The sequence below is a fragment of the Accipiter gentilis genome, chromosome 19, assembly GCF_929443795.1.
Source record: "Accipiter gentilis chromosome 19, bAccGen1.1, whole genome shotgun sequence".
NCBI classification, from domain to species: domain Eukaryota; kingdom Metazoa; phylum Chordata; class Aves; order Accipitriformes; family Accipitridae; genus Astur; species Astur gentilis.
In genome coordinates, this window is record NC_064898.1 from 18,930,590 (window position 1) to 19,002,678 (window position 72,089).

At 39.1% G+C, this 72,089-nt stretch overlaps 1 protein-coding gene across 1 annotated transcript; it reads right to left on the reverse strand.

Annotated features, from left to right (window-relative positions):
* Nucleotides 1–6,301: 6,301 nt before the first annotated feature.
* LOC126048432 (putative N-acetylated-alpha-linked acidic dipeptidase) lies at nucleotides 6,302–40,092 on the reverse strand. The gene is made up of 19 exons (XM_049823450.1): nucleotides 39,934–40,092; nucleotides 38,431–38,536; nucleotides 35,085–35,271; nucleotides 34,195–34,296; nucleotides 29,680–29,805; nucleotides 27,576–27,762; nucleotides 26,164–26,257; nucleotides 23,847–23,945; nucleotides 21,674–21,759; nucleotides 20,559–20,678; nucleotides 19,086–19,168; nucleotides 18,722–18,785; nucleotides 18,102–18,169; nucleotides 15,982–16,073; nucleotides 15,012–15,102; nucleotides 13,942–14,206; nucleotides 12,674–12,755; nucleotides 10,874–10,966; nucleotides 6,302–9,818 (listed from the first exon to the last, which is right to left on the reverse strand). The coding sequence occupies exons 1-19, from the start codon at nucleotides 40,049–40,051 to the stop codon at nucleotides 9,629–9,631; spliced, it is 2,253 nt and encodes a 750-aa protein (XP_049679407.1). The 5' UTR covers nucleotides 40,052–40,092; the 3' UTR covers nucleotides 6,302–9,628.
* Between the last annotated feature and the right edge of the window lie 31,997 nt (nucleotides 40,093–72,089).

The window sequence follows — 72,089 nt, forward strand, 5'->3', positions numbered from 1 at the left end:
GTCCAGTTTTGTGATCTTTTTTTCTGTCATTTCCCAACTGCTCATAAGCCATCACAGATTCTGAACAGCAAGGACTTTTCACACCAACATCTCACTTGACATATACAAACCAGATGGAATTCCACCTACACGACTTATAAAGAATGAGCATATTGATGTATTATTAGCATTTATATAGCACCACAGGTGTAGGACTGGCACATAATAGACAGTAAAGTGACAAGAGCTTTTGGAGATTACTATCTAAATTAGATCTCACATGATGATAACATCAGTGGAGGAAGAAGGTAAGAATAGCAACAGTGTTAAAGTATGAAATGTATTTATTTCTATGCCTACGTCTTTTTAAAGCAATAAGGGCATCAGCAATGCCCAGGTTGAGCAATAGCAGGAACTGAGTGGCTTCTACCACTTAAAATACAGTCCTAGTACTATTAGTTATTAAGTTGTGGTATGTTCTTACATTCCATGGATTGGCCACTACTGGAGTATATTATATTCCATTTAAATGCAAGTATAACATACAGTATAAATCTACGCCTTGAATCACACACCCTTGACAACAGGACAGGGGCAGGAAACAAGATGAAAAAGCTCACGGGTTGAGATCAAGACAGGGATGTCACTTGCCAATTACCATCACAGGCAAAACAGACTTGACCTAGGGAAAAATAATTTTATTTATTGCAAATTAAAATAGACTTGGATAGTGAGAAACAAAGACAAAAATTAAAAAAAATCTTCTCCCACACTGCACCCAATTTTTCCAGCTTAACTTCGCCACTCCCAACTCCTCTATGCCATAGAGCTGCCATATATGACACAGGAGGCCTCCTGGGATCAGGCCAGTTACCCTAGGATATCGAAAGTGTGCTAAGCCCCAGTCTGCACCACTCCATGGCCTCACAGGCAGCTGGAAGTTCCCCACAGCCATGGACAAGGGAGCTCCACAACACCCGCCTTCTCCCACTGAAACTGACCTCACAATAAAATTTCTGATTTATGAACTCATTGGCTGGTTCTTCTGGTTTGTGTAGGTTTTTGGGGGAAATCTTTTGGGCCTTTCTTTATGATTGTTATTTCCTTACTATATTTTTTATATATATATATATATATATCTGTATAATATATAGTGTGCAATATATACACATACATAAATACACATGTATTTATACACATAAAGTATATCTATGTATAAACAAATATCAATTTATACAAATTTGTACACTCACATGTATATATACAGAAATGTCTCTATATTCATCTGCATATTGTTCTATATAAGCACTTCCCAATCTAAAGGAAGCAGGGAGCCAATCAGAGGGTGGATCATGTGGTTATAATAGTTTCAAAACATACCGACTGGTCATGACGGTTTCAAAACATACTGACTGGTCCATCATAGAGCAGTATGGAAACCTGCAGGGTGCAAGCCAAGAGTCACGTCCTTAAGTCAGTCCGATGAGGAAGGACGTCGAGGGCATTCTGGGTTATATGGGCTCCACACAGACCTCACTACAAGGTCATTTGCTGACAAATGCGCAGCTAGGATGTTTTGCACTTAATTTTCACCTGAGGCCATCAAAGGAAAATTTTTCACTATCTTACCTGTTCTGTCTCAGACGACCTCCATTATCCATGGAATCCCTTATAGATTCACATACAGATGCATATGGCTGCTATACCACTGGGAAAGAAAGTGACAGTCTTCATAAACCAGTCCTGCAAACTTACCCAGTCATATTTAAATCCACAGTCTTTATTAGGCAAAGAAAAGTAAGGAACTTCACATATGTATTGCTTGAACAGATTACAAAATGACTGTGCAACCATCTGTTTTCAAGGAAGTTGGTCTCTGTCACAAATTGTTGTGGTCCTACTCCAGTGTTGAATAAAGGCACATTCTGAAACCTCCTATTTTCATAAATTGGAATATTTTGGTTCTTTGCTGACCCAAATTCTTGCAACATTTCTTCTTCTCTCCCAGCTGAATAAGGGACTATTTACTCCTTCTTTCACGGACCTGTTGAAGTTGGTCCAGAGGAGGGCCACAAAAATCATCAGAGGGATGGAACAGCTCTCCTATGAGGAAAGGCTGAGAGTGGGGGTTGTTCAGCCTGGAGAAGAAAAGGCTCCAGGGAGACCTTATTGTGGCCTTTCAGTACTGAAAGGGGGCTTATAAGAAAGATGGGCATAGACTTTTTAGCAGGGCCTGTTGCAATAGGGCAAGGGTTAATGGTTTTAAACTAAAAGAAGGTAGATTCAGATTAGATATAAGGAAGACATTTTTTATGATGAGGGTGGTGAAACAATGGCACAGGTTGCCCAGAGAGGTGGTAGACGCCCCATCCCTGGAAACGTTCAAGGTCAGGCTGGACGAGGCTCTGAGCAACCTGATCTAGTTGAAGATGTCCCTGCTCACTGCAGGGGGGTTGGACTAGATGATCTTTGGAGGTCCCTTCCAACCCAAACTATTCTATTCTATTCTATGAATTAGCTTGGTATGCTGTGGAGGCCAGTGTAAGCAGTGACATTACTACACAAGAATTTTTCTTGTCCCTTTTGCATCATATCTATTTTATACATAGATATTTGAAATTGCTTGCTGATACGTTGCAAAAGTACTCCTGAGCTATCTCATCTACACACTTTGTCGGAAGATGAGAAATACAGCATATAAATACCATTCACCCAGGTGAAACAGAAGTTTTGGCTTGATAACTGCCAGATGCCAGATGCTGCTGGATTCCCTTTTGGAAGGAGGAACAGGGTGCAGCAATCCACATGCTTCTTAAAGAATGTAGGGAGAGACCAGAGAGCAGCTAGAAGTAAGTCTTCCAAAAGAAGGGCAAGGAAATAAAGCAACCTCCTACTATACTAGCCTCCATTTTCCTCAGTGCCTAGGCTGGAAGCAGGGGTTCTTTTTAGCATTGTTTTGCTGCTCCTTTCTCATCCCCCTCTTTTTGTTTCTGTACCTCCTTTACTTCTCCCCTTCGCTGGTACTACCAGTTCCAAGATATGCAGTATAAAGAATGCAGTATCTATCCTGCACCTTCACTGTTCTCTGAGTCTTGGGACATGACCTAAATAACCCACTATACACATTACTAAATCACAAAGACAAAGTTGTAGTATCATGTCTAACAAATGCTCCTCAGAATAACTGAAGCCAGAGAAAAATGAGCCTGCCATGGTGAGATCTGAAGTACTGCATGCCTGAAATGCAAAGTCACATCTGTGAGGAGGTGGAAAAATCTGCTCTGAACCAAACCTCACCTCACTCTTAGCTGTTGCTGAGCATCTCACTTAGGAGCCAAGGAGAGAGCTCAGAGCTGTTAAGACGTGTCAGTATCCCGTAAGACTCATCTCTCTTTGAGTCGCTTCCTGATCAAATCAAAACCATATCTATCAGCTCCCCTATTCTTTTACGTGGGGCTTTTCCTGCTAGAACTAAGGTATTATCAGTGCGAGATACTGCTAAAACTGCTTCTCTGATAATAGTTGGGTATCTTATTCAATATTGAAAATACCAACCTTAGCCTAAGTTCAATCAAAGTTAAGACTTGAGATAAAGCTGGTCCTAACTAGTCACAAAAATTACGCAAGACAAGCAATGTGAAAAAATTACTAGGAAAAGAGATTTCTTTCCTCAGACCAGGTGACAATACTGGAAAAAGGTCCAAAACACAGACAAACTCCTGAACACACAGTACTTCTCCAAATTCATATCACTTTTAAAACTAGCAAGAAAACTATCAGGTACTGCACAGGACTCATACGGAGCTGAGGAGTGGTGAGAATTGCACATGTTGAGAGTGTAAACAAGACGGAGGTTCAGCTGAAGCTAGCAGAACTTGCAGATAGCTACATATATTCTACTTAGTTAAAAAAAAAATACCCCTGGTAAACTAGAAAAGCTCCAAAAATGGCAAAGATACACATGCCAAATGCAAAACTAGCATGCATTTGTTTGTTGAATGCATAATTATGCTACACAGCCCAATAGGCAAACCTAGCAACAGTACATAAAAATACATAATACACAGAACAAATGTCAGGGCTTGTAAATTGTAGGCTGTAGCTACTCAGCAACTGGGCCCCAAGGGTTAATATCTGCAGCAAGAAAGATATGCTACTGTTGCACTGCTTGACCTATTGTTTGACTAAAGGTTGAACTTGTGGCTTGAGAGATCAAAGGGCCCTGGTTTGTGGGAAAGGCAGCTCTTGCAGGAAAAATGGCAACAGGGGAATGCTCAATCGCAATTTCAAATCAGTAGTTTACTTCTGACACTGCCAGTTGCACAGTCCCCCAGAACTCTCTCACGGCCTCTGCAGTCTATCTGACTACCAGAGTAAAAGGGTAGCAGATTTTGATGCGTTGAGTTGGAGTCTGTTATCTTGAACTTCAGGGGTCCGTTATCAGATTCCAGTTAAAATAAAGTTTACATTGCTGGCAGCTGACAAGTTCAGCTTGCAAACTTTGACCCTTTCTTCTACAAGAGGAATGTACCCAGTGAGGCAGAGAGAGTAAAGGACTGTGCATTTAACATAAACCAAATTGCATCTTCCAGCATGTACAAGAAATTTCTCAAGGAGACAGAGCCAGCCTCTTCAGCGGTGCGCGACAGGAGGATGAGAAACAACAGTCACAAACTGAAACAACAAGAGGATCTGTCTGGAAATAAGGAAAAGCTTTTCAATCATGAGGGCAGTGAACCACTGGAATGTGTTGCACAGAGAAGTTATGTGGTCTCCATCCTTGGAGACTTTCAAGACTGGACTTGATAAAAATCTGTACAACCTAGTTTGACTTTGCAGCTCACCATGCTTTGAGCAGGAGTTTGGACTAGAGACCTCCTGAGTTCACTTCCAACCCTATGACTGTGTGATATTCTTCCATTCATTGCAATCCCCTGCCCTGGGGAGCTGCTGTCCGTCAAGTGAAAGAATACAATTTACTCTGACTCCAGCTGTCAGAGTGTGCTGCTCTGCTCTGCTCCACCACAGTATTGTTTATAGTCCAGCAGCACATTTCAAACTGCTCATACAAGCAGAGATAAGCACACCACCTCAAAGATCTTGACTACCGGTGATTGCACTGGTAGTCTCAGCTAAACCAACACTTGAACTAAGATCTGTGTTAACAGCATCTTAATTTAGAAATTATGCGGCCAGGTCAACAGCTTTTCCAGCCAAAGTAACATTGACATTGCTGGTTTCATGAAATCAATTATTCATTTTAATACAAGTATAGTTTCTACCTTTCCCACACATGGGTATGCTTTTATTTCATTTGATTTAGACTTTTAGTGCATAGGATGGTCATTACATGGAGTTCTTTAGAAAATTTTGACAGCATCTAATTTGTGATCATATGATAGGAAAGTACTTTCTTCAAAAAATACTGTTCCTTTTTCATTTCACCTGCAGATTCTTTTAATGTAATTGTTCAAATTGGAAAGGATGCTCTCAACAATGCCACAATGCCAGTTAGGTTCCTCCATCTGCTTACTAAATATTTCTAAAGCTCTTGTCTTGTAATTGAGTCATCTGCTGCTGTATATAAATCAATGACTTGGTGAGTTTGTCTGCAGTAACTGTAAAAGCCAAATGAGTGTTTCTAAGGAGCTGTCTGGAATTAGGGCTTTAGTTCTTCCAAGTATTAATTACAGCATATTTAGAAAATAAAAGAACTGAAAGTTGATTATAGTAAAAAACTCTGCTAACGGCCATCTCTAGCTGAAAACATCTGTAATTACATGAAAAACTGGCTCATGTTAGATGATCAATAAACTGTAAATTCAACATACTTAGTTTTGGGGTTTGTTCCTAAATTTTATTTTTTTACTTAATTCAACAGTATTTGTTGGCCAATTACTATGGAATAATGTCAAAGCTTGACAGCCAAAACAGCTAATTTGGTCAACAGCACTTGGCAGTATTAAGAGTGAATTTCAACTTACTGTGTAAGTCTAGAAAAAAAAAAGACTTTTTATGTTGTTTCATGTTCTACTTTGCTGAAGGAGAATTAGCACACAAACCTTATCTTGACTTCTTGTATAGGAAAGGATTTCACACTCACGGATTCAGTTAGCTAATAGCTATGCCACTGAGATGCCCTGGAAGTTCTAACAAAAAATACAGAAGCTTAAAAAGTAGTTATTCCTGTATCTGGCTTCTCATTGTCTGCCTTTCCTTAGTAGACTGCTTCATAGCATACACCTCCTCGCTCATGTGGCTGGTTCAGAACTTTTTTTGAGTTTTAAGAATCAGTGGACTGGAAATGTTTCTCAGACAGTGCTTTTAACGCATATTACTTATTTATTTAACCATTGTTCCCCACTTGTCTGGTAGGAACTAGATGTCTTCATTTGCTGGCACATGCCAACTGGCCTCATTTTGTTCATAAATGTGAAATGTGACCCTTGCTTCTTTGTATCGTCCTAGTAAATGAGTCATGTTAAAGGACATTTCTCAGTGCATACACAACTATTCTTTCATTTTTTGCTTTCATAATCCTAGTGACACATATAGGAAATGGACAGTTGCACATGCATCCATGCATATATTTTGACATATGGCTTGGACAGCTGGCTACAAATCATGTCGTTTCAGTAATTAGCTACATAGGCTTTGCCCTTTGCTGTCCAGTAATGACACCAGAAATTTCTGCCTGGCATAGTCTTTGAGGAACTGAAGGCTGCAGTGGCTATATTTAGACTCCATAGAACACTGACAATAAGACGTGATTTAGGGAGAAGAATGTTCTTATCAGAATTTCCACATAAGTTCTTGAAGGCTAAAAAGCATGTTTATTTTAAATTTAAAAACTGATCAAGAACTTCAGAAAGGGCCATAACGTGTCTCAACACTAGATGCTGCCACATCTAACTCAGGGCTTGCCAAACTAGACACCCGTGCTTCCTTCCTCACAGAAACAAAGGAGTCCAAGATATACACTTACAAGCACAGACAGCTTACCATGGAATACCTATCATGCTTATGACCTGCCACCTGTCTTCCCCTCTCTCAGTGAGTCCCAGGTAAAGAAGCAAAGGTGTCTTAGCAGCTCTTGAAGTAGGTGTTGAACAAGCACAAATTGCAGCCCAGAGTATTGAGGAAAAACAGAACGAGGGCTAGTTTGTTGTAACAAATTTGTACATTGTGGTGGCATTCTGCAGTGGGGCCAGGAACATCCAAGTTGATGCTTGGTAAGCTAAGGATAAGAATCACAGTGGCTGTCTCCAGAGAAGTCAGCACCAAGTATTAGGCTTCTCAGAATGGAGATCAGAAAAGCTTCATGCTAAGTGAGTGGGGAAACACCCCCACCAATAGCCTGCAGCATAGGGTCTTCGACCTCAAATCTCTGATAAGAGACTAGGTTAGGGCTTGGGGAAAGAGCTGGACTGAGTCCATCTAAAGATATTCTTCTCTTACAAAATTAAGCAAAGCTCCATTTGCTTTAAAAATTCAACTGCTACAGGTTGTGGTTTGTGCTGAACAAAGATGGGTCACAAAGCAGACCCAAACCTGGGAGATGGCACTGGACAGTTTGAATCCCACCTTACCAAAACATGATGTAAACCATCGTGTTACAAGCAGCCTTATGGGTGCTTCCTTTCTCTGGACCAGTTAGCCTTGAATTTTTTCTGTGAAGGGAAGCAGAGTCAATAGGAGAGAGAGAACTTATGTTCCTGTATCCTATTCCCCACAGTGGTTAGGGGACAGCCCACAGATTTTTTTTATTTTTTTTTTAAATGGATGTTGCTGTAGTTTAAAAGTGTAACTGTCTCTATTTTGTGAGATCCTGGGCCCTGACATTGTGTATTATCTGCTAGCTATTGCCAAAAATGGCCCTAATTAAACTTAAATGAAACAATGCTATGGTTCGGACAGAAATTAAAAAATTATGTCTTCTGGGCTGAGAGAAAAAGTTGCTGAGGAAGTTTATAGGTCATTTAGGGAAAGATCTCCACAATTTCTGAGTTTGGTGCTTCAGTCCATCCTCCTTAGCAATAGAAAAATACTCTTTTTGTATCCACCTGGTCAATAGAAGCTGTTTATTGCTGCCCCCCTCTGCATGTGGATTTGTGTTATCATTCCCTTGATTGCTGCAGACAAAATCCTCTAGGTTAACCTAACTGATGATCTAAACTAACCTGGCTAATTTTGCCAGAGGTGGACTAGAGACCGTCATAATGAATTCTCCATTGGCAAAAGGAACAGTGGAGCAGCCAGTAGCAACAAAACAGTTAGAGACAGCAATGTCTCCCATCAGCAGAACTAGATTTGGGGGAAGACATGTCTCTGTGGTTTTACTCCAATCACTTTCATAAAAAAGTGAAAATAACTGGGCAAGAACTGTGGGTGTAAGAGCATTTCCCATTATCTGGCAAACTGTATTATTTTATGAGAAAGACCAACAGTTACGTAAAGAAATGACTTAATTAGTAACTTGCCTAAAGGATTTTAATGTGAAGAGTAGAAATATTTATGAATAAATGAGTTCTTATGGAAAAGGAAAAAATCTACCATGATGCTAAAAACCATCAGATCATGGGACAGTCTTCTAAGACATGGTAGAGGCCTCAGCTAAAATGGCAGATCAAATTACACAAAATATTTGCTGTGAGAGGGGTTAGTAATCCTCCAGAGGCAGAGTGTCAGATGAAGGGATCTGATTTTCCTAGTCTTCTCTGTCTGATCATCCTTGTCCCCTTGTAGCCTTTTGAGCAGTCTGTCATAAGAGTAAGCTGCACACCAAAATTAGAAATATGGACTTTACAAAGATGGTAATAATTTGGTATCCTTTCAAACTAAGGACATGATGAATTTTCTTTGCTTCTAATTGTCTTCATATTAAAAATACCTTGATATGGACAAAGCATAGCAGATTTTGGATAAAAGAATAAAAGAAGGTCTTAAAATCGAATGACATGTTTTGTGGGATGATTATACGTTTGTCAAGATGTATTGCCTTGTTTTTACTCTGGTGACTAGAAGGCTTCTTGCTTAATTTTATTTGCAAACAGCTGCAAGACTCAGCATGTGAAAAGAAGAACGTCATGGATGAGTATTCTGGGCTGGCTGCCCAAAACTTGTTATGATCATTATACATCCCGCACACAGTATGTGACAGTCTTCCCATCTTCATATGTGATTCTTTGTGTAAAAGGAGAGCTGAAAGGCCTATCTTGGAGTATAAATATGCAACTCTAAGGTAAATAACAAAAGGCAACAACAAAATTAGAAACTGACAGAGACATGAAATGACTTCTGGTTTCCTGATGCACTATGAAGACTGCTATATAATCAAGCTAGAAAAATTCAAAGCTCTGAAAATAAACCCAGTGGTTAGAATTCTTAAAATATGAAGCTGAGAGATAACATGAAGCTTTTTCACTCTCACTTCACAAGATATCTAAAGCCTGAGTTCTTCAAATGGAGTACATTACCTTGTTAACATTGCTAAATGCATTCCACTTGGGTATATTATTTGCAAAGAAAAAGATTTTTTTAGATTTTGTGTTCTTTGTAATAATCTTCCTAGTGTTTTTAATTGCTCTGTTCTTAAAGGCTTCTGCAAGCTGTCAAATGTAGTCTTCATTGACGATTATGTTGTTGATATTTATGCTACTTCTTTCAGTGTTTCTGCTGCTGCCTGTACAGTGAAGGCTGCAATGGAAATCTGCCTCCTAACTTCGTCCCAGGCTTCGTGTTGATCAGCTTTGTTTTTAATGTCAAACATGGCATCATAGATCCCTGGGAATGATTCTCCTGCATACTTGTTATGGCTGCTTGGAGCAAAGACAACATGTCTGTAGGGAAGTTGAGGGAAAAAAACAACAATATCCTGCATTAGGAAAATAAAACATTTTATAATGGATAAAACTAATCTGTTTCTGTATCATCTGTTGAATTCTTGACACTAGAGATGTAAATAACTAAGATTATTGCAGCAATAATACCTATAATCTCCGAAGCAAGAAAATAACGTAAGCCACATTATTCCATGTGAATTCCAGAACTTTATAGGTAGGAAGACTTGAGATAAAGTTGACTGACTGAAGTATTTTCCTTTCCCTCACTTTAGATGAAATGGAAAGATAAAAAAAAAAACACAACCAGCTTCTTTTCTTGCAGATATACACAATCTCCAACAGATACAGGCATGCTCTGAGGTAGGAAAGCTGATGCTTTAACAAGAGACTGTTCTCAACAGATTTTTAATCACAAGCTATGAGAGGTACAAGGATTGTAGATCTTAAATTCTCCTTCTGGTTACTTTTTAGTGGAACTTTTTAGTGGAAATATTACTGTTCTGAATTATGCAGACTGGTGTAAGGACCAAAAAGCCAGACTTGACTTGAGTATTCTGCCTCTCAAACAAGATTTACTTCTTGAACTGGATGAGAGGACTACTGAATTCACTTCACTGCTATTGAACTACTGCCCTCTGCAATGCATTTGCTAGCATGACTGTTCTGCTATAATCGATCAAATTATAGATAGTCCAATTATACCTTATATCACTTTCAAATAAAAATAACTTCCTAAAGATCCTTTACCACTGAAATTACTTGAACTGAGCCCAGGGCCAAACTTTTACATCTGTTTAGAAGCCCAATGAAATCAATGGAAATGGGTTTACTGATCTGAATAGGCTTCCAACAAGACTTTTCCTCATTCTGTATAGTGTATCTCACTGAAGTTTTCCCTTATGTTGTTTTTCCTTTTCAGTCTTATTTGTCCCATTTAACCTACTTTTACCATGTTGAATAAAATCATTACAATTCCATTTAGAGACCTGTAAATCTTAAAGGAATACTTATAGGGTACTCCAGGCAGAAAGTGAAAAATAAGCCTTTCTTACCTATAGAATGGCCTGCCAGGTAATCCAAGAGGATCGATGAAAGCCCTTTCTAGAAACATGAGCTGATCATTTAGTGATCTGACAGCAAGTTGGCTAAAAAGAAAACAGGAATATGTTAGCTACAGAGTGTTTGGCCTACTCTCATCCTATGCCCCAATGTGTACAACTCTGGATCTATGAAGGACAGTAGATCCAAGATGTTGAACTTAAAGCATCGCCCACAAAAGACAGCCCATATCAGCTACCTGCACAACAGGATTATGCTGATCCATACTGTGGGACAGTCTGGTTCATAACCTGAAAGTCTCTTAAAGCTGTTTTTAAAGGCCAAGGAATAGTGTCAAAGAAGACACAGACTTTCAGGTGTTTTCTCTCATGTTTCATCTTATTGCTTTATCTCCTTTTCATTAGGATGCTTAGGCAGACCATTCACTTCTTTTGTACAACAGTTTTCTGAAGACTTTTATTTTCCACGAAGCCAGCCAGCTGCAAATTACTTCAATAAAATCACATTTATTTTTATGTAAAACCACAACATCTGAGAAACAGGAACCTTGTGATGTTAGAATAATCTTTTGATTCATCCAAGAATTGTGTTTTTCTGATGGCAGATTGTAAATTCCCTAGAGCAGAGACCATCTGTGTCTGTGTGCTTTGAATAGCTCTAAGCATACTACTGATGCTTAACAAATAAAAGAACTGTGAAGAAGTTTATACTGAATATATGTGGTTTGGTAGTTTACATCCAAAGTAACTTATTGTAAAGCTTCAAAGGTATTCACCAATAAAAAAATGGTAAAATTTATTTCACAGTAAGCCTGGAGTAACTCTACTACCATCAATGAAATTGTTTCAAGTTTATATTGGTGTAAACAGAAATCAAAACTGGTTGGTTGAATTAAAGCTTAGATTTAGGCCATCCATCAATGAAATCATTTTGAAAATGTCACATACATGTCATATGTCACAAACATAATATTTTACATATGAAATTATTGTTAACTCATTTATCTTGAAAGTTGCTGCCATTAAAAAGATGGCTTTTATGCTCACTTAGTCTTCCATAAGGGTAAGCATATGGCTAAATTAGATTCTTCTCAAGAAATGTAACATACACACATATACAAAAGGAAGTTTGGTTTGTCATTCTGGGCATGGCCTACAAAGAATAAATTAAGAACTAAGTCAAGTGCAAATTAGGCCTTTTGGCATAGGTGGTGCATAGAATTTTTTGAAAGCTCATCAAGAAGCTTGCCACAACTACGATCATGGTACAGCTATTTTAAATTATTTTTTTTTCCATTAAGTGGTACCAGTATCTTGAAAACTAGAGTGCTAGCAAACAAAGACCACAAGTCAACATTTGTTCTTTAATGATAATCCAGTGACAAAATCTTGGGACGTCTCTCTACTTAGAGGGAGTTACACACCTGAGCTGGCTCTGCTTATGCTAACCAGCATTCTAGTCACATCCATGTATCATCCTGGCACTGCTCCTCAACTAAAACCTGTCAAGAATTGACACTAATTAGCTTGGACACTTTTTGAAGCTAACATGGCTAGATTCCCAGGCTCTGCAGTGTCTCTGATGTCCACTAATTCAACATTTCTATACTTTGTTTCCTACAGTAACCAGATCCTTAAAGACAAGAGTCCAAAAGGACTTATAATGAAACAAATGACTGACAGTCATCTGTCACCAAGGTTATTCAGGGGACTAAATGCAAGAGAAGACTATGCCCTCTCAGCCCAGAGGAATACATAGAGTATTTGACTGGAAGAAAAAAGAATTAAACATACTTATTGATATCTATTTGTTGCAGTCTCTCATGAAAGCTAGCAGCAACTTCTGAAAAATTCTTCACAGCTGAAAAGAGAGTATCTGGAGGGAGCAGGAAAGAAGTATTTAACTTCAAATTCTGAAGAAATAATTTAACAAATCAAATTCTTCAAATTAAAGCTTTATCTTTCACTGTGACCATGATCTGTCAATTCCCACTGAATGAAAATCAGATGACCCCATATTCCTACTTTAGAAACTACATTTGCCTTGGAGACAACAGAAATCAGTATTTTTGTGAGTATTGTTTGTTATGTGCTACTTGCAGAATGTACTGAAATATCAAAAACTAGAGCATGGATTGCCAGAACCAGACTGTTCAAGTAGGTCTGGGATTTTATAAATCCCAACAACTGGTATGTCCCTCCACACATATGGATTTTTGAGAAAGACTGAGAGTATAAGCGTGTGTGTGCACATGCGTACGCATTCCTGATGTGGGTCATTAGCAGCCAAGTCCTAAACTGAATACTACATAATGTTGCCAATAAAATAAAGGCTTCTCAGGCGGGACACATATAGGGAATCCCTATAACATGAAATAAAATTTCACATGCCAGCACAGGATCCCTATTGTGGCATAGGGATGAACCATTCCTGCCTGACCAAGCCCCAAGGCAAACTTCTTATAGTGCTTGCACTTGCCATCATGTGCCCATAAACTGAAACAACAGAAGTTCTGACTGGATATAAGGAGAATCTTTTCACCCTGAGGACAGTCAAGCACTGTGGTCCAGAGAGGTTCTGTAGTCTCTGTCCTTGGAGGTTTTCAAGACCTGATGGTATGAAGCTCTGAGCAACCTGGTCTGACCTCAGAGCTGACCCTGCCTTGGGTAGGTTGACCTAGAGGCCTTCTGAGATTTCTTCTAACCTCAATTATCCTATGATCAGTGTTGGACAGAGAATTATCCAACACCAGAAGGTGCAAAGCGGTGTAATTTTTTTTACAGACCAAGACAAAGATATCTTGTTGCCAACATTGGTGAACCACGCACAGGTCAAAGAATATGCGACTGTAAGCGTTAGCTCTACTTGGCAGTGGCATAGTCTCTACACAGGCACACTAGTGACAAAACATTCAAATTTCAAATTATTGGAGGGTGTAGCTCTTGTTTTATTTACTGTTCATACAGCACAAGAAAAATACCAGGTCATGACTAAGACATACATTAAGATAAGACACTGCTAGCATTAACAGAGGAGGAATGTGATGAAAGACTGTACGTACCAAAGGATACATTGTATGTTGCCAGTTCCTCTTCATGATTCCTTGACAAATTATAGATGATGTGAGCATAGTTGCTCACAGCTGATGCATAATCTCTACAGTCGAAAGGAAGCACAATGGAGTCGGCCAATTCAAACACCAGCCCTCCCCGTACCTGAGCTACTGTCAGATGATTCTTGAAAGTGGGATCATAAAACCTCTCCACAATTTCATAGGTTTCATAGACACTGTGGTAAACTGGATAGCTGCTATATTTTTCTACATTCTGAAACAAACAAACCCAAACAAAACCATTATTCAGCAGTGGCTATTTCAGCTTTGCTTGAAAGCCATTGCTGTGGGATTCAAGGCACAGTAAAGTTAAGTGTTCAGGTCACACTAATCCTATGTAACCACTACAGACAGTTGCATGAGAAGAACTGCTCAGTGGTGGCTCTCTTAAACATCAACCTATGATGAGAGGAACGGTTGTTTGGAGATAACTCTCTCCAGTGACCATGTACAGAGACTAAAGAAGGTAATTAAGAACCGACACATAACTTTTAGTTGGCTAAATTAAGGTGAGATTGCCCATCCTCTCTTTGCTTGGATCTCAACAGTCATTTCCATTCATGTCTTTGGATATGTCTTTTCAGAGGAAAAGACCACATGGAATAGATTGCTCCTTGAACATTCCTCAATTAGTCTTATGTCACAGTATGCTCCAGAGTCAAACCAGTATTTTCCATGAAACATGAACCATTTTGAATTCAAAGCTTCATAAGTTATTACAAATCATTCAAAAGTCACCATAAGCCACTTATAAGCCTTCATCAGCCATAGGTGATTTTGAGCACATTCATTTACCCTGAACAAAGGTCCTTTTGCCTGACTGACACCAAGTTGACCATTTGTATTTATCAAATATTTGTGTTGTAGTAGCACACAGAGTTCTAGTAATGAACTGGGACTCCACTCTTGACACAGTAAACTGAACTACTCCAAAAAGCTGGCAGTCTAAATGGCTCAATTACAGGTGATATTATTCAGGCAGTTACAGGGGAGACAAAATTACAAAGATACAGACTTACCAAATTTTTACTGTAACGTGCTCTGCCTGAAGCGATGCCGAGACGTTGGAAAAAGACTTCAAAGTCATTGCCAGAACCCAGTTTATTTATTCTTTTAACAAGAAAGAGGAAAATGCCTTGAATGACAATATTTAAAGTGTAATTTTAGTCTGCTTCCAAGTACTGTGGCAATTATGTATTCTGCAGTTGTACTCACTACACAATCTTTCCCTAGTACACTCTTTCTGTCAATATACCATGAATTGGCTGTCATCCCTACATTACATGACCTTATCAACTGCATTCTTGGAGGAGCAGAATCATCATTCTCAGGGTCAAAATTCTCAAGCCTCCTGTTCATGCTACAAAGGCCAGTTCACAAAATTGTTGTACGATATGCAATCAAACTCTCAAGCAGAGAATTTAACTCACTGTCTTTAATCACTGAGAAGATCCAATGATCCTCCTTCTGCTGAACTTCCACTATCCCAAGCTCTCAATCAAGAGAAAACACAACAATACCAGCATGGCTCCATGGAACAGAATCAGTCTGTGAGATTCTATAGAGAAACCCTGGTAAATTTGAGGGACAGTGTTGTAAAATCCTGAATGATGTGCTCCCCAGCCACCCAAACTCAGAGGCCTTCCAGGAGACAGGAAGCAAGTGCAAGGGAAAACTGCTATGTTAGCATCTTGTGTGCCTGCCGCTGGCTTGTGCATACTACCCTTATTTGTCTAAATCTCTATAAACCACACAAATGCTTTACTTTTCATATCTAAAGCCTCCTGTTCATGCTGCAAAGGCAAGTTCACAAAACTGTTCTACAATAGTGTATGAGTTGCAATGAGTAAAACATTGAAATTTATACCAGCTAAGAATCACACCATTTCTTTTAGGCACTCAGTTTTTCAAGTGGATATTTCTTTAAAATCCACACTCTACAAGTTATAATAACTTTTGGTATATTGTTTATTTTCTTTTGCCACTGACCTGGGGACCTCTTTATATTCTCTTGATGGATTTTTTTTATACCAGCTCTCATAAAGAGATTTTCCTTCAAACCCCTCATCAGGACTTGGTATCTAGAAAAAAGTATATTGTAAAAAAAAGACAAAGGGTACAATTTTAAATGTTACCAAGCAACAAATCTACAACCTGTCATCACGTAAAGCCTATGGCTTAGGGCAATGAATAAGTCACAGTCTTAAGTCCCTCAACCTTTCTGCATTTCCATTTTAACTTTTCGAATGCATAGCATTTTCCAGACGAATACTTTATTTGCTAAAAAAAGATAATTTTAGATGGAAGAAAACACAGGGAAAGCAAAACATTTCAAGTCAATATTTACATTATGATACTTCTTTTTGAGATTTTCAGCCATTTAATTTAAATATTCAACACAAAAATCCCTCACAAAACCAAACCTTTTTGTTTCACTTTGGCAGGTAATTTCAATTTTGTCTTGGTTTAATTCAAAACTGTTTCCACCTTGTTTTAGTTCACAAAAATTATTTACATGGATGCAGCAGTAACCTTAGAAGGGCAAAGTGTACAGCACTTGGTATTTATGTCATCACAGCTGCTACAAGGGTATACAAATCATGATCATCCTAAAGTTCATTCCTATCACTCTGACTACTTTTCAGATTACTGAGCAGGTTAAACACTGTGAGTATTTTTTCATCTTTCTTTTTTATTGGTGGGCTGCTGAGGTTTTATCATCTTTAATCTAGTAAAGATTATTAATATCTATTCTATTATTAATATCTATATCTACTAAGAATAACTCCATAATAGGAAGCAAAATAAAACTAATACATTTGGGGGTTTTGGCCATGAAGCTAACTGGTCATAGAACAGCGTTAACAGCATTAACACTTTTTGCCACAGATTAATTTTGGATGAGATCACATGGGACCTGCTTCCTGATCAGCATTCTCTTCAGAAATCAGCTACCAACAAGCTGTGGTTACATGCATTCATCAGCCTTTGTTGCTGCTTCCCAGCTCGAGGAAGGGTTATGCAACCATATTTACTGGTATTTAGGTCAACATTTTAACAATGGCTCTTGGTGTCCAAACTGAGACTCTGCTGACCTGATTTTCTGACTGTTCTGAACACCTGCACTTAGCACAGGTTACCATGGGAACTGCAGGTGATCAGCTTTTCTGCAGTTCAGGACAGAAATATCTTTATCTGGGCACCTGATTTTAACAGAGTTAAATTTTATCTGTTGTCTTTCAATTGCCAGAAAATTATTATACTGAATTACTACATTTCCTTTACTTTTGTACCAGTCTAATGTCAGCTTCCAAGAGATAAGAAATTATTGACTCTGGAAAACACAGATGACTGAATATATACAACAGATGAAGACGGATATAATAGATTCATAGAATATATACAGTAGCTGAATGTACATGATATATATGTATATAAAACACAAAGAAGACTAATTAAATGTTCATGCTTTAATACAGATGAACATTAAAAAAAAACAGAAATAAAAAGCCCTTAGTGCCAGCCTCTAAGATCCACTCTCAAAGCAAGGAACATCTTACATCCAAGATGGTGAGGTTATTTCCTGAGAAAGGTCCCTTCCTTTTAATTTTGTGTGGCACATGTTTGAGAGCATCATGGTCAGAGTCAATGAATATCTAACAAGGTACACCAAAGCTGAGCACATTGACCAAACCTGTCACATCATGCTAAAAACAAAACTGTAGCAAGCATAATTTCTTCCCCTGCCTAGAGGGAGTCAAGAGTCTCCCACTACCATGGGCAGCCTAGTGGTTGGACTGGGCAGCTAGGTTTGTGCTTGTTTCTTTCCTTTGACTCATGGCATTTTTTTATTCTTTTATTCTTAGAAGGAATACTTTGACAGGAGGAGTGGAAAAATCCCCTAAACCTGAATAGCTAATAATTTAAAGGTATAAGCTTGAAATCCCTTTGCCACGTCTGGGAAAAAAGCTCCAGTTACTTAGCTATTGACTTGAAAGGGGTACTGCAGTCAGAAAAGAAAGAAATATCTGACACTGTATTCTATACGCAGAGCGCCATCCAGTAAGTGAGTATTGAACATGCCGGCTAAAAATTTCAACCAGTATTACCTCTTTAGTCAGACTGTACACCAGTCTGTACATCAGTGGTGTGCAATCCACTCGTAGTGTGTAGTTTCCTGAAAAACAGGAAAAACTATTTATTCAAAGAAGCAAGCTCTACTCAGCTGAAACCTCATGCCATTATCTGTTAATAAGAAAGGGCTAGAGACCTACACTCTTGACAAGGAACGAGCTGATCATCCCTGTAGAAGAGTTCTCCTGTGATCTTGTCAGTGCATTTGTATTGGTTAGGATGAATTACAGCCCAGCTTTTGAAGCAAGCCTTAAGAGCTTTTCTTATGTCTCTGTGTTTATTACGGACATTATAAGAGCAGAAGCTGACTCTAAAGAGTTGCCATAGAACTGCTGACAGGTGCACAACACTTCTTGTCCCTCCCCATGACTTCCCCAATAGTGTAACTACTGTAACAGACTTCTTCCCTGAAGCAACAGGAATATCTGAAGGATACTTTATGATTCTGGGTCATGGTTTCCCCCTATATTTACTCCCACACTAATGCAACAAAATTATCACATTGAAGCTTTGATGGAACTCCAAGCCAAAATGCCTCCCAGTCATCTGTATATACTATGACTATTACAGTAAAACACAAGTACAAACTAGGTACCTTCAATGGAGGAATCTGCATTGATGTAAGCCACTGCCCGTGCTTGCAAAACTTTGGCATTTTCCTATGGGAAGGAAAAGAGGAAGAAAATGCTGATGAACTTCTTTTTTCCTCAGAACTATTTTCCCATCCACTGAAGTAACAGCTGTTTCAGGGAAAGACATCATATACTGCAAGGAGCCATATATTCTTGGTAGTTCAAAAGGAAACTTAAGAGTCTGTGTGTGTGAGGGAGGGGGGGGGGAGAGGGAGAGGGGAAGAGGAAGAGAGGGGGAGGGAGGGAAGGAAGAAGTGATGCTTTCTAGTACAGATTTCTCAAAGATCCTCCACTGTGCAAATTCCTCTTTGAACACTATTGATTTACCTCAGCCCACTCAGTTGATCCTAACAAGCCAAATTCCTCTGCATCCCAGCTTGCAAATATCACTGTTCTCCTTGGCCTCCATCCTGCAATAAAAGACTATGAAAATTGTATTACAGAGATAAAGACTGCTTGTTACATATAACTAATGTGAAAATAAATGTCATTTTCTGGGGGCTCATCTTTTATCCTGATCTGTGGGGAAAGAGGTGTGTTTAAGGAACTTTAATACCAAGTCCTTCACTAACCTAATCTAAGCAATCTCACCTCTATTTCAATATTGTGCCAAATAATCTATTCTTTTTCTTCTCTCAGCTTTATCTGCAAGAAAATTTTCTAAAATTTAAAACTCTGAACAAGGAAAAATAACGTGCTTGTGCACAAATTCTTGAAAGAAAGCTTTTCTACTCTTTTTGCTCTGTTCAATTTAGTACACATTGTATACCAGTGTCTGCTTTGACAGAACAGTGTTTGGCACGTTTTCATATCAATTACTGAATTTCTTTGACCTGTCTCCCAAATGCTGGATTTCAAAACCTAAGAAATTCCCTGTAACTTTGACAGATCACCTTCAAAACAAAGATCCTTCACTTGAAGTTCTGCATTTGATTTAAACCCAGATCAAATGGAATAGGCTTTATTGCCCTGCCTCTGTATCTCTGCCCAAAGTTTTCTTTGAGGCTACTGGAACCTTTTAATCTTTTGCTCCCTTTCTTTTTTACCTTTGTTTTTGGGGTGGTTTTTTTTCAGCTTGCATTCTATAGACAGTTACCCCTTACATACAATAACTGGGAAGGAATGGAAAGAAAACTAAATGTCAATAGATTTTAAATGTAATGGATAGGCAAAGAAAGCTCCTCTAGCATAGTATTTGAGTTATGTTAGAGCTTCTTCCCATGGGATGTCAGATAGCGAGACAGCATTTGCTCTGACAGCAGCAGAAACTTGGTACAGTTGACATTTGTTCCTATTCTAATGTAACTAGTCGTGAGGTATTTTTAATCATTACCTCCTACTACATTTGCACAGCTCATTCTCTGCCTTACAGACATGCTTTATTCTTGGGCCTGTCTCCAAACTACAGTCAAGTGCTGAGAAGGCTCTTGATGTTGCTCTGATGAAGCCTTGATCAGTCCACCACTGTATAAATTTTATAGGACCATCGACACATCCAGTCTGAACAGCCTCAAATACACAGTAATCGATTGTACCTAAATGTACCTAAATGTCGTATTTATTTCAGTATCCCCTATTGTCTGTTTTGTCTTCCTTTAGGTGTACTTTCTCTTGAGTAGAAGTACCTCACATGTACCAAGGTTGTAACTGGAACTAGTTAACAGCTGCAGAGCAGCATGCTTATTTGAGATCAGTGAGATACATGTGTGTAATTCTAAGCATATGCTTAAATCCCAGTGAAATCAATGGGCACTGCTGAGAGCAATGATTTTGGTGGGCTTTATTCCTTCATTACATTACCTTTTTTTTTCAGTTTTCCAAAGCTCCTCACAATCTCATGAACCACAGCTGCCCCACTCTGAGGATCAATGCCACCAAATACCCATGAGTCACGGTGGCCTCCCAGGATGACGTATCTGTCTAGAGAAATTAATTTTGGGGGGTTTACTTAGAAAAACTTTTTTCCTGCCATACAGATGTTAATTCGAAGCAATTTCTAATTTTCAATGTAGGTGCAACAAAGCTTAATCGTTTATAATACACATGATAGAAAGGCAAAAGATATTTTAAATCTCCAAAGACATATTTCTGCATTTTCAGCCAGTGCTAAAGAATTTGTCAAGCACAGTAACTTGATCCCGTAAGACTTAAAACCTCTTAAATTCCATAATGTTACTTCTATTACTAGAAATACTGCAGCTTTCCTTTAAAGATAGAAGCATCTTTCCATATTTTACAATAGTGTGTTTCATGGTAAAGCTGATCCACTAATTATATTTGTATGCCAACTCACAACATTAAGGTGTGCTGAATACAATATTTCTCTCAATATATATATATAGTCAATCATAAAAAGGGTTGTCCAAATCATGACAGAGATGTGATTAATAAGATCAAAGTCAGACTAGATCTCCGTGCTACTATAATATGGTTAACAGTTGTGTTTCAGGCAACGTGGAAGTGCTGCAGTTACAAGTTAAATGATGCTATCATCATCCTAGGGATGTCTATATATCTATTTTTTTAGAGTGTATAATCACACTGGTTACAAGAGACTGTAAGATAGACAAAAAATCAATAGTGGTGGATATGAAGTCTTCAGATGGAATGCAAAATCCACACCTGGTTTAGTAGGGAAGAATATCCACTTAATATTCTTTCAGTTGCAAAGTTACTTGTCTGAAGACAAATATTTCTGTCTTGGTTATGACTCCCCCTTGAAAATCGGCATTTACAGTGAAAGTGCTGATGTACCCTGAACCATAAGAAACCTGGTGCAATAAATATTTCAACACCAATGATCATGTAGAGCAATATTTCAGAGACAACTATATTCCTCATTTTCCCCTTGTAACTATGAAGTGCATGTAGAGGTCATTGTATGCTCACATTACACTGAAAACAAATGACTTTACCTGGTTCCACTTCGCCTCTGATGGTACCAATCACATTGTAAATCCTTCTTACTTCATTGTGGCTATGAATGTGCATTTTCACCTTTCTAGTGTATGAGGAAGAAAATCCAAAGAGAAAATCCACCAGATTAGATAATAAAACATCTTGACGCCTTTCAAAAGTGTACAATATAAATTGTAAGGAAAGCATTTTGGCTGAATTTACCCTCCATTAAACCAAAGTAAATCCAAAAATATTTCAGTGTAGTTTTTTCTGGATTTATACTTGTGCAATTGAGAACAGCATTTTAGCCCTTGAAAGCTATGTACTGTTATTGATGTCAGTAAGATTTATACAGATAACAAGCTCAGAACTCCAAATTCAAAGACTTGCTAGCAGACAGTTTTTAAATTTGGAAGAGAAAGAAGAGAAATGAAAACCATCTAATGTTAAAAAGATAAATAGTTCTAATCAGCCAGAGGTTGCTGCGAATCAGAACCGACTCCAGTGCAGTCAATACTGACATGTCATCTCAGGCAGCAGAAAATCAGATAACCTGAGTTGCATCAACAGACTTTGTTTATCTACAACACAGCTGGAGGAGCAACAACTCAACCTCAGTGGTTGTCTGTGTATTTTTCAAAAAGAAGTTTTCATGTGGTATGACTAAGACATGGGGAAAAGGTCAAATGGTTCATATGAAGTCAGTACAATAGCTCAGCCAATATTGAAACACCTGGACTTTAGTCCTAAACTGTAATTACTAAATCAGTTTAAAAACGATCTGAAGCAATAAAAATGACATTGTAGTTAAAGCTTTTTTTCTGGAAAACTTGACTTGTAGGTTAATACTGTTTTATATGAGGCAATAGGTAAGACCAGAAGCTGGACCCAAATGAATTTAAAAAAGACAACAAATGCAGTTCTCAAAAAAATAATCAGTCTCATCAAGTATTTTGTCAAAGGCTAGATGCTTTTCAAGTTAAACTGGTTCAAGACTAGCCGGAAACTAAAGCAATTCAGTCACAACTGCTGTTCCCCAGGACATAGTACTGAGGCCAGTTCTGTTTAATACCTTTATCAATGATCTAAATGAGGGGATCGAGTGCACCCTCAGTAAGTTTGTAGGTGACACCAAGTTGGGCAGGAGGGTTGATCTGCTCGAGGGCAGGAAGGCTTTACAGAGGGATGTGGACAGGCTGAATCAATGGGCTGAGGGCAGTTGTATGAGGTTCAACAAGGCCAAGTGCTGGGTCCTGCCCTTGGGTCACAACAACCCCATGCAACCTGACAGGCTTGGGGAAGAGTGGCTGGAAAGCTGCCCGGTGGAAAAGGACCTGGGGGTGTTGGTCAACAGCCGGCTGAAGATGAGCCAGCAGTGTGCCCAGGTGGCCAAGAAGGCCAACGGCATCCTGGCCTGTACCAGAAAATGGTGTGGCCAGCAGGAGCAGGGCAGTGATCGTCCCCCTGTACTCGGCACTGATGAGGCCGCACCTCGAGTCCTGTGTTCAGTTTTGGGCCCCTCACTACAGGAAAGACATTGAGGGGCTGGAGCGTGTCCAGAGAAGGGCAATGAAGCTGGTGAAGGGTCTAGAGCACAAGTCTTATGAGGAGTGGCTGAGGGAGCTGGGGTTGTTCAGCCAGGAGAAAAGGAGGCTGAGGGGAGACCTTATGGGTCTCTACAACTACTTGAAAGGAGGTTGTAGAGAGGTGGGTGCTGGTCTCTTCTTCCAAGTAACAAGCAATAGGACAAGAAGAAATGGCCTCAAGTTGTGCCAGAGGAGGTTTAGATTGGATATATGGAAAAATTTCTTCACCGAAAGGGTTGTCAAGCATTGGAACAGGCTGCCCAGGGAAACGGTGGAGTCACCATCCCTGGAGGTATTGAACAGATGTGTAGATGTGGTGCTTAGGGACATGGTTTAGTGGTGCACTTGACAGTGCTAGGTTTACAGTTGGACTCTTAAAGGTCTTTTCCCATCTAACCGATTTTATGATTCTATGATTCTATATTCATCCAACCAAGAGGTAAATCTACTGAAGCTTTGCACTGAGAGCATTTTAGCCCAGGAAATGGTCATATTCAAAGGAATGATGCGAATAACCCCAAATACTCTATCTCTGGTCACATTCTATAGCTCTACCTGTTTTTCTTTGATTCCAAGCATGCCTTCCTTATGAAACAAAACTGACCTTGTAGAATAATCTGTTGTGAAACCAGGCCCAACATTGTAAGATACATTCAAATTTCCTTTCCAGCTACTATGCGGTGGTCCATATCCTCCCATATTACTATTATGAAAAAAAATAAAATTATCATTATTAGTTACAGACATCTTACAATAGCACCAAACACAAATGAGGAAGCAGGAACCACACTTGGTTAGGTCCCATGCACAAACAGACCACAGTGATGGTCTTTGTCTTAGACAATTTATACTACAAGCTTCTACAGAAGAATAATCTGGGGTTTTAGCTACATTAATACTAGTAAATTAACATAAAGGAATAGTCCTGGGTATTGAGATCAGTTTGGAATGGCCTACAGCTATCCTGGAAAACTGTGTTGGCCTCCAAAGATTTTGCATGCAAACTGCCTCTTGTAAATGGTCCCTGGAACTTTCTACTGCCTTGAACTGCATTTGCATTTGAGATAGCAGAGGGTAACTTGGACCATTCTAACAGTTTAACAACATAGGCAGTTGTCTTCCAGTGCCTGTTCCTGGACATTTGTTTAATCCAGTAGCATAGAGAGAGTTAATGTGTTTCAAAGATGTCTAAAACTGGAGAAACATGATCAGTCCAAGTCAACTTTTCTTGTTCCACTGTCAAAGGTCAGATGTTTTTTCTCAGTTAACACAAATGGAAATACAGTAATTCAGTGGATTGCAATCACCCATACATATTCACCTATTCTAAAGGATTTATATTTTTGACATGAACTTGTGAGAAACATAAAAAAATACTAAAAAGTATGCTGGATGTTCTGGTTCTTATTAGGCAAAATATATTTACTGTAAATGAAAGCATGTCCTTTACTGTAAATGCATGCTTCAGTCAAGCTTTATTCCACAGAACACTTCAGCATGTCTTCAAGTCCTCGGTATATTTTTTAAATGAAAATAAGATAGCAGGCATAACTAGAAGTTACAACTTCTCAAGAGAAAAGTGAAAACAAGGACCCAGTATTTTTAGATGATTTAGATTTCACTCATAATTATTAAAACCAAGTTCTAGAATTATTTACAACTTACTGAAGAGAAATACCTAGCTACATCATATTTATACATATTAATCTGCTCTACCACTACTAGTTGGTAGTGGAAAAAAGGTTTTTTAACCTATACCTTTATCATCATGAGCAGTTAACCTCCTAACAGTGACGACTGTAAAGATTTAAAGAAAAGACAGTTTGGAGATATATTAGTCCATAAAAGTTTGAGAGGAAATACGAAAAACACTAGAGCAGTTTTAATGAACATCAAGTATGCAAAAACACCAAAGACAGTAAAATTCTGCCTCATGTAAAAATAAATAGCTTCAATACTTCAGAGGAAACCTACATAGAGAACCAACATAGAATTTTATCTTTTTTGATACCACATTCAAACAGAGGCATCAGAGCAGAGCGATTGCTCATGTGATTTAGATGTAAAATTCCTACACAAATACACACCCAAGATTATGTTCACTTACTGCTCTAAACACTCACCTGTGGTACTGTTGCCAATCCTGGCATTTCCTGCTCTGTATCTCTACACTTGATACAGATGACATTTCCTGCTCTGTATCTCTACACTTGATACAGATGATTACTGCTACATTTTTAGGGGAATGTTACACTTGCCAACTCAATCACATCTTAGTTTTTTCAGAGAACTTATTTGGTTTAAGATAATTATGAATTTTAATGCTGTCACCTGGCAAGCTGGTAGCCTGTCTTCATGTCATGTGCATGTTTAGTAAGCACACTTAATTACACACAGATATCTATTAAATCCCCTATAATACTCCAGAGTTTCCTCGGTGTCCTTGTATTAGTTTGCTAGCATCATTTCATATTTATGCAACATAATACAACCAATGAGAGAAAGCACAAGCCTTCATTTAACAGAGGACAGTACAGATACTGTCTCATGAAACATGCATGACAAGTATATCCATGGACGAATGAATTACTTCATTTGTGGTCTTTTTTGCAAGACAGGTACCATGCCATCCTCAAATATTTTTGCCTTTATTCAAACTGAGAGGCACTTTATAACTTTATTATACTTGACTAATCTTGATATATTACAAATAACACTTTTCAGATCACTCTGCACATATCTGGTATGTAGTAACAGATAACATTTTTACCTCCTACAGAGAACCTAATGACAAACAAACATATACTTTTTCAACAGCTACAGAAGCACAGTGCAAAAGTCTTTTCCCTTTCTTTTCAAATACTCTCATAATTTTCAGAAAACGGTCTGCTTAAAATTCCTCATGTCTCCCACAGTCTTACCGCAGTAATGACTCAGCATCATGATAGCCAATGGGATGAACTGGAATTTTCGGGAGACCTACACCACTGGCTTTGTCTAATCGGTAGGTATATTCTGAAAGCAAAAGACACATATTTTCATATTTACAACTCTCAGAAGGAATCTGTACAGTTCATAGCACAGTCTGCAGTCATGCATTTAGGGCTGGCTGGAAATTTTTAAATTATTTGCTATGTTTTTGTGTTGAAATGCTTTTAGATAGAAATATTTCCTTCCATGGGAAAGAACTTCACAGTAAGCCACAGATAAAGAACAAGAGCAAAAAGGGAGCCCAAAGTCTGATGCTTGGAACATTCAGCTGGGAACTAAAAAACTTTTGCCGGTTGGTAAGAGATGCAGATAAAATCTTACACACTGGATTACTGAATGCCTTGTCTTGCTGGTTTTGTGAACAAAATGAAGTCTAGGTTTTGTTCTGCCAAAGCTCAAATAAAAAGAATGCGTTTTTTACAAATAAGAATCTTAATTTTCACAACGTGGACAAAATTTGATGTTTGCAAGCCAGCACATAAGGAAAACAATAGTTCACTCCTTAATACAACATTCACGGGGACCCCTGTTGAGGGAAGCAGACAGGGATTCATCTATGAGATCACTGACACTAGCATGAGGAACCAGAAATCTTTCTCATGGTCTGCTCCTGCCATGGACATACTGAAGATGTGCTGGCTGGAGGCAACTTTCCCCATCACTGAGGGACTACTCTTCTTGAGGTGACTGCCTCCCTCAGATATGCTGGCTCAAGTGCTGACATGAACAGTTCTTAAAGCATTTCAGTTAAAATGATCTGGGTTAGGTGCTAAATGAAACAGCTTAGGCAGAGCTCAAATAAGCAGCTGAGGAAGCATGAGCTGAAGGTGATGAACCAGTGGAGAAGGGTCATCTTCTCAGGGGACTCAGATGCAGCCAGGTGACATGAGTCCCAGCATGAAAGATCTCAGAATTGCCAGCAGGGGCTCTTGTAGAGGGAAAGGAGCCCAAATCCTGCAAAAACAAGAACTGCAAAAGCAAAAAAACCTGTGAGCTGTGCAGGCTGGTTCCTTGCTGACTGACTGATGAGAAGCATAAAGAAATGACAAGGGCTTCAGCTGTCAAATACCTGTGTCATGATCTCTGGGCTAACTTGGGTATGTCTATGAAGTTAAGCAGCCCAGCACTGCACTGTGTGGCTCCCTTAACATGCCCTCACTTTCTCTCATGCACCATTTGCAGAAGTGGTCTACTGACATGAAGACCAAAGCTGCCTCTTTTGAGCAACAGAAAGACTAAGAAAAAAATGTGGTTTGTTCCAAGGGAAAGAACATCCCCATTACCTTCCCCTGCCTTTCCTGAAACCAGATCCTCAGAGCACGACTTCTCTCGTGTCACTTACCTTTTGCAGGATAACCTGGTGTCAGAGGATCCCCTGCCCCGTTCAGATTTAACACATTTCCACGCTGGGCTCCTCCACCTGGAAGGTTCCACCCATTTGGATAGGGATCTACTCCTGGGGCGCAGTAGTCAGCAGGGTCAGAGTACAGAATAACTCCCTTGGCACCTGCCAATTCAGCATTCTTCACCTGCAAAGCACATCTCCGGTCCTTATCCAGTCCTTTATAGCTTTACACCAGAGTTCAAGGGGCAAAAGAAAGTAATATAAATTACAGTGATTATTCCTCAGGGCCTTTTACAGTGCTTGGGCTAAGTAAAGGGCCCACAGCATCTCATATCATAAAAATTCCTGAAAATAGATATGTAGATTATCAGGTTCCATATGAAAGTAAAAGGTTTGGTATTGCTTTGAATTTTAGTTAGGCGATAACGGCAGTGACACATCCTTCACAGTATTAGTACATAACCTGAGTTTGTATTCTGTCATTCTGATCAACACAATCAACTGACTATTGAAATGTACACATCATGGATGGAAAAAACTGTACCACATTGATGCAACCTTATCTTTTAGTTAGTCGTGTATTTACCTTATTTACCTAAATGATCTCCTGAATGTATCTCAGCATTCAGACTACAAAGACAGATTATTATTGGAGAGCTTGAAACTGTCCTTGGCTGTGAACAAGACTAACTCCAGAGTGTGTATCTTAGGCTTTTTATGGCAGAAGGACTGACCTCCATGCTATTTTGATTAAAAAAGTGTTCTCATGCAACTTTATTATTGTACAATACTGACTGGTAGACAGTGAGAGAAAATATATGTCATTCTGACATCCCAATCTGTTTTGCTACTAGATATGACAGTGATGTATAGTGACTGAGTGACAACTAATCCTCAACAGTTTTCAATTTGGGTATTTTAATTTAGAAATACCATAGCTTTTTTAAGGAAATACAGTACTTGCCTTCATCCTCTATCCTATTCTTGCACATCATTAGGAAGTTGGAAAATGACAGTACAATCCGCCAGATTTTATACGGGTTACTGAATTTTTCAGTATATAAACAGTCATTAGAAAGACTACCATAAGAATGAACATATCATCCCTTTGTGTCAACAAGAACATGTAATTTCCAAACCACAGGACAACTGCCCCTTTAGATATTAGTAACTCTGAGGTGTTTGTATTTCATTTTAAGAAAAGATTCATAGACAGCAATACCTTTTTCAATTTTTAAGTCTTTTCCATTCAGATAGTATCTTTAAGAGTGGTAAACAATTTAGTGAAAATATTATCTGACCCAGAATATGAGTTACATGTCACTTTTCACTGGTGAAAATGGTATGTATGTAAACCAGTAAGTTACCCACTTAAAAGCTCACAGAAGATTATTCAACAGCATATAATAAGAGCTGGCATTCCAGCAAGGAGATTCAGTGTTTGATACCCTTAGGTAACTGACAAATACAAATTATACTCCTGCCCAAATTAGGGTCAAACTAATTTTTGTACAGAAGCCAAACACACTTAAAATAGACTGTCTTCTTACATTCCTATTGAGGAAATAACTTCAGTGCATGCCTTAAGTATACACGTGATCATGTCCCTTCCTGTCAGGCCATGGAAATCTGCAGAAGTCTGTAGTTTAAAAATATTTATATGATAGGGACATTGAATAAACAAATACAGAATTTAAAATAACCTCCATATAGTTATAGTCTCTGCCTGGTGTACAGAAACCATTATAAAGAAACAAAATATAGGCATCTTAAATCACAGCTGAACCCATAGGGAAGAACGGTCTAGTTCAGAGTTAGAGCGTATTACCCAATAATGTTAGTAATATTTTGGAACAATTTATAGTATGCAAATGAATACAAAATTATGTAACATTTTCCAAGTTGTTTACTTTTATCCTATAGATGTATTATATACATATCAAATATATATTTTATATCTTCTATTAAAGAATCATTGTTGAACACAGCTCTGTGAAAACTCAGTTATACTAAAATCTCCAGAACACTTTAGGTAAGTGTTTCAGTCTCTTGAAATCAACTGAAGGACAACACAAGTAACGTTTTTATATAGAGACATTACCTTATTTCCTCTGAAGATCTTCCCATATCTGGCAATAACAATCTTTCCTGTACAGTTAATTTTCATTTCACGTTCTAGCTTAAAGAAGTCCTCAATGCGGCCATAATTCACGTACACTAACTCACCCTGATAGAAAGAGGTAGAATTTGAAACAAGAATGTCAATGAGCATATCAAAACGAGGACATGATCTAGTAAGAGAATAAGCTAGGAACAATGAGCTCTCAGAGTGGCTCCCGTATGAATTCTTTGATCATGAGACAATTAGGTAGGCAAGTGACTTCTGATGAATTTAGACTCCTACCATCCAAAGCTGCCAGACTTTGTCCACAATGGAGAATGTTAAGATATGACTTCTGAATCAGAAACTTAGAGTAAGTGCTCAGAGTATGGCATTTACTTCTCTTCCAAATCTGTTTAACCTGTAGTCCGTCTTGGACAGCTAGAGGTATTTTGGACCCAGCCACCACAGTAAATACCGATTGTATTTTATGCAGTAGACTGAATGATGGCAATATCGTATGAAATTCTCAGGACTTGATTCTAATTCAATACAGCAGAAGGGCCTGACTGTCAAAATAAATAGACTTTGCACATGAATAAAGTATTCTTCATGATTGTGTTTCAACCATGTTATTCAATACTTGGTGTGTGATTCATCTTCCTTAATGTCAGCTACCTAAAAGTTGTGTGCATTGTCCAAGAAGGTCCTGTAGTGCGCTCCATAGCCAGTGAAGAGCTGGGAAGTTCTCTGAGAACTCACCCTTTCCAAGACAATTCACCCCAAATCTGTTTTAAACACCTATTTTAGGAAGGAATAAATTGCCCTGTGGATATACCTCTCATTGATTATACCTCAGAGACTGTTTTAGAGTAAATGCCTATAAAAAGCTTTAAAGATTGGTTTAGGGAAGATGCCTACAATTTCAGACAACTAAAATTAGCTGACAGGAAACTCTTCCTTAGTGCATTTCTCCATATTACCAGACACCTCCAGAGAGATCAATTTAGTTTCAAAAAGGTATAAGCTCAAATCTCTTATACTGACAAAAATCACTGACTTCAGGTGGTCTTATATATCAGCATACGGCAAGTCCTGATAAGACTGTGATACAGTCATTGACTGTACTAGTTTCACCACTAATCTGCTCAAGTCGCAATTTCTTCTTAAACAAAGCAAAATGAACGCAGTTAGGATAAATTCATGAAATAAAGGGGACTGTATTTAAATAAGGCAAACAGTTTCACACCTTTAAGATTCCGGTCCTCTTTGTTCAGAGAATAATTTTTAAATGCAAGGATTATTCTTGGGGAGGCTTTTCTGAATTTATGGAGTAGTTTTCCCTCTCAGTAAAATGAAGTGTAACTCTACTGAAGTCATGACAGTCCTTCCAGTCTATTTAGATTAAGCAAAAGGAGAATGTGGTCCTCCATTTTAACAAAATTTCTTTAGAATATCTTACACAGAATACCTACATTCATAGGCTATTGTATTTTTCATGAGAAATACAAAAAATGTTGATTTTAATAGTTTGGCTTACATAATTGCAGACCTGTAATTATAACAATTAATAGCAACCTGCAGGATTCTCACATTCAGGGCCCTTGTTCTACAGTGAAGTGCAAAACAAGTTAACACGAGAGTTACATTTTATGGTGAAAACCCGTTCACACTTTACAGGGTTTTTTTAAATAATGTCTTTGATTAAGTAGATGCCATCACATAAAGAAAAGAACAGTTCTGATTTTTAGAAGAAACTCTCATAACTATATCTGATATAAAGTATACAATCCTTATTCATTGCTTTTTTCCTGGTGTTGCAGAACAACTCATACTTATTCAATCTCCAGATTTCTGAAACTACATTAAAAGGTACTTACTTGAAGATTCTGGCAGTATTCGATATCCTGCATAGTAAATCAGGCTTCCTTAATAAAATTCTTTTAGCACCTCTGAAAATTCTTCAACTTTAACTTTCATTAACAGGTCAAAGAACTACATCGATGTAATAAATGTCTCATCAGAGCATTGTGACAGTTTTGTATCATGATTTCCTAGTGATGTGATGAAATCCCTCATGTTTATAGAGCTATTACAAAATACAAGCTTTGAGAATGTATTGTGGACTCATAAAATGTCTTATCTGGGCTCTTTTAGCATAGTTAGAGATCTCAAGTATGCCTCTTATGTGTGACCATCATTAACTAGATAGGAGTACTTTTGCAGTCACTTAAAAAGGAAGTGAAGAGCAGAATTTTACCATTCTCTATGATGCTAATGTTCCAAACTACTACTACTGTCTGACAGAATGTGACTTTGCTATTTTGTCTGCTTTCTGCTTAATATTTCTGTTAAAAGAAGTTTCTGGTCAAAACTTAACTTTTTTCATCCAATTCTTTACTGGGATTTAGTTGAAATATACCACACAGAAAAAATGTACATTTTCTGACAATCTGTATGACAGACGAGGATATATTCCACCTTCCGTCTACTGAGAACTTGAAATGAGTGGGAACTACTTCTAAATCTCTGCAGGGTCTCACTCTAGCAGGCAAGTAGGTACTATCCCACTCTGACAGTATTTAACCTTCAAAACACAGTCACTGCCACTTATTTCTAAAAGGCAGCTGCAGGAAAAAGTAATAGTGCTAGCAGTGCCGAACTGTATTTCCACAACTCCCCGATTATAGCACTCACCCAGAAAATGTGTGAGCTGCATTCTTGGCCTCTCTCACTATGAAGAACTTTGACCATTTCTCCCACTTTCCAAGAAGGTGGCCTACTCGTGAGACTATGGTTAGCCTGGGATGTAGGTACTTTACAGCCTTCTCCCTTCATTGAACTTGGAGCTTTATGTAGGAATCAGTTGCAAAATTAATGAGCAGAAAGAGAACCTAAGACTGATGATTGCACTTAGCAAGATCCAAATATCTCTCTCCACAGCTTAGTTCTGTTTTTTTAATAGAATGGTTTTTAACATAACATACATAAACCAGCCTGGGAGAACTCAGAAGAGCTCTGAACCCACTGAGTATTTCCACTGCTGAGCTATATACATGTTCCCTCCTGTGCTGTTTGCAGTACAGGTGGAGACAACTGCTCACTGGAGGATGTTATCGCTAACAGCACTAGCCAGCTACCCAGAGCTTTGGTCAAAGTATTATGTAATAAGGGGAACATAAGCATCATATTTTGAAGACAATCTGTCTTTTAGTTACTGGGTTTTTTTTCAGAAACAAAGTTCTTATACATAATTAAAATAAAATCATTTTCTAAAGAAAGAAGCTGCACCTTCTTAAAACTTGTTTTTATTATTTCCCATATACATCACTTACTGTAGCTCTCCACAAACCAAATAAAGCAGTGAGGTTATTCTGTCTTTGGGGATATTACGTTACGATACAAAGTCAGAACCAATGAATTTTACCTTACATTATGTTCCAAAATTTCTACTGCAATTCTTGAAATACTCAAAGCTCTCACATCCTAGGGTACAGACTATCTGCCTGGTTCTCTAGCTTCCTTTGAGTATCTGAGGCAAATGAATACAGGATACCTTTTGTATCCTGAACTTGGACAGCTTATTAACAAACTTCAGACAGTATATGACTAATACTGGGCTGTGCGAGTAAAAGCACTGTTAGCAGGTTTCAAAGTCAGATCCAACTTTAGAGCAGAGATTGGACCAGATGACCTCCAGAGGGCCCTGCCAACCTATATTATTCTATGTATAGACAGGAGAGATACTGAGAATAACAAAAAAAAAAATCTGATCTTACAAAATATTAATTGAAACCACTAATGATCATAGGATAGAGAACTCCTGTTACACAGGCCAACTTTATAAAAGAAAGCCCGTCAGCTGGTACCATCTGTACAAGACAGAAAGGATTAGAGTTAAGCTCAGATCACAGCAACATTTTAATGCCAGCTAGAATAAAAGCCATTTTCAAGCATACTGTACACTGTGCTGTTATACCTGTCAGTGTGAGCCTTGGGCAAGCAGCATTTTGAAAATTATATTGTTCATTTGCCTACATAAATGTAACAGTCTTATTTGTTCAGCAAGATGGGAAACAATAGTGCATATTCACAGAAATATCTGGAGAAGCTTATAGCAACTGACAACATTAAAGGTTTATTACTGTATTTTTTAAGGAAAAGGTAAAAATAAAATCCAGTTCTGACTCAAACTCGAGGAAAAAATTAAACATATATGTATGACTGCTCAATTTGAACATTGCCCCATTGTGAAACTCCCAAGAACATGAGAGGTACAACATCTTTCCTACTGGTGATATGTCAAGTTTTGAACTAAAGCCTAAGACCCAGGAATTTCACATAATTCTGTATCATTCTATGCTATTCTGTGCTATGCTATGCTACACTACACTATGGTATTCCATCTTTTCTATTGCTATTATTTCTATTTCTGTTTCTATTTCTACTTCTGTTCCTACTTTTATTTCTGTTTCTATTTCTACTTCTATTTCTTTTACTATTCTACTATGTTACCTCAGGTATTCCTTGGGCTGAAAATGCACTGTAGGGTGGAACCACATCTCTAACAGCCTCATATCCTGGAGGAGGAGGCTCAGATAATGATGTGTTGAAAATCTAGTGGGAAAAGAAAAGAAAAAGGTAAGCCAGGCAATATGGAAAAGAAGTACTTTCTATTCAGGCACATTTCACATGCATTTGCAGTTTAAAGGACTCTAGTTTTAGAACTGTAAATGAGGAGTGGCCAAAACTTTAGCAATCACTGGGCAACCTTTTCAGCATGCAGGTTCAATGTGTGATCTTGCAAATCCCATCTCCAGTCTTCACAAAGAATCCTGCTTAAATGAACACAGGGTCCCTTAAGGTGGTCTCAGTACAGCAGATAAAAGCAGCTTAGATCATAATAGTAAAAAACACTTGCATTCTGCTCATCCCTGGAGCTTCTACAAGGACTAGAGCTGCTCTGTAATGAACTGATGTTACCTGTGATAGTGCATCTCAAGGCCTAAACTCTAATATCCAAGCAACTGAATTTAGCACAATCACCAACACTGTTTAATCAACCAATGCAAATAATGATACTGTCCATGGTTGCTTTCCTCTTTCTAAATAACAGAATAATTTTAAAACAATTTAATTACATGAAGTAATTGTCTTACATAATTCTCTTTTAATCCATATATTTCAGTATGCTGTATGAATCAGGGTAATTATTAGTATTCCTAGCACATACACCACGAAACAAAGATACAAAATATAAAAGCAAACTGGAGCCCCTGATTTCTGTGTGCTTTGGATCAGGCCCAACACCATTAACAGAGCAGAGAATAGCTTTCATTCCCAGGCTTCCCAGGTGTATGAAGGTGATTTTGTTCCCTGGTTGCAAAAAATGGTGTTTTCTGTACCTCATTTCCATGCTCATCAATTATTGAGATGTAGTTGGGCTTAGTGTCATCAGGGTAAGAGAGCAAGACATCATAATGAACCAACTGAACAGAATCCAAACCAAACTCTTTCCACTCAGCTTGGACTTGCTGTGCCAGATTCAGATTCTCCTTTGTTCCTGCTAGGTGAGGAAGCTGTGTAAAATTGCTAAACAAAAAGAAGCAACAAGACAGGATCAGGCATTGCAGCTCATAATCAGAACTCCTCTTAGCCTAGCTGGAAATAAACCCCCTAGAGATGACGAGATGTACCCAGGCTAAATAAGGACCCGGACTCCTGTGCATCTATGCTTTTGCCTGTCTTACACATAAATTGAGGTAAAGGGTTTCAGTCTGTCCTGAGCTATCGCAGGTGTTTGTATCTTCCTCACAGCATGGCTTAGCAAGAATGGCATGATGACATCGACTGTGGGGTCCTGTCCTCGCTTTACTCCTTGTCTTTTGGGTGACCTTAGGCCAATCACTCCTATGCACAATGAGGCTGACCTTCCTTGTGAAGTGATAAAAGAATTGAGTATAATTATCTTTGTGTATTCAGTTTAGAAATGTGCATAATTACTCTGATCCCTACTTTTAATTAACTGTATATCCTCCTTGGATCTCGCTATTTTAATTAATTTTGGCATAAATACTGATTTATCTAAAAGTTCACTCTGAGTGTGTCTTGTTGGTAAATAAGAGAGCGAGAGTGGCCTACAAACAAGGAACAGAAAAAAGTCATGCAGTGCGAATAACAAACAGTGAAAGATACCATGAATAGTGAGCAACCCATTGTCTGAAAAAACAATTGTCCAGACCATTGAGAAAGCACAGTGGTGAAGGGAGCTGAAGAAACTCCCAGCTGAATGAGGTTGTCATCACGATGTCCTCATCCTGTCATATGACCATGCCATCAACAAGCCACAGAAGCATGTGTTGCACCAGTTGGTGTTAAGGAAGGAAATTGGATCTTCGATAACGAAGGGGTATAAGATTGGGAAAAATCCCAAGTACAAGTGAGAACAAAGACATCAAAAAAGCATTTTGAAAGAACTATACACATAGAATAGAATAGAATAGAATATTTCAATTGGAAAGGACCTACAAGGATCATCCAGCCCAACTGCCTGACCAATTCAGGGCTGACCAAGTTAAAGCAAGTCATTAAGGGCATTGTCCAAATGCGTCTTAAACACTGACAGGCTTGGGGCACTGACCACCTCTCTAGGAAGCCTGTTCCAGCGTTTGACCTCCCTTTGGTAGAGAAATGCATCCTAATGTCCAGTCTGAACCTCCTCTGATGCAGCTTTGAGCCATTCTCTGCCATCTCATCACTGTATACCAGGGAGAAGAGATCGGCACCTCCCTCTCCCCTTCCCCTCTTCAGGGAGCTGTAGAAAGCAATGAGTTCGCCCCTCAGCCTCCTTTTCTCCAAACTAGACAAACCCAAAGTCCTTAGCAGCTGAATGCTGCTAGATAAAACCATGTTCTTCTGATAATGTCAACAACTCGTACCAACACTGTACTGAAAGTCCTTGTTACAGTGACAGTACCGTTTTCTGGATGACATACCAAACCAAGAGCACAGTTACATGTTATTGTTAGAGCCAACAGCTGTTTTCTGTAAGAGTTAGGAATGTTTAAGTCTCACGTTTTTATTAAAATTTGACATAAGCAATAACATTCTCCTGTATTATATTCCCATTTAACTGAATATTGTGTTTTTCTTCATTTCCTCTTCTAATCTGTTGACTGCCTGTACTGGTAGTTCTGAGCAGTGACTAAGTATCTGCCATATTTCACCACAGAACTGGCCGCATGACAGTAAATGTTTCCTGTTGGCATAGTCTAGAGAGCAGAAAGCTCTCCTTTCACAGAGCTCTTTAACAACAGTTGACTTTGTAAGAGCCAAAACACAGGTTAAGACTGTAAAAAATCCTAAGTCTTCAGTTTTCCATGTTTATATAGTCCAGGACATGACTGTTACATAGTAAAGAGAACACACTTTCCAGCTAATTTATTTAAAATAGTCTGTGGCAAGTGCACTTAAAATGAAATCAGTGAGGTTGCCACAATCTTATAAACTGAAAATGGTTTTTTTGTAATTTAGTTTTATAGCAACAAACAACTTCATGCTATGTAATCAGGCTGGGAATTTAAGGCAAACCCAAATTTGTTGATTACTCTTAAAATAACTGATAGTTAAACACTTTCTTTACACAGAGAGTAAATTTCTATCAACCACCTGTGACTTCTGGTCTGTTACTGACTGGAATAAATACATGCTTTTAAGAAATACTACACTGTCCTAAAAGAAAAAGAATTTGTTTACAAGATCCCTAAAAGAAACAAAAGCTTCCTTGTAGTTAAAACTCCTAAGTTACAGAAATTAAGAAATTAATCACAGTAATTAAACTGTAATAGATTTAAAAAATATCTATATTGTCATCTTCCATTGTTTGAATTTTCAAGAATAAATGTTAGCAGCTTTGTTTCTAGGATTTAATAAAAGAAACAGAGTATATTTGAAATCACTAATTTAAAGGGTAGATGAAATGAAAAAATTATTGGGAAAAAAACATTGTCTTAAAAAAGACTCTAAAACTTTAAGACTATTAGATGTGTTATGAGCAGTCTAATGTACCATGATGACTAGCTGGTATCTACTATGTCTGTTCTAGCTATTCACTGTGCAGAGGGAGAGAGCTTAGAAACATATCCTTTCTTCATGAATGTGAGTATAAGGCCAGAATGGTAACAGATTAACACATAAATTTGGTCACAGCATGACAAAGTGTGAAGAAAGAGTAGCAATAAGGTACTAAGGCCTAAGCTATAGGAAGAATTAAAGGCTGAAACACTGGTATGATTTTCTTCTCTTTTGCATTGATGTACTCTGCTATTTTCCATTTAATCTCTCCTGATTTAAGTTCATTCATACAGCCTAACTTGAAGTGAATCATTTTTCCATAAAAAACAATGTAAGATAAACATTGCTGTAGACTGAAAAAGGATACATAAGAGAAAGGCTGAACCTCTACATCATTGTACAAGCATTCACCAAATGCCGAGCAAGAGCTTGGCCAATTTTTAATTGCTTTATGTACTGAGATTACTGACAACTCCTCAGCTGTTTCCAACACAAACAAGAAAGAGAGGAACTGAGATGGACTATTTTGTGAATCACAGCTCACTGGGGCACATTAGATAAAACCTATGGCTGACAACCTGCACACCATCCTCTGTCTGGTGTCATCCTTGGGCTGGTTCCTGCTTGAATTTTTTCTTTTTTTTCTTTTTTGGACTGCTTAGTCTACACATTACTTACTAAAGAAACTGCTTGATGTTTTCAGCCTTCATTTCAGCCATAAATGCCGCCTTCATGTCCTGATGAGGACTCACAGATGTCTTTTCTGTAGGTTTTGCAAACCAGCCTGTGTAACACACAAAAATACAACACTAAAAACACCAGAGCAATATTCCCATGGCACACACCATTTCTCTTTGGTATCACCACAAGATTTTCACTGTGTATTTTACAACTGTTTTTATCTCAGCACAGACAAGCAGCCACAACCTAATGCAGGCTGCACAGTGATGGTAGAGGCAGTCCCCCACACAGTAAGAGAACTTATTTACCTAGGTAGATATTGAGGGGAATAAAATACTATATTATATTTACTCGTCACAGTTATTTTACTGTGGATGCTAAGGAGACTTATCTTCCTTTAGCACCAGAACATCATGCTGTCAGTCATGTCAGTCATATCAGTCACCTCAGTAATAAGGCAGCAGCTTTACAAAAATGCACAGAAACACAGACACCCTTTGTAAGGAACAGATGTCTTGTAACTCCTTTCTCACTCTCTGCTCTGTCTGGCTCTTATTCTGGAATCCTTCCCTTACTGTGCAGGCATTACCAGAGTAAGTGATGAGAGGAACACCTGGCTAGAAGGAAAGTGTTTCTGACATCTGTTTTTATTTTTAAGTCAGAGACTGGACATGTTCCGTGCAAATGCAGCAGCAGTTACATGGGTAGAGCAAATGAGAGAACTGGTGGGGGGCAGAGAGCCGGTAACAAGCTGGCACTGGCGAGGCACTGGTCACTGGCACAGCAAAAGGCTCTTTCCACATGGGAGAGCAATTCAGCTGGGGCTTCCCAATGGCACGAACCCCAAGTGCAGATGAAAAAAGGCATTTCAAAACACAAGTGGCTCCTTTGTTTTTCCTTCCTCCCCCAAACTGATCCCGATTCATCTGTGGACCGAAGGGGAGGTAAGGAGGGGTAACCTCACGGCAGCAACCCGCAGGCCGGCCTGCTTGGGCTGAGGGGGAGGTGGGACAACAAATTAAAGACCGTTTCACCCCTCCTGTCAGCGCTCCTCCAGCCCCGTATTCATCTTCCCGCCTTTCTCGTTTGGGCTGGTGCGGTTTCAACACAGCCGAGTTGTGAGGCCTGTCCTCTGTCCCCTCCTCACAAACCCAGCGCCTCTTCTCCTGCCCGTAGCAGAACCATTTCATTTCAAACGAAGTCGAAACAAGTCAAAAAGGCAAAGCCCCCCTTCCCCTGCGGAGGAGCTGGAAATCCCAGGAGGGGTCGGTGACTGCCCGGTGTGAAGGGTAGGAAGGGCGGGAGCTGTCGGCCGGCCGAGCACACCCTCACTGCGGGCACCCCTGGCACACGGCCCCGGCCGCTGGAAACCCGCCCGCTCCTTCCCCACACGCGGCCCTTTCGGCCCGGCTCCGAGCCCCGACCCCGGCTGGAAGAGCGGCGGGTGGCCGGGAGAGCCCCCCCGCCCCCGATCCGAAGGAGGGTTACTCCGCACTGTACCGATGAGAAACCCGACGAGAAAGACCCCCGCCGCTGCTCCCAGGACGACAGCCCAGAAGCGGCAGCTGGCTGCCCTGCGGCCGGCGGACTCCGTGACGGTGCCGAGGGACGTCCACATCGCCGTCCGTCCGTCCGTCCGTCCGCTCCGCGCCGCTTCCCTCAGCACCTGCCCCGCCGGCGGAAGGCCTGCGGCGGCCCGGCCCGCCCCGGAGGCGGCGCCGCCCGTCGGTCGCGGTTCCCTCACCGCTTCCCGCCTCGGGCCCGCCGCCTCACACGCACCCCCGGGCCCCCGGCCGTGAGGGCTCCGCTCTCCCCCACCGCCCGGGGGGAGGGGCCGCCCGCCGTCGCGCCCGGGCGAGGCTGGAGATGCCGGAGGCCGCCCGGGTGCCGAAGCCGCGGCCCCGGGCGCTTGGCGGTCTCTCGCTGAGGTGCGAGAGACAGTCCAAACGTGCTCACCTCCCTTCTGCTTTCCCCCCTCTCTCCCTGCATGTGCTAGCTGTCCTGCCACCCCATATTCCTTTTAACTTGCAGCGAAGTGTGGCGAGGAGGTAAAGTGATGGTTTGGACACCTGGTTCGCCGTGGCCGTTTCACACAGGGCTGCGCCGTGCCGTCCTCCATGTGGCACGCACCAGAGCGGACCACACACACCAGAGTGGACAACACCAGCATACCAAATGTGAGAGGAAAAGAAGGTAAAAGCCATTATTTTGAGAGATTTATTTTATGCGCTATTAGACCCCAGTAACACAACACTCTCTGAAAGGTTGTGAAGACTCTTCAGAGAGGTACGTGCCCCTGTGGATTCATTTACCAGGAGGTGGGTTGTCTACCAGACATCTCAGTGCTCTGTTTCTTTCCAGTTTACAGAGGTACAAGCCCAAAGAGTGCGGGTGCACCCCAGATGCTCTTTTGAGGAAAATCCTCAAACCCTGCACACACACTTGACTTTGCTGAGTCTTTTTTCCACCTCTTAAAATCTCCACTGTATCATTTTGGAAAAACCTCTCCATTCAATTCAGTCATCGCATTTGGGATGAGGCTGTACCTTTAGGTGCATGAACAGAGGAACTCTGCATGCAGAGGTGGCCTCCTGGGCTCTGCACAGGTTTTCGTCCTCAGAACCCTTGCTCAGGTGCTAGCTGGGGAGACAGCTGATGTTTAAGACATAAAGTCTGTAGTTACGTTGTGTCCATGTCCACATATAGTATGGGCAGCCTGTTCTCAAAAGCAGGTGCAAGCATTCTACAGGACTGCTCCTATTGCACCACTCTACTTGCTGATGCAGACAAAACCTAAGTCTAGGGTGAATTCCAGACACTGGACTTGGACCTCATCTGCAGAACCCTTTGCACTGGAAATCTTAGTACAAGACTACTAGATGGGCCCTGTGGGAAGCAGAAGTGTTGGTTGCAAAGAGCTGTATACCAATGACACACCAGTAACATGCTTTGAAATTTTATAAGCAACAGAAAAACTCCAAATGACCAGACAGATACTAAAAATAATGCCAGTATTTGTGATATTAGTCCTGTCTCTTGCTTTATACTATCCTACGCAGTCTGGCCCTGTTGTGCAAAAGCCCTGCTTTTAATGATACTCTGAGTGGGATACTCTGCCACATTGTCAAGGCAAAGCCAGATGCCTGCCAAGTTGCCCTCAGCATGCTGGCTGTTGTAGATACCATTCTGGAATGCCTAACTCTCCCCTATAACATATAGGGAACCTAAGTTTGGAAATGAGCACAGTGTAAGGTTGTACCCCTACCCAGCAGTCTACTTTCCTTCCCCATTCTGTACCCAGATGGGCATAATGTGCCTGTGTTTGCTACTCCACCACTACTCATTGACAGAAGCTGAAATCAATGTGGTGTTTAAGTGGGCTGAAGAATGGACATGTCTTCTGGTATTCCTAAAAAGATTAATATGGCCAGGACACCTTTGGACATAGGAGCCTGGAAGAGCTCCTGGATCAGCTAATTTGTGTTTGAAGCACTTGGAAATTAAGTTCATGAAGCACCATGGGACTAGGTGCTGAGCAAAAGCATACCTTATCCCTCGATCAATATTCCAGAGGGATTTATTCAGTCACAGTGGTTTATGGCCACACTTACTCAAGTAAAATAAGATGGAAAAGAACAGTGAAGAAAGTGAGTGAGGATATTGTCAAAAGTTTGGTGCTGTTCAGTACTCTGAAACTAATTGACCAGCCCACACCACTTAGAATTTCTGAGTTACTGCTTTGAGGCATTTTATATACAGTCTTCCAGTGTGCCTGCAGCTTGGACAGGACATTGTGACCCTTAAATACACAATAGCAGCAGCCAAAGGGCATAAGAAGGCTTTATTCAAGAACAAATTACAGTTACGATAAATGCATAAAATGTTATGCTTGTTCCTATATACAGAATCATATAGGTCATTTTGCAGGCAAAGCCATTTCACTAAACCAAAAATGTTCAATAAACCAAAAGTGGGAAAATTTAATGCTTCTCCTCTCTTTATGCTTTAGTGGAAAATCTTCTACTAATCAAAGTACTATAAGTTATTTTTCTTATCTCTGAGCTGTGATGAATGTATGAAAAAAAATTATTTTTCAATTCATCCACCTGCAGAAACAAACTCACTATTTTTTGAGATGCAAATCTTAGGCAATGTTTTGGTTATGATTATCCTTTTACATATCATTTATCATGATGCAGTTTTCCTTAGGTCCAATTGAAACCAATTTCATGTGACTATTTTAGGTAGGATCTGTACATGCAAGGTGTTGAGGAACCTACTTGTAAGTTAAGGTGCTGTTCAAACACAGATACAATAAGATCAACTTATGTGCTACTTTCTTTGCTATACCTGCAGGATTACTGCTTTATTCTTTGCCAGCCCTTCAGCATGTGAAAATGTTGTCACATTAATTTACTGCAAATAAGGCTTACAAATATTTGTGGGGAGGGTTCTTGATATAACTACTAAATGAATGCTGTGAGTTCACTCAGGTTTGGGATTTGGGGAAGGGTGGGGAAAAGTTGTCTCAGTGGCAGTTTTTGCAGTAGCCTTTCATTCTTCTGAGTCACAAAGCTAGTTTGATATGTGATTGGGACAGGAACTTCCAAACTTTTGGTTAGAGCAAAGTGAAGAAGGTGAAAGCAGTTATCACTTACAACCCACTGGAGGAACAGCCAGTGTGGAGACAACACTACTGTAGTGTCTGAGGACAGCTTTTATAGCTTGTCAAATAAAGGTGTGTTTGCTTATAGCTGCCAGTCTTTGTTACAGTTTTAACTGTGAAAGAGTGGATGCTCAAATGCATGGAATTCTGCTGTGGAATTGGTGACAGGCTGGCTGAGAGCTTATGTGCCAGGGTTCAAGGGAAGGCCAACAAGTGGACATCATGTGGGTCATCTGATACTGACTGCTCTCTCAAGATGAGAAAATGCATGAAGTCTTCTTTAAACGACTAGAAGTTTCATGATTACTGGTCCTTCAGCATGGGAGTGGATAAACACCAGAACAGGCTGCCCAAAAATGTAGCATATAAATTCTTGGAGCTTTTCAAAACACCTGAACAAAGCTCTGTGCAACATGATCTAACTTGGACGTTAGCTCTGTTTTGAGCAAGAGTTGGTCTGAATTGTCCTCCTGGGGTCCCTTCTAACATTTTTCTAAGATCCTGTGATTTTAATGGAGAGCTGCTTGTGGATTAATATGTGGTCTGCTTTGTAAATGTCAAAGTCTGTGTTTTCCTGTTACAAATCTGTGATACAGATAGTGAAATGAAAAGAATTGCCTAGCTCCCAAGGGTTCTGTAGGATTAAATCATTTATTCTGAAAAAAAAGTAAAGAAATTCATGAGTTCCAAGTCTCTATTATGCTATAGAACCACTCACAAATTAAATTTTAAGTGTTTCTGATAGAATTTATTGTTACATTCTTCATGAGTGAATTAAATTAGATGTATTGTTATAAAGGGTCAATAGAAGAGCAGGAAATGAAACCTAGAAGATTTTTCACCTAGAAAACTTTTCTTACACTTTATTCTAGCTTCATATTTTCAAACTATTCAAAATACCAGCTTCACACTTTTTTACTCATATAAGGCATGCAAATAATAAGTAGGTTTATAACTCATGTATTCCTTTCCCCTGCTATATACTCTTCTTGTATTTGCAATAGAAATTACATAGATAAAACTTTCCCATGGGCCTAGTAATCATGCTGCTTTTGATTTTCACATCACTGCGGTGCTTCTGAAACATCTCATTCTGCAAGGTACCACATATGCCTATGAACTGGAAACAAAACTTGAGCTTTCTTACTTTCTCCCTATAGGTGTCTGTATACAGAAGTCAGAATGCTGCTTCTGTGCCTACACGAAGCACTGAGCAATGATAAAAGTCAATGTAAACACCACCTCCCCAATTTTATTTTTTGGTAGTCAAGTTTATTAGCTTTCCGTGTTGGGTTTGTGCCTTGTCCCTATGCTGTACACGTAAAAGTTCTGTGTAGTATTTACATTCCTGTGATAAAATTCCTTCTGCTGAGGCTCTGGTGACTATCAAAAAAAGCAGCAGTGTCAGGACTGCTTTCCTGCTGTAATGGCTCACTCATTTTGTCCTCTTTCTCTTCTGAGTTCCTTTCGTACCCTCTTTCCTCTTCTCCCAGCTCTTAAAATTCTGCAAGTGAATCCGTTCTTACACCTTAGTAAAAATGGTAATGAATTGGCCATAGTAACTACCTGCTCAGGTGTGCTCTTCTGTTAACTCTCTTCTGTCTTGAGTGGTGACATTAGTTACTCTGTCAGAAATAATTATGCTCCCATTTTCTGGGGCTTGCTAATGAAATGCTGGAACACTTTAGCTTCTACAGGAGTCATAGAGAGGAATATCCATCTCTTTGCAGAACGGAGTCTGGTTATTCAAATATTACAGCATTTTGGGATAATACATTGTAAAAGAAGGATGAGGAAGGTACTGTGAACAAGTATAAAGGCCTCTAAGGATCTATACTACACATGGAAAGACCTGAGGTAATTCTGAATTGTAATAGAGATCATCTCAGCCCCAGTGTTGCAACATGCAGAAGGATGAAGCTCAGTAAAGATGCCTACACCGATTTAAGAGCTTACCATACTGAACGAGGGAGCTTTTGCTGCTTACTCCTGCTGTTGGCTTCACAAGTCAGTTCTCTCCCAGTTGTGATCCTTACTGGGCTGCTCATGAACTGATTCATTAGGCTTCATCAGTATGGCACAGAAGAGTATTTACTTCTCTCAACTTCAGTTTGCTGCTGGATTATGGTTTGAATTGGTCTATGGAGGAGTCAGACAAGTTGCAGACATGGCAAAAGGTGATCCAGGGAGTATCTGCCCCTTTTGTGGCAGTAGAATGTTAAATCAGCTCAAGCTGCCCTGTGTTGATGTCACCATGAGAACATAAATGGCCTGTTACTACTGCAGAATTAATTCCACCATGGCTGAACTGCCTTGAATTTTTCTATGGTTTGAGAAAAAGTTTTTACAGAAGGGCAATTTCTTCTGTGGCTGTTTTCACTTTTTGCCTTCCCAGGGCATTGATCTTTCACATATAGCAAGCACGGATTCCTCTGGTGGGTCTTCTAGCAAAGACTGGGATGCAAATATGGAAAGCAAGGAGAATGGACCAGAATTAATGATCAACACATGGAAAACTCTCAGGTGTTAGGGCATAGTTAATATCAAAATATGTGCCTTTCTGCTCCGAGAAATCAATAAACTGCAGTTCAGTCGTGTTGGAACTGCCTCAAGATGAGCATCCTGACCACATTTGCTTTCCTTATAGCTGCACTGGAGTGTTCTGAAGCCTACTAATATCCTAGTTTTTGCATGCTACAGGAGCAAAGGATAAGACTTTTTTTTTCTGCTTACCTACACAGACTTAAATTGTATTGCCTGTTAAATAAACACCTCTTTACTGATGGTGAGTCACAGTTAGCCAGTATGTATTCTTTGAATTTTACAGAATAGCGGTGTTGCTGTGGTTATCATTGTTATGTGTGTTTTCACAATTTTTTCTGCTCCTAGCTGTTTATTCTTTAAGATCTTCTACTGCAGCTGGAAGAGATTGAGTATGTGTAGTCAGATGCAGGGATCCATTTCAGTTCTGTTGGTGAACAAGACATAGCGGCTTTAAATTTTAAAAACAAGTTAAAAATAGGCACCACTGTTATGGACATTTGTGTTTGTTGTGTGATTGCATCATAATGCAAAATATGAAGCTTATTTTTTTAATAGTTTCCTGTTGTGAATTTAATTTTCTCAGAAATGAGAGGCTAATAATTCTCAGTGGGATTTTTTGTGGTCAGATGTAAGAAATAAATATTTGCTCCAGAAGTTTACAATGTCTGTTTCAATTTTTGTCCTATTCAGGATAGTTCTGTGGTTGGAGATTTCATATTCTTTTATTTCTTTTTATTTCTTTTATTATACGGAGAAATTAGAATACTTGGCCTTAGATAGCACCATTTCTCCTGAGTAGCTAGAAGCCCGTTATGCAGGGTACTTCTTTTAATTCTCACTGAGTCTGAAGTACAGAGTCTTTCTGACTTGTCTGAGGTCACTGTAGTAGACAGAAAGGTCTCTGATTTCTCAGCCCTGTGTCCTGACCACAAGACTACAATAACTCCCCTGAATCCAAAGTATGTAGTATTCCTTAAGTCTACACTTGACTTTCAGATGATGAGCTGACTAGCTCTTGGTCTTTGCAACTGCTGTTACTGCAAAGGCAAGTCGTTTTGACAAAGATAGTTATGCACTGTGTGCATTTAGAAAAAAATGCTACCGGGTAAAGTTCCATTTACTGTATCATAATTTCTGCTGTCAGTAAAAAGTGGGGAGGGTTCCCCACACACACACCTTTTGTCTGCATATTTCAAGCATTGTCTTTCCTTGAAAAATATCCCAAGTGACTCAAATGAACTGTCCCCCAAACAGGCACCTAAATACTTCACCGATTTTCAGTACTGGATACAAATCTGTAGTATTGGCCTGAATCACAGCAGTCTTACTTTCTAGTCTCTTTAAAAAGAAACTGCACTGGTGTGAAACTGGAATAATACACAAGTGAATTGTACTCCTGAACTTTGTGTGAAAACCATGCAAAGGACAAACTGAAGTACACTCAACCTCCTGATAAGAAAAGCAACTAAGAGAGAAATAAAAGGATATGCAGCTGTAGAAAAAAATATGAGGAAAGGACAGAGTTCAGATTAAAGACAGAGTCTGAAGAAAGGCAAAGCAAGAAATAAACAACTCGTTAAAATAACTCTTGTGAAAGTCCTGCGGTGTAAGGGGAAAAATGCTTTCTTCTGCCCTGAGCTCTAAAGAGAAGTCATCAGTTCTCTGAAACTTTATGTGGAAAGGAAGTGCTAACATCTGTTTCCCCATGTTCAGTCAGTGAATTTGATATTATTTGAAGAAAGAAATTCACTTCAAGAATTCAGTTATGTTAGCTGTTCTTCCCAGCAGTGTAAGGAAAGCCCTCTTCTGCTGAGCCTTTTTATGTTGAAAATGCATCATTCGAGCAAAGCTTGAAACAAGCACTAAACTAAATTGATTGAAATGAGAGTCTGGCAGATTGCAGGGTGAATTAAATTGGATCTGTGGGGTCCACTTCTTCCCTCAGTCACTACAAGATTAATTACTTCAGTTGTAAATGCCTTTCCTTCTTTTGTTAAGAGATACCTTAATAATTCCAACACCGCTGTGGTTCAGTTAAAATTACTATCTGCCTCTCAACCTTCAAGTATGAGGTCAATGAAATTAGTGAATCTGAGGAGACCTGCCTCGTCTACTTTTTTTTCTTTGTATGTGAATGGCAGGCTTGAGAGGGCAGGTCCCCTTCATGTCTTAGTCTATTTTCATTGCTGAATACCATTATCACAAAAAAAAATGTCCACACGCGTGTTTCAATTGCTATGCGAGAAGTGCAAACCAAACACATTTCCTGGACCTTCATAGTGGAAGATTGAAGTCAAAGTGTGTGTGGCAGTAGGTACACATGGGGATCAGTTGCACATGTCCTGCCTGAATCTTACTGGTGACACAGAATTCAGCTATGTCAAAGTATTTAGTGTAACAGCATTTAACTCACAGGTTCTTCCCCTTCAGCAGCTGCTGATGGTCAGTGAAATTGATGGAGACTTTAGGTATTAGTGCAAAAAGACTACTAAAACAAACCTGTGGATGAGGATCTTTCCTGGATGCTAAGAAGGAGCTGCAAATGTTGGCTATATTCTGCATCCATGTCTGTAAACGTGGTTATCTGAATAAAATTATGTTAGTTTTCTGTAGAACGTATGTGACATTTCATATGCTGTATTATTAATTTGTGTTATAGGAGCACCTATAGCCTCAGATGGGACTGGTGCTATGCATATGTAGGGATGCCTGTGAAATATGTCACTGTAACCATACACATCTGACTGAAGGTTTTATATGAGTATTTTACCAGAAGGTGTAATCATTTCTCCCTCACCTGAAGAGCTTAAATAAAGGCAGTGTAACTTACTATAGCATTTCATAGTCCTTGGAGAAATTGTGTTCTATATTCTGAACCCACATGGTGAATCCTTTAGACAGTCCTGCAGAGGGGGGGCAAAAAAGTAATGTTGCCAATAGCAACTTGTTCTTCTGTTGGAACAAGCCAAAGTTATTTGAAAAGACAGCATAGAAATATGGAAGCTGGGGAGAATGAATGGAAAGCTTGTATATTGGTATTTTTAAACTATAAATGAAACAGCCTTAAATTGTATCAGTCCTTCTTCTGATGCTCTTGGCCACCTCAGTATCAGCTTCCTGGACACCACAGTCAGTCGACAATATCTGTTACTGTCTAACAATATTGTCTAGATTCTACAGCATCTAGTGATGTGCTGGTACAGGGGCCGTGAGGGTGGCAGTATCTGTCGGGTTGGTGTTCTATTAGGCAAAGGATGACGACCACATGAGAATCTATTACTCTTCTACATGCAACTACTTTAAGTCTTTTTAGAGCTAGTCTGCAGAGAGTAAGTTACATGGAGGAGAGTGAAGGAGAAATCAGTAATTAAAGATTTCTGGAAGAAAAAGGTAAAAAAGACAACTTGAATTTCTAAGAACTTGCATATATAAATAATGAATCTTGGAATATCTTATACATGTTACTAACATGTTACCTGAAACAAAAGAAAATAGTTATAATACACGCATGTTCTTTAAAAATGCTGTTAAGAAAGCATGATCCGGAGATGGGAATATTTCTTTATTTTCATGTACTATTTACATGTAGCCACCAGATGGCAACCACAGACTGCCCACGAGTCTGAGCAGATTCGCCTCATGTTTATCTAACTTCTATGACCCGGGACCATAGTCCGACAGAGGCGCTTTGATTTCAAATCAGCCAGCAAAAAGAAATACAACTGTAAAGTGAACTTCACGGGTTTGGTTCTTCTGATTTCCACTTATACTTGCCTTATGTAAGTGCAGCTACATCTTTTACAGTTTGGGAAAGTGCGGAATCAGGCCTGCTGAATTCATATGCATGCAAAGATGTGCCTGTGTCATGCATTTCAATCCGTAGAGTAAATTCATTCTTCGAGAGTTACATTCTTCTCACAGCACTTTTTCTGGTCTGGTTAGGTAAGGTCAGGTCAGGTCCTCAGGTTGTGATATACATTCAGTTGAATTATATTGGCCTAAGCTAGTGAAAACAATAGTCCTAGTTTTACAGCATCATTAAATCTCATACATTCAATGTGAGAGGCTCTCTTCAACTTTGTTCACCCCCATTCATTCTTTCCTTCCTTCTTATGCCTCCTTTCATCCTTCATCACGCTTGCTAAATGGGAGATATAGCAGTACTGTAACTAACTTGGAATATGCCTCCTATGGGGAGCCTGCTAGGATCCCATCTCCTTGTTTCAGCCCAGCCTTCCACTTTTGTATACTAATGTTAAAAAAATACCCATGTTCTTCCATTCCAACATCATCAGTAGCATGAAAGTTGAAGTCTGACTTACATACCTTGAAAGCAGATTCTTAAATTCTTCAGTCAGAGAGATGATTGTCAGCATTTTGCAGAGATGGAGTTCTGCTGGACTGGACCCTGTGCAAATTTGTCATCCGATGGTACCTTCTTACAAGAGGATTTACAGTCTAAATAGTGGGGGCAAGTTATCATCAGAATGAGCAGGGACACATCCAAAATTCATACAGCTTATCAAGATAGAACCAAGAGGTGTTCCAAGATACTAGCACTGTAACATTCACTGAACAAACAACATCACTTAAGCCTATTGTTTTCCTGAGCTCTTAGAAATGGTTTTAATTTCAGCGCAGTGGCTACTTAATTTAGAAATTACTGTCCAAGGAGGACACAAGAATAGCAACACAAGAAGCTGAGTTTTACTGTGAGCTGCCAGATGTGTGCTTTGTATTTGGCTTTTATTTTGCTTTTGTGCTGTGATTTTTTCGGAGTTGGCAGAATTTGGGGAACATGCAAAACCCCAGCATTTTAATACCCTTGCTGCTCCAATGGATAATTTGGGTAGGCAGCTTGAAAGGGGCCATTAATAACAGAGATGTGTGCGAAACAAAGTGAGGCCTAGTGACTAAATGACATTTGTTTATTTCCAGAAGAAATCTCTTGATATTAATGGAGCTTCTCTGTATTTCCTGGATGCAAAGAAGGGCAGCAAATGGGTCTCTAAATCTAATTGGACTTTGGCCAGCTTTGAGACTATTGGTCTAAAAGGATTGTAGGATTTTTTACTTGGTTCTTTAAATAACTTTTTTCCTTAAAAGACAAAAAAAAAAGAAAAAAAAAGAAGCCTTCAAAGGAAGTTTAAATCCAAAAGAAAAACTTGTATGGATGAGTAGATGAGAAGAAAGGATGCTAGAACTTCACCAAATCTGCTTTGTAATGTAGAATGGTGCAGGTTAGGGGGAGTGTATGTCTTTATTGCAAAAGTCAAAACTTTTTGCACAGTTGGGGATTTAGGATGTGATAATGACTGGGGAATCTTGCACTTCAGTAGGCTGAGGAAGTGACAAGCCAAGTAACATAATTTTCTTTTCTTCAGTCACCATGTGATGCGGACGAACAATGGGAGGGTTTCCTCCTTGCTGCAGAGCTACTTTTCTATAGATAATTCTAATCACTCTCCAGCATAGCATCCTGGCCATCAGCAAGCTCCTGGCCCAGCAGGAGCTCTAGTGCCACTCGAGGTTACTACAGACTGATAGAAATCGAGTCATGTACAAGCTTAAATGGAAAATTGTAATAGAGTAATGGGATCACAGTGTCTCATAGTAAGACAGTGTGGTCTTTAACAGGATCCTGTTGAGTTGTAAATCTGTAGCTGAAGTACAGTGCCACAGGCTCTTCCCTTGCTCTGTTTACCTGATGGGAAGCTGCAGCATGGTGGTGGGATGCAGCTCAGCTCAGCTAGTTGCAGCCAACACATTAAATCAGTTAGCAGGAAGGAAGCTATGATGATGTACCTGTATGTACCTAGGAGGGAGCATAAAGTGAGAGCCACTTGGATGGGTCCCTCATACTTATGCCCTCTCTGTTACATATTGGCTGAAGGAGAGTGCAAGAGGCTGAAGCAGGGTGAAGCCTTGGTTCTGTGAGGAATTCAGTTTTCTTTTCCTTGGTTTTGATCTGAGGACTAGTCTTTGAAAGGGACATGGCTGTGAAGTTGATTCCTAAGTAGCCACTTATCTCAGTTCTACCTTAAACAGCAGCCTACACATTTGGAACACTGCATGGATGAGAAATCACAGGCCTACTTCTTTCCTTCCCACGTTTTTCATTTGCTGGTAGCTTTTATGAAAGGCTTTACCATTGACTGCTTCCTGACCTACTTTATTTCACATGTGTAGACTGGGAAGGATTTCAGCAGTTACTGTTCATTCTCTTCTGGAAAGAAGAGCTGGCAATACTATATTTATTTTCATCTTAGGCAAAAAGAATGTTACTCATGTCCTAAGGCAAGGTCATCATTTGCCTTCAGTTTAGGTAATATGAAAGAACATGCCTATTAGAGCTTCTGCTTTGCATATTAACTTCCAGTCCTTCACTAAAATAAAAGATGCTGCATCTTTATATCTTCAGGATGTTTTGAGTCCAACGTGGATACCACGAGCTGTTGGTGCCTTTCTGTTTCCAGTCTTGAAGATCAGGTGGTCAGTCTTGAATAGCTAAGCTACAGTTCAGTTCTATTAGAGCTTTTGAGACTTCCTAATGACTTAAAAAAAAACCAAGCAAACAAAAAAAAGCAAGTTCACACAGCTGAGAGTATAAAACTGACCCTCATTGCTGTAAAACAGTATTATGATTCATAATAAAACATTTGTTTTTGTTCAGCTTAATATTGCCCTAGAGCAGTGGTAAAACCTGATCTCCTAGAAGATGTATTTTATAATTTATAGGACTCTAATAGCTGCTATATGATAGACTTCTTCACTTTCAGTAGACAGATACACAGGAAAGAACAAACATGTTATATTGGTATTACTTAAGAGGGACACAGACTATAGAGCACTGCAGGAACTGTAAATTACTTTCCAGAGTCCTCTTTGCTGCAAAACCAGCATTATATTATTCTTTAAAAAATGCATTTGCAATGGTACTTTCTATGGAATATTTACATTATGAAAGAGCCTTGAGGTTGCTAACTGCTTTTGTTGAGGGTGGGAGATAATTTTTTATGTTAGATAAAGTACTCTTGCAGACTTCTTTATCTGGTATTTTGCTGAGCTGTTGGGATACTTCATCATTTTGTGAATGGAGTCGTTAGTAAGGATGGTGCTATGGTGCTTAGCCAGCCAATTGCTTTTAACAGGAGAAATGTTTGTGAAGCTTAGTCTGACGGTTGGTCCTTGCCTTGATCCTACCGCTTCAGGAACTGGTTGTGCAAGGACTGTACTCTTGGACCTTTTTGATGTGTTCTGTGCTGCATGGCAACAGAGGAGCTCAGTGGTTATTTTTACCAGATGTTATACATGAGGAAATTCCATCTTGCATATTTGTTTTTTTAGAATAGAAACATCTTGAACTTTTATTATTATTACGGAAGATATCTGTTTATATTCCAGTGAGCAATGTTGCTACTGCTCCTAAGATCACATGAAAATGCTTCTGTCTTTACATCCCCATCAATTGTATCCTTTACAATATATGCTCTTGTATCTTTGCTGCCTTCTCATATGCCACACTGGAATGCATGTTTTGGGGGAGAGAGTGTTATCTAACAAGTGCAATAGAAACCTGTGTTAAGACTTTAAAAAATGGCTAGTTATTGCAAGAATTCAATTTGAGAGAAAACAAAAGACCTTATCTTTTTTGTTGCTGTTGTTCATTTGATTTTGCAGACAGGCATGAGAATCTACTTTTGGAAAATCAGTCTCTCTGAGTTGTGTGAAGGGTTGCATCTGAGATCCTGTCTTTACTCTGGCTCTGACTTGCTGTGTCAACTGGAAAATGATCCCCTGTACTATTTTGGGCACTCACTGTTCTATAGAATAAAACACACTCAATTTTATTCAATTTTCACTTTCATTCACGTAAACGTATAAAGCAGTCCTCAAATTAAAATTGTTACAGTGAAACAGGTCTTGGTTTTTCACTCATTTGTACTCTTACAACTATGTAGAGGACAGTAGAGCAAAGGGAGATAGTGATCAAGCTAGAAAAGAAAGCCTGCTTCTGCAATAATAGCGATAGCATAGTAATTGTATCTACAAAATTCTTACTGAATAACTGAATTACACATTGGAACAAGGGGAGGAGGCAGAAAATAAGATGGGCATAGCTGAAAGGGTCTGTTGAACAGCCTAGATAAACAATGGATTGGCTAATCAGATCTGCTGCCTTGAATTTCACCCCAAAATAATTTGGAGGGTAGTTTTGTTAAAGAACTGCAGTGTTTTCTGTGTGTGATACCATAAAGAAGGCATTGCAGTGTTCCAGGCCAATGGTCTAGAAGATGTGAATGGTGCTGTGAGGCTAGAGATGAGCACTGTAGTCACATTAGGTCAAGAAATGTTGTGCTGTTGCATATACCTGTTTTTTAATTAATGTGTGTGTTTGGTTTCTAACATACCCTAAAGTACTATGACCCGTAGACTCCTCTGTGTATGAAATATAAGAGAATTCAGCAGAAGGTGAAGGAGTCTCAAACCAGAATATTGCCCACTACACTGTGACGTGGCATCCTTTCCTTCTATTACACAGTCCACCCTATCTCATCTCCACCACTGCCTCACTCAGACAATGAAGCTCCCCCTACCTTCACCCTTTTTTTTCCTTTTTGTACCCATCATTCAGCAATATACATCAATGTGACTTAATTTCTCTGCAGAGTGTTGACAGGTACTCAGACATCACTCTGGTTTATAAATGAGATACTTTTCTATATTAGGTAAGCAAATCTACCTACGCTGTGGCAATTGCTTTCCAGTTGCTCTGTGCTCCTGTGAAAGTCTCTGTCATAAAACTTTACTTCAGGAGGATGAGAACTTGCTTCCTTCCTGGCCTAGTATTTATAAGAGCTTTGAATAGTCTTATTCATTTTTCAAATGGTTCAGGAAAAAACCCTCTATATTTGACTTTTAATTCTCTGTATATTCATGTCCTATCTTTGTCCCCATAGCATCTGGTCTCCTTTTAGTTAAAAATAAGACTGAAGACTGATGTCTGTGAGGCTCCCTGTTTTCTCTCCTTGGAGGAATTTACACTTGTGTATCCTATCCCCTGGACCATTAGGGCAGCAATAGTATTCCTAAACTTAATCTTTCTTCACACACTGGCTTGGTAATGTCTAGTAGTAAGTAGTATTGTAGCATTGTTGCATTAAAAACCTTTTTTTACAAATTTTTTTTTTTTTTTTTTTTTTTGCTAGCATTCTTGTCTGGATCTGGTCCTTTACATTTAACAGGCAACTATGAAATGATGAACCTGTCCTCAAAACTGCTGTTTGGTATAACTTCCATCGAAAATTTCTGTTGACCTTTGGACATGTATTCTGATGTCATGCTTTCAGAAGACTTTTCATGATGATTTCCGGAGCAGTGATATTTGGATAAAAAAACCACCTTAGAATTGCAATATTTTCAAGTAAGGGTGTGAGACAGATGGTGCTTAGTTTCTAAATCATGTACCATTTATTTGAAATGAGTCAGTTACATGGTCAGATGTCTGTCTTCTTGCATCCTGTTTGAAAAGTGTTTATAGACTTGAGTCCTGCTTTTATTAAAGTCAGTGACAAATCTCAAACTATAATGAAAGTAAAACTACACCTCTTTGTTTAGGACTTATTTTAGGAAAGCTGCCAAAGCCCACAGACAACATGAAGAAATCTTAAGATGGTGTTGTCTGATGCCACAGTATAAATTCAGGTTTTAAATTTTGTTATATACATTACATGCATACATTTTCTTGGATGATTCTAAAATAATAATGGTGAAACAGTTTGTTTCATTAAGAATGAAACTTCCCTGTGCAGTGTTTGTAGCCTGCAAATTGCAGTTCCATGTTAGGATGAGAGCCAAAAAGTGAAACTACTAAGGAACAAATGAGCAATTCATTTGTAACAGCAATGCTGCTTCAAATGTAGGATTGCATAATTGGAGTTAAATCAGTTTTCTCTTGGCAAACCAAGAAGCTGGGATATTTTGTGGGATTAGAGCTCTACATTCGGAGATTCACATGCTTTCCTGTAAATCATAGTCTGGGTGGGGTTATCCTTCCCATTATTAGGGTTCACTAGGATGGTTTTTTTTTGAAGTTAGGTAAGAGTTTGATCAGCTTTGATAGCTTTTTTGAAGAACAGGACTAATGGCCTTTAGTCTCCAGGATTAATGTGTGTGTCTTATGAGTAGTTTAAGTTTGAAGACCCTGTCACAAAGTCTCCACTATGATTAAAGCTGTCACTAACTGAAAGCCAGGTCAATCTCAAAAAGATTTTTTAATATAATACATCATGCTGCCAACATCCTTTTCTTGCATGGCATTTATACTTGTCCTTATAGTAGCTGTCTGAAATGAATAGCAGTAGTGATATCAGTCCTTTGTGAACTTTGCAAAGATGTGATACTTCCTTCTTTTTAGAAAGGGTAGCAAGACTGCAAAGAAGTTCTTACTGGACTGAGTTTGGGTTTTAGTTAGTGTTTTTTCTTCTCTGGGCAGTGGGACACATTGACTGGTAAGAATTTAGGGAGAGTGAAGTGCCAATGTTGCCATGTATAATGAAAAGACCTTTTTTTCCTGGCAAAATAGGGTAAAAAATATCCATCAGCTTCCTTAAGAGGGGGGGCTCAGACTCTGGATTTACCTCTTGTCTGTATTTCTGCTTTCTTCTGTTATTTTCCTTTTTTTTTTGCCTTAGCTGTCACACTAAACAACTGTCTTTTTATGCCTCTTTTTAAGTAGTTTCTGTTCACTATTTAGCACAATTCCTACCAAAAAATTGAACAGAAATTAAGGGTTAACTCAGTGCTTGAATCTTAGGCCATTTCAACCAGCATCTTCATTCTGTAGCATTTTTCTCTCAGTGGTCTAACTAATTGTATTATTTTTGGTTTACAAATTTTTTAAGCCCACCTTGGTATCAGATGGTTGGGTTACATTTCTCTAATCCTAATCAAGTGCCATCATCTGTCCTCATGCACCTCTAGCGTTCAGCTATGCACATTGACTCAACAGTGCCAGGAGACAATAAATGATGATGATTTGTTCATAAGAGACCAAGTATCTGAGATCTGTTTTCACTCAGTTTGAAATGGGCACAGTCCTTTCTGCAGCAATTCAGTCTGTTGCTGAAGGTCATGTCCAGGACTTTACTGCCAGCTTATTTAAGCTGTATAATTTGAAGCATGAATCCTGAGACCTGGCCATCCCTTCCTGGGCTTAAAACAGGTATAAGGGAAAGAATTCAAAACAAGAAGACTCTTTGTTATGTATTTGACTGATGGCAAAACCAGACACAGTGGGTACAAAAACAGTGCCAGTATGAAAGCAGTGAGCTTACAGAAGCGCAGGGAGCAGAACTGATGATGAACTTAGATAAACCCAAAAAAGAGATGCTTATTGGACTTATCAGTGTGTGATATGCTATGTGATCTTTCTATTGCTGGACTGCCACGGGTGCTGTCTTGGTCTGTCTGTTCTTGTGGGAAATATAATCCGTCACTGACATTGCCCTTTTTTTCCTCTCAATGTGGCAAAAGAAGCAGGCATCACAATGTTAACGCGTGTATATCTGGGTGAATCTCCCTCTGCAATGACAAACTGGTGGTGGGGCCAACGTTGTCAGTGAGGCTTACAGGGCTTTTGGAGCCTGGTGCAGAAATCTTGCTTGAGGAGAAGTCACCAGACTTGCTGCACATTCACTGCCTACTAAGTAGGTCTTGCACAGCTGCTGCTAGGGCTAGTTTGTGCTGGGCCCCTTTCATATGATGGGTCTAGGAATGACATGATCCGCGACTGAAAACAGCACTGACAAGCTTACTAACTCTTACAACCCAAAGCATCCAGGCTGACTGAAATAGCTCTATAGTCACTGGAGCTCAGAAGCCTTCATCCCAGGTATCTGCTGCAAAATGGCAAACCTGTAAAAATACATAAAGTAGTTGTTTTTCTCTGTACATTGCTCTTGGAGTTGGTCTGAAGAAACTTTTCACACCCTTCCAAGCTTTCTTTGGAAGAGGATCCCAGTTCTCCATTTAACGTACCCATAAAATGAGCAAACCACTGTTATCAGGCTGTCTTTTCCTCCTCTAAGGTTTGTATGGTGTTTTTGCGGGATTTTAGACACCTTGTGAATGTACAGCTTGCAATGCTTGCCAGTTTAGCTGACAGTACTTCCACAAACTGTGTGTGTGCATGTGTATTTCTTTATCTGGTCTTCAAAATAATACTTGTGTCTGTCAGCATATCCTTCTGCATTTTTGCAGAAAGCCAATTAACCCCTCTGCACCCCTTTAAAAGCAGCCAGAAATCATTTGCTAGTGCTCACTGAAGTGCAACTGCTATACTCCTGTATCTTAAAATAGCATTTTTAAACTCCTGTAGTTAATAGTTTCCTTAGAAGGAAACCTTCCTCTAATCAAAATAGCATTACTGAAGCCTTGCAAAGGCATGTGCTCTTTATTTCCTCTCTGGAGCCCTAAAAATGTAAGGTTTTTTCCCCCTGGATATACCACCTTACAACTAATGAAGCCCTTGGGTATACCAGGATGGGAAAGCTAAGCAGGTTCATATTCTAAAACTGTTCTCTATAGCTCTAGTTAACATAATATTTATGTCCTTACCCTTTAAGAACACTGATTTCAGTGGAGACTTTCAGTCAGGTTTTTAATTTGGCTTTTTTACTTAGTATATTGTTTGAAGCAGAAAGCACTCTATGAAAGAAAAGCTGGACCGGAAGAGGAAAATTCCTAAAAAAACAAAAAAGATTTTAAAATGCTTTTCTTTCAAAAGATTAGAAAAAGCACGCTTTAATTTGGCATAGGTTCCTGTGTAATTCAAAGCCCTTTTCACAATTTCAGTTTATATTTTTGAAATAATATAATATATGATGATATTTGCATATTGTAGATATGTTCTACTCTTGTGTATCAAATGTGAAAAGGTAACCTATTTTTCCATGTTTTTAATTAATGAAACAGCAATAAAAAGAAACTTCCTAAGTTGTTTTTTCAGTGCAACACACCTGCACCTAAACAAAGCGGTCTTAAGGATTTAAGTTACGTCCCAGTATTCTTTTTCTTCAAATATTTGCCACATCTTTCTTAAGCAACAAAAAATAAAATTTCCTTATAAATTTCCCTTTTATCATTTTTTCCTCAAAGTCTAAAATCCCAGTTTGTTAAGTGAAGCTGTCCAAGGGGAGCCATGCTAGGAGAGGAAGAAACAGAAAACATCCGAAGAAGATTAAAATAACTTTGCTGAAACCACCTCATAACTGGGCTTGGTTACCAGCTCTCAGCCCAGAGCATTCCAAAATTTGCTCTGGTGTTTCATTCACTCAGGCATTTTACAAACTGGGGAACTCGAGGTTTTTTTTCAATTTGTCCTTTGGCAGTGTAGGTGAACCAGTAATTTATGCAGTTGCCTATCCTGAAGTATCTGACTACTGAAAGGTCTTCATGTATCATAAGCCCACACCTGAAAATGAATGAATGTCTATATTGTCTGCACTGCATCTAACATTTTTCACATCAAGGAAATATGCCTGGTAAATTAACAACAGGCCATCTGTACTAAATAGGCACTATTCCATGTTACTATTTCCTTAGTTGCTTCAGCTGTCTATCCACTAGCTAACAAGCAAAACTGTGTGATACCATTTTAATACCTCCAGAGTATGCTGCAGAGATGCTCCAAAATCTAAGAATTGTTCTTAGCATGCAGGAATCTTTATACTGAAGTTAGAGAAAGTATTAGACTGCTTCGTCATCTAATCTGTCTGAGGTATTTCTAGCTTCTTGTTTGCTGCAGAGTGTAGCCATCTAAAGCAGTTAATCTTTACAAGAGGCAGAGATTAATCAGGCAAATCAAACTAAAGAAGAAAATCGCAAGTATGATGAGGTGCTTCTGCAAAATGAGGATGTTAGTTCAATGTTAATTAAATAATGATTTTTAAAAGGCACATAAGCAATAATTTTAATAAATGCAACACGTTTTTTCTTACCTTTAATACCTGTTATATTTGTGTATATTTCTTTCATTGACAATCTTTGTCATCTTACATGTGACAAACACTGTTGGCTTTTTTACTTAGTATATTGTTTGAAGCAGAAAGCACTCTATGAAAGAAAAGCTGGACCAGAAGAGGAAAATTCCTAAAAAAACAAAAAAGATTTAAAAATGCTTTTCTTTCAAAAGATTAGAAAAAGCATGCTTATAATTTTTGCAAGAGTTTCTTTGTTGAAATAATAATTTTCCAATTTTATTTTTTTTTACAAAATCCTTTTTGCCTACTTGAAAATTAAAATGTTCCTGAAACAATGTCACTAGTTTTAGATAACCATTTGGGAAAAAAAGAAGAGGAACAGAAACTTTTTCAAGCAGAGGAGGGAAGGGAATCCTATTGTAAAAACCTTAATTGACTTAATTTGCTCTAGGCAGCAATTTCCAAAAGATAGGACTGCAATGTTTTCCTGAGCCCAATTCAGAGCACACTGAAGTCTATTAAGAGCCATGGCAGCAAGTGATAGTGGTGGAGACAGGTGAAATGGGGTATAAAATCTGAAACTTAACTGAACACCTTTGAAGCATTTCAAGTGATATTCACTACAATATAAATTGCAACACTGAATCTTGAATTAACCCTGAGTCTGTATAATTCTTCAGTATAGACTTTCCTTATTCTACATAGAATCTACCCTTTGCAGGTGAGTTTTAGGTTGTGTACTACAAAAAAAAAAAAAAGTGAGCAACTCTGGCTCAGTGATTTCCTAAGCCAGAATTCATTACAGCCAGTGAGGGTAGTCTGAAGAAGAAGTACTACTATGTGTTTGTCCTGTTATTACACCCTTCTGTTTATAGGTGCTGGAGATAAAATTCTGGACTACAAGGACCCTTGTGCTGACCTGGTATAGTTGTTCTTAGGCAGTCTAATTAATTTGCTCATGAATGAAAAATAGGAAGAGACTACCCACAGCGAGGGCATAATCGCTGTTTTTTGGAGGGTTTTAAGGGCAGGTGACATAAACTTATGTGGCTTTTGAGGGGAGAGGGAATGCTTAAGCCCGGAGATGGGCTCTATCCTTCAATTGTACTTCATGATTACAATGTCAAAAGTCAGGGAAGTGTGCCAGGAAAAGGGAAGAATGTGCCATTGGAAAAGCGCATAATCGGAAGTGGTTTTTTTTCAGTCACTTGTGCCAGTGACATACATGAATAATCCAGCCACTAGGGATAATGTGATAATGGCAATGCCATTCTGGATTGCATTTGTGTCACAGATGCCCACTGCTTACAGCCCTTCTCCATATTAGAGAACAGGGAAGATGTGTTTCCAGGTGAGCTGATAATGCTCTGTCAGGCAGGCAAGCTTCATCACTCACTGAATAAGCAATAATATATTGATCATTCAGGAAACATTTCCTGTAGAGCTGCTTGCCCTGGAAAATCAATCCTTGACTAATTGGTGAATTTTGTAGAAGCAGAATCTACAATAAGTCTGAAATGACTTGCATTTCACGTCCTGTACTTTCAGCTAGGTGTCTTGTATTTTTTTTTGTAGAGGATGCTTAAATATTTGTTCCGAGATCACTGTTTAGTGTTAAAAAATTGTACTAAGGCCCTTTTCTTAGATCTTCAATAACATTAGATTTTCTAAGTTTCTCAGATCTTCTGAGAGTTGGGAAGAAAATGGAGCTTAAGTAGGTAAACTTTCACTGTACTTCCACCATACCATGAGGAGTAGAGAACTGCAGAAGGATTGCAGTGGTGAAAAGAGAGGCTGAGCATTAGGACAATTTTTAAATTGTATATGGACTGAAACATTTTAGTAAGCTATGTAAGGTACTGCAGAATACTTTCTCTTCTGTAATGCAGCATTCTTCTGCCCTTCAGCAAAAATACAGTTTGACTTATGTTGATAGAGCTGGTGGCTGATTGTACTTTACAGTCGTCATTCAAGGGTCTAGAGCAAATTGTTAAGTTAATGAAATAAGTCACAAAGTGAACTAGAAAAATATAATATTATTGCAGCCTTGCTTTTTTCCCAGGACTGATTCAGATGAATCTTGGCAGCTTGGGATTTTCATATCAGAAAAGTCCATAAACAGTTATTTAATTTTCTATCAGTATTCTCTCTCATAAGACTTTCAGTAGAGATATATTTGAATCTTGTGCAGAAAAAAATCTAGCAAACAAGATATGTATAAGAAATAAAATGGGCATAATCAAAATTCTGTGGCCTGACACTAATAGAGAGTACTAAAATCCACTTATCACACAAGCCCTCCTAGATTTGGTATCTATGTATCAAAATAGTCGTTAGCTGCAACTCCATAGATATCTTTTTCTACCCAATCAATGGAAATGTCTAGAGAGAAAAAATGGCATATATTGGAGAGGCTGCAATTGCATTTCAGAGCCATAGAAAAAATCCATGACTTAAACATCAAACAATGAATCATCAGCTGAAATGCTTCTTTGTATTATCTGAAAATGTTAAAGTTGGAAGTACATCAAAAATCATAGACAGATGTCTAAGTGCCTTCTGAAGTGCATAGGGCTGCCTGAAAAACCTCTCTGAACCTGACTTAAAGGGAGGACTTGATCATAGAAAACAGGGTTGCAGAGGAGCACAGATGAAGAAAAGGATGGTATATATGAAGGTGTACATGAAGTAGGTGTTCATGAAATGGATTTCATTCCTGAAAGGTGCTTATCTAACAAATCCTTAAAATCTTCTATGGTAGAGGGTCCACCAACTTTGATTGACAACTTACTCCTGTGCTTCATCATCCTTATTACTAGGAAGCTTTTCCAGTGTTGAACAAAATATCTACTGCTGTAATTTAAAACACTTAAACTGGTTTTACTCATGGTAGGCATAGAGAGGAGTTATTCCCTTTATATTTTTATGGCTACGTCTTATGTATTTTAAAAGTCAATACACATCTCCCTAGTCTTCCTTCTCTAAATAAAAACAGCTCAATTTTTTTCTTTCTTCTAGTAAGTGTTGATTGTCTTTTACTAGCCCTGTTCTCTGAACTTTCTCTGGTTGATCCACATCCTTTCTGGATTGCCATGTGGAAAATTAAGTGACTTTACATACCAGACATGTAAAGAGGTGTTCTGGAAGAGATGGTAGATGGTAGATGGTAGTCTTTAATCTGAAAAAATGGAATGGTCCCAGATTCATGCATATGGAAAATTGAAATGCAGGCATAGGTGAAGCTGTGCTTAATCAGTCAAACCAACTGTCATTGCACTACATCAGAATCTGATGCCCCAGATAAGGTTGTCAGGCATTCCCAGATATATCAATTGCATTATGAATTCAATATATCTGGAGTCAGGTTCTGCTGCACTACACTTGTGAAGCTGAGACTTCTGTGCTTTAGAAGTTATGAAATGAAGTATGAAGTAGCTGTCATTTCTTTTGAACAGGCTGTTAGCATCAATCAGCTGGATTACTGTGCTTTGGTGCACTTGACTGAGGTAGCCATTCTAACAGACAGATATCCCAGGTGGGGTGATTGGTGATTTACCAGTTTTCCCTTTCACTTGATATTTTGCATGACACACACCTATTTTGAGTTCAACAGCATAAGGGTCTGCCGGAAAGAAAAAGCTTTATCTGATACCTCCTAGAAACACCTGTCATTTGCTTGTAAGTTTACATAAAAAAAAGCTCTCTTAATATGGTGTGTTTGAGAAATACCATTCAATCAAAAAACAATGTTTATTTGACAAGACAGAGGAGTTAGAACTGCATCTATTCATTTTTCTACATTAGAGTCTTTCACTGTATAAACAATGAAGTACATAAGATTAAAACGCTAAGGCAAACTTTACTAAATCATTGCTTTTCATGTAAAATAGCTATAAAAGGCAGTTAAACACATATTTTGCCCAAAAGAGAAGGAGGAAGGTCTAATGGCATTCAGTAGTCGCCATAACCTATGTGAAGGACATTTGGTGTGTATGATGCAAACTGAGGTGGAGAAAGGAGAAGTTGGAACTGAAGTTGGATGAAAGAATCAATCTAAATTCAGAAACATGGAGAATGGATTAGAAGACTGCTGGAAAGATGCTTTCTGTAAGCCAGGAAAATTCCTTTGTTTGTCTTCATCCCTTGTGTTTAAGAGGGTTCAGATGCTTATAAACCACCAGCAGCATCAAATATGCTGACACATAGCTTTTTCACAATTTCTTCTTCTACCTGATTTAAAAGAAGACGATTTAGCTTTTCTCTCTGGTCAGGAAGGTAACCTGAAGAATCAAGAAGATATGCTGTGAGCTAGTACCCACATATAATAATGTGGAATAAGTGGTGGAAGAACTTCATACAATCCAAAGACCGTTATATTTTTGTTACCATAAAGAGCAGGAAAAATGGCATTTAGTTGAATACTTTTGTTAGAACAATAAATGCAAAATGTCTAGGCAGGCTGAAGTGCACAGTTACAAAAGTCTTTTCTGTAACGGTAAGAAAGCTTAGATAGAGGGCCATTTGGCCAGAGGTCAGGATGTCTCAGCTTACATAAAAATGTGTAAGGATAGCTTATTTTCTTAGTTCAGCATTGCAGTACAAATAAATGACTAGGTGTGAAGGCATATCTTAATGGCTAAGCTAAGTCACCCAGGTCTAATAAAACTGAAGAATTTGCTCTCAGAAACAGATTGGTCTAGAAATGATGCAAGTCATGCAGTAGAAAGTCAGCTAGCTAAAGTGTGCCAAAAGCTAAATATCGAGGAGAGAATCAGCTGTCTCTGAGCTGATGGAGGGCCTGTGGCGGTCTGTGCTACTGACATACCAAGGGCTGTAAAACTAAGTTGACAATAAAACAATTATGAATGTTCAGCTGGACTTGAAATCTATAGAATGCCAAGGACATGAGCCAGCAAGGTGCCCTTGCGGCAAAGAAGGCTAAGGGTAATCTGGGCTGCATTAGACAAGTATTGCCACCAGGTCGAGCAAGGTGATTCAGAACTGATGAGGCCACACCTGGAGTACTGTGTCCAGTTCGGGGCTCCTTAGTACAAGAGAGACATAGACATACTGGATAGAGTCCAGCAAAGGGCCACAAAGATGATGAAGAGACTAGAGCATCTCTCCTGTGAGGAAAAGCTGAGAGAGCTGGGACTGTTCAGCCTGGAGAAGTGAAGGCTCAGGGGGATCTTATCGATGTCTATAAATACCTGCAGGGAGGGTGCAAAAAGGATGGAGCCAGACTCTTTTCAGTGGTGCCCAGTGACTGGACAAAGGGCAGTGGGTACAAACCGAAACACGGGAGGTTCCCTCTGAACATCAGGAAACACATTTTTACTGTGAGGGTGACTGAGCACTGGCACAGGTTTGCCAGGGAGGTTATGAGGTTTCCATCTTTGGAGATATCCAGAAACCACTTGGACTAGGTCTTGGGCAACCAGGTCTAGGTGACCCTGCTTGAGCAGGGATGTTTGACAGGATGATCTCCAGAGGTCCCTTCCAACCTCAACCATTCTGTGATTCTGTGATACTCAGAAAGTAAGACATTTCCTATGGCGCTAAACATGAGAATGAGAGAAGGTAAAATCTGGTCGTAAGTACAGCTCCATGTCCAGGGAAAAGAAGATTCTACCCTGGGTCATACCATTATTGAACTATTCAAACATAAAGAAAATTGGCAATAATGCAAAAAATAAAGGAAGCAGTTCCATGAAGTGCTGGCAGTGTAAAAATCCTGTTTATAAAAAGGATTGTTATAATAAAAGACTGGTGAGCAGAGAGCATCACACATGTCCAAAGAAAATCTCTTTCCTGGACTGAAAAACTACCTAGTTAAATGGGTAGGAGTGCAAGGAGATCATTAGGTCTGCAGCTGAATAACAGTATTTAGTTTTTGAAATGCTAAAAGGAAGTGGCAAACTCCTAGGGAAACTCTTGGAAAAGGCATTCTAAAAAAAATGTGGGAAGGGGTGTGTTCAGAGCAGAACTGCTCTAAATCAAGTTCATGATCCAGGAGCATGCAATCATCCAAAAATGGAATATGACTACTCTAAAATCCAAGAAAGAGGTTTTGGTCATGGAAAAACTGACCTGCATTTTAACATGGCTAATAACTTCAGAGTCAGTCCTGTGGCAAGTATCTGCAAATTTGGTCTACTGAAGTTGCTTTTTGAAAATCTGGCACAAGTTGAAGAGATGGTTTGTAGGCAATTGGCTTTCAGGAGCTACTCCAGGGGGAAGTCATTAGAACCTCTACATTCTGTAAGTTTTCTGCAGTTAAAGAAAAAAGGGATCAAGATGTAGAAGTGATGAAACAGTGAGAAGTCATAGTTCTCTGGCTGAATGTTTGAAAAACAACAGATAGGAGAAAAAATACGTTTATAGAATATAGATTTTGGAAAAACCTATACATCTATTGAACACTGGTAGAGAGGAAAATAGGGAGGAGAGGATGAAGGTAGAGTTCTAAAGATCTGTAGGAAATTGGTTTTTGTGAAAGCCATATGATTAAATGAGGGAGGGACAGCAAAACCATCAGGATTTCTGTTTTGGAATTATAGTTTTGACTCAAGGATCTATGTCAACGCTTCTGGTACAACATAAAATTGATACTGGATATCCCAACTCATTAAACAAACTCATGATTTTATTGGTAGGAATGAGGAATTCTAATTCACTTAAGAAAATACCATGAACAGTCCAGCAAGGTTTTAGTCCATAGTTCTGGTTAAGAAAAAGGACAGGAGCACCAAACTCTGCACAGAATTAAATGAAGTCATTTTAAACACTTCCTGACTGTAAAATAGATGATACCCTGGAGGAAGTAGCAGGTCATCCTGATGTCTGACACACAATGTTAAAATTGAACATCGGGAAGTATGAGAGGACATCAAAGATGTTCGACAACAATTGTTTTCATAGCAGATAGCTTAGAGATGAATTTGGGGCTGTAGACCTGTCTGATCTGAGGCTACTTTGTAGTAGTACTCTGTGGTGGACTGTTGGCCTCTTCCAGATCTACTAACATTGATAGGTCTGAAGGGGGTAGGTCTGACTTATCTGATCTCCCGTGTATGCACAATTTTATTGAAAGCCCCTCAGAAATCAGTGGAATGTCCTTTGACTCAACACAGCACAGATCACTAACACCAGTACTTCAGTGCTAAAAGTGGAAGGGTTAATCCACATGCCATGTTTCCCCAAGATGTTTATCCTAGAACAGTATAAAGCTTTTAAAGAAAAGCTGGTGTATTTGTAGATTGGCAGTGTGTGGAGTTGAAAGCTGACAACATGAACTAGAATACAAAAAAATAAAATTGGGTTCAGAGTCAGGAGGAAGAAGGAAGATACTTTTGCTAACAGACATTTAATGCTGCATGGAGCACAGCTCTCCATAAGCTTACAGAATTTCACAGCTCTCCCTTTAAAGAAGGTTTGGACATTTTAAGTTTTTTTCTTTTTCTTTTTTTTGGCAGTTTTGTTATTATTCCTACACTGCTACATGGACTGAGCAAATCACTGCAGCAACCGACCTGATGTTATGTAGCATTTTTAGGTTTGAGGTCTGTGCCCACGGTTTCTGTTCTCAACTAGCTGTGTTTTAAAAACCTTTTCATGTTAGGCAGTGCAAGTGCTGTTAATTTTGGGGAAGGTCTTGGTGCAGGAATATAAATTATTAAACAATAAAATGACTTGCAACTTTAAAAATGTAAATTCCCATGAGGAGCACTGAACCAGACTGATGAATTCCGAGAGATGATTAATGATTAGAAATGAACTCCTCAGTCATCAGTTGTGTGGGAAGAGCCTTGTGAGTGGAGTCCCTGTAGCAAATCCTTAGAATTTTGCAGGGCGATTTGCCAAATGGTTAAAGAAACTGTGATGGTGCTCTTCCAGTCAAAAGCGAGTGTAGGCACAAATGTGGTAACTCTGATGCCTTCTTTAAGGCTTCAGTAGAAAAGAAAGGAATTCGTTGCTCAAGGACATGAGCATACTCAGCATGAGAGTTGTCTCTTGAGAGTTGTCTCTTGGTTTTTATCCATATTTTGCAGAGGTGCAAGCGGTGCTGGCCTTTTTGCTAAGACACTGATTGCAAGGCTGCCAGAACAGACTGCAGTAATAAAAGTTCTGCAGAAGTAAAAATACATGTATATTCCAAGTCTGCTATTATGTAGATGCTTCTATACTGCTGTTTGTGGAGCTTTAATTTGCTAAAAGCAGCTAATATAGCGAGTTCTCATCTTTTCATATTGGTTTAGTTTCTGATGTTAAAATACATGAAATTGATTTATGCTTTTACCCAGCTTTTCCCTGCCTCCAATAATCCTTTGTTTGTTTGTTTGTTTTCTTTTCATGTTGTTCATGGCCCTGCCTTGTTTCTCTTCCTTCTTTATGTGCCACTTACATGTTGTGATTTCCTTGGAATCTAGGGAAAACCAATCAGCATTCACAGTCACCCCTAGACCCGTCTGTTAGAAAGCGTGTTGATGAAGAATAGCTGATGAATTCCCAGCACCAGATGTTCTGTCCAACTGCTAACAGGTCGATGAGAACTGTGCAAAAGTATATTGCTCAGTCATCTCCATGATCTAACAACATCCAGTTCATCCGCAGGTGCCCTCTGCCTCAGTAGCATTATATTAAATTCTGTGCACTGTATTGTAAAGGTAACTAATTTATTTTGTATCAGGCTCTGGGAAAAATAGCTGCTTTTGTCAGTAAATCAGTCTACTACTAGCTTTTGAAAGAAAATGACTAGAAATAAATGAGTTTATTTGCTGCTGTTTAGATTACCATCTTTCAGATAATCCAGAAATTTTAAGAGCTGTTTTCAGTCTAACTTAAGTTCTTCCCCTGCACAATTGTTAAAAAACCCCACCAAAACAACAACAACAACAAAACAGAAACGCAGAGATGCACGGTTATGCTTTCATTACTTTTATTATTTCTCAAAATACAGTCACAAGTTGTTAATCTCTTGATTGTGAAATTTCATAGTTCAGGAATTCAGAAAGTTATGCTTTTGGAAGATCAGATAGTTAGCAGAATGTCAAGCTGGGACAAAATTTATCTGCAGTGCAGTACTTTGGTAGAGTGATATGATACTGCCTTGTTCTACGCAATATTACAAAAGGGAAAACAGTGGTGTTAAATCCATGCTTGACTGGCATGCGCACAAGTGATTCCCACTGCTGGCAATCTGAGGCACTTTAGATTCCAACCTTTGTGATGCAGAATGGAGGATGGAGTGAAGATCCCCAGGTCAGTCCTGGTATCAACATGGTGTCTTCTCAAACATGAACTATGTTAACCAGTTTATTTCTTCTTAGCTCCCTTAGGTCCCATAGCTGATGTTATCTCTCTTGTATCATTAAAGACGGGAGCTACCTTGCTCTCCACTGATGTGCCTGGTACCTTGGACCTAGGTAGTGCAACGTCTTCTTGGTCCTGCAAATCAGTGTGGGGAAAGCAGAGGGAGCTGCAGGAATCTAGAATTGTAGCTGGGAAGCTCACTGGTTCTAATGGGATGTGTACTCCTACAGGTGTGGAAAGAAAGGCTGCTGTGAGGTCTGACAGAAGACATTATAGCCTCAACAGTAAGCTGTTTCTGCTGAGAATGGCCACAATTAAAACATCCCTATTGCAGGCAATCTAAAAAAAAAATATGACCCTACATTGTCTTTTCTTTGAGAACAGCTGAAAAAAATCTAAAATTAATTCTGCTTCTGCATGCAAGAGGCCAGATTAAATTTTTCATCAAAGATATGTGGCTCCTCCAGAGCCACATTTTTCTCTTTCATGCTTCCTCTCCTGTTTATCATGATGTAAAGACTTTCCAGAGATCCAGATCCAGAGATTTGATGGGAACACAATGAAATTCAATTCTTCTTTGTTCTTCTGAGGACTCAGTCTGTTTTAATTTGATTTGCCCACTAATCTCCTAGATTAGTAGAACACAAGGTACCTGTATGAAGGGACACACTGCTTCTTCCTGCTGAAATAGGATTTTAGTACTCTGTTTATTACAGGGCTTACTGTGATATCCTTTTTATTTCTTTTAATAGGTCTGTTCAGATACACAGAACTACTAGGGGTACCATAATCTGTCAACTAAGCACCGCCAAAATAATCCAATGAAATCTTGGGTTGGAAGTCTAATTTTATGATTGGTTACATTGGTACAATTACACAGATAAAGTTTTCATCAACTGCAGTGGGAGCTGCATCTATGAGAGTGGATCCGAACCATTTCCAACTTGGGGGCTGTGAATACTGCTTGGAAATATGAGCCATATTATCCTTTTTGGCTGGCATAAATCTGGTGAAGTATGAGCTGCACTTGGCCAGCATGCGGATCACTGTTGACACAGACATCTCCTTGTTGGTCATCAGGGTTAACAGCAAAAGAAATGCTCTGCCTAGTCCTGTTCCTCACTGTGTGTTTCTTCAAGTACTTTTTGTTGATGCTGTCTTTCTATTAGCCCAGTCTGCAATGGTGTGGTTACAGCAGCTCTGGCTGATGGTTGTTCTTCAGTTCAAACACTAAATACAAGAGGCTTCTATGTAATTAAGCCTTTCAGCTCTGCAATGAACATTAAGACTGTAGAACAGTACTTGACATTGATGGTTCGTATACAGAACTGTATATGAGATTCAGCTCTTCTGCCTCATTTAATGCATTCTCAGGGCAGGGTTAAAGATATTCCTCCCAAACAATCAGTTTAAAATGCACTGCCCTGTCTTGCTCTTAAAGCCTTTACAGACATCTTCACAGTAACATGATGCACTTACTGCAAATGAATTCACAAACACCACAATGAAAACATAAGGTTTTCTTCTCTGCTTCCTAGAATTGGTATCAATTAGATCAGAAGCTCTTTTTACAAGATGAGAGAGAGAGGCGTTTGGATGTTTGCAGTGTTGAATGCCTGTTGTTAATAGCTTTAGAAAGAGCTGAGGTATCTAGATACATATCTTATTTGCCAGTATTGACCTAGAGGAAAGAGCAGGCTTTAATTCTTAGAAATAATAGACAAAAAGCACGCTAAAACAATGTGATAGAAAAATCCCTGAGCTGTTGCTTGGTGGTTTTTAGAGAAAGAACTTGGTTGAAGTCGAGAACTATTTCTGAGGCATTTTTCTTCATGGAGTATAATGTGTGTCCTCATTCAGGCACTTTATCAGCTCCAGTTGTCTTGGTGTGGTTAGGGTCATAGATGGGGTTTTCTTTGTTAGTGACAGTGTGACTGACTTCTGTATTCTGTTTCCAGGCTGAGTTTCACATTCTGCGAGAAAGCAGCCTGTCAATCAGACTGTCCCTCATCCAGGGCCAGGGCTGTCACTCAGTCCAGACCAGCCACCAAGCTCTTGAACAGGGATGTGGTGTAGAGAATCTTTGCTGTGTGCTGTCCTCCCCAGAAAGCAGCTTCACAGAAAGCACAGAGATGTGTTAGTGTTGAACACCGTTAAATCCTCATCTAGAGATGCGGCTGTGGTGAAATTGAGCAGTGTTTCTATTTTTGCTGCATTCCACCCCATGCACCTTACTTCATAGCAAAGAAGGGTTGGGTAGCTTAAATGTGGGAAGATGAATATGAGTGCTATTGATTTTTGGAGCAGGTGAATTGCACTGTTGACAATATTTTACTATTAGTGATAGCATATTTTCTGCCTTGGAGATCAGCTGTGGATAACATTCCTTTGTTTTGTAGGTGGTTTTAGCACTGGTTCCCGTGTACTTCAATTGCCTTGAAGAAATCTGCTCTACTGAGTTATATATATAAATTGGGATAGTTGACTGAACATTGCATTTTTCCTGTCATAACAGTATATTAGGAGGAGAGTTGTCCTATGAATTTTGCTGAGCACAATGCATCTGCGTGTGTAAAGGCATCCTGCGTGAGGTTGTTTTGTTCTCTTTCCTCTGGGTTCACTTTTATATTCTTAGTTCCTTCCCAAGAGTGTGTTTGTTCAATTTGTGCTATATTTCTCTTTTACCTTTTTTTTTTTTTTATATTATCAGGTTCTTTGCTAGGGGTAGGTCACTCATCTGTGATCTGGCTAATAGCATTCTACTATTTGTTTTTATTTGAATGAGGTAGTTTTCATCCCCTGGAAGCTGCCAGTGACTGTAGCTAGATTTCTTTTAGATATAAATTTCCTGCATTATTTGTTTCCTTATAGCGTTGCCCTACTTTTTTCTAATATTAGACTTTATGATTAATCGGATTTTTATTATTACTATTATTATTATTATTATTATTATTATTATTATTATTAATTTTTCTTCTTTGTTTTCCAGAAGATTTAATGATTCTAGGAACTCATGCTTTCTTACTAGCTCTTCTGGTCAAGCGCTTTCTCTTTAAAACCTCATTGCTGTTGTGTTCTTCCTTTAATTTCTTTTTTGGCTTATCAGTCCAGAATAATCTAGACATATTTCCTCATAACTGGGCTATCTGTTT

Excerpts from the sequence above, each read along its gene's own strand:
- LOC126048432 (XM_049823450.1), bottom strand. The coding sequence starts at position 40,051 with ATGTGGACGTCCCTCGGCACCGTCACGGAGTCCGCCGGCCGCAGGGCA. Across the intron at positions 23,946-26,163 it reads GATGCTGAGTCATTACTGCG|TAATATGGGAGGATATGGAC; the intron begins GTAAGACTGTGG and ends TTTTCATAATAG. Across the intron at positions 18,786-19,085 it reads GATCAACTGAGTGGGCTGAG|GAAAATGCCAAAGTTTTGCA; the intron begins GTAAATCAATAG and ends TCCTTCCCATAG.